The 69326-nt window shown below is 54.1% G+C and overlaps 3 protein-coding genes and 2 long non-coding RNA genes across 8 annotated transcripts; 1 reads left to right on the forward strand and 4 right to left on the reverse strand.

The window, feature by feature from the left end:
• LOC102180424 (keratin, type I cytoskeletal 16) lies at positions 2597–6294 on the reverse strand. Its single transcript, XM_013972083.2, is given in 11 exon segments — positions 2597–2862; positions 2945–2991; positions 3087–3307; positions 3623–3748; positions 3838–3883; positions 3885–3994; positions 4097–4253; positions 4360–4399; positions 4402–4441; positions 4886–5304; positions 5307–6294. Coding segments are annotated over 11 exon segments (1506 nt in total). The 5' UTR covers positions 5503–6294; the 3' UTR covers positions 2597–2758.
• On the reverse strand, positions 6400–7948 carry LOC102177924. Its single transcript, XR_310809.3, has 3 exons — positions 7773–7948; positions 7475–7534; positions 6400–6753 (listed from the first exon to the last, which is right to left on the reverse strand). It is a non-coding gene; the product is annotated as an uncharacterized LOC102177924 (long non-coding RNA).
• On the reverse strand, positions 12099–17860 carry LOC102177275 (keratin, type I cytoskeletal 17). Its single transcript, XM_018065055.1, has 8 exons — positions 17123–17860; positions 15994–16076; positions 15246–15402; positions 14282–14443; positions 13537–13662; positions 13222–13442; positions 13108–13133; positions 12099–12327 (listed from the first exon to the last, which is right to left on the reverse strand). Exons 1-8 carry the CDS (start codon positions 17576–17578, stop codon positions 12233–12235), a joined length of 1326 nt encoding a protein of 441 aa, XP_017920544.1. The 5' UTR covers positions 17579–17860; the 3' UTR covers positions 12099–12232.
• LOC102176997 (keratin, type I cytoskeletal 42) lies at positions 19532–32403 on the reverse strand. 3 transcript variants are annotated; one of them, XM_018065047.1, is made up of 10 exons: positions 32220–32403; positions 27637–27732; positions 26367–26861; positions 23964–24046; positions 23682–23838; positions 22397–22558; positions 21692–21817; positions 21224–21444; positions 19971–20020; positions 19532–19847 (listed from the first exon to the last, which is right to left on the reverse strand). In XM_018065047.1, the coding sequence occupies exons 1-10, from the start codon at positions 32259–32261 to the stop codon at positions 19750–19752; spliced, it is 1530 nt and encodes a 509-aa protein (XP_017920536.1). In that variant the 5' UTR covers positions 32262–32403; the 3' UTR covers positions 19532–19749. The 3 variants fall into 3 exon arrangements, with proteins under 3 accessions (XP_017920536.1, XP_017920537.1, XP_017920538.1); XM_018065048.1 differs by lacking the exon at positions 27637–27732; XM_018065049.1 differs by lacking the exons at positions 27637–27732; positions 32220–32403 and adding an exon at positions 27455–27600.
• LOC108638304 lies at positions 52036–58578 on the forward strand. 2 transcript variants are annotated; one of them, XR_001919750.1, is made up of 4 exons: positions 52036–52141; positions 52716–52847; positions 55147–55255; positions 58185–58578. It is a non-coding gene; the product is annotated as an uncharacterized LOC108638304 (long non-coding RNA). The 2 variants fall into 2 exon arrangements; XR_001919751.1 differs by having other exon boundaries at positions 55150–55255.

Consider the following 69326-nt stretch of genomic DNA (forward strand, 5'->3'; position numbering starts at 1 on the left):
GAGAAACGCAGATCAAAACTACATTGAGGTATCACCTCACACCAGTCAGAATGGCCATCATTTAAAGTCTACAAATAATAAATGCTGCAGAAAGTGTGGGGAAAGAGGAACTCCCCCAACAATGTTGGTGGGAGTGCAAATTGGTGCAGCCACTATGGCAAATAGTATGGATGTTTCTTAAAAAACAAAAAAATAGAATTGTTATATGATCAGCAATCCCATTCCTGGGCATATATCCAGAGAAAACTGGAATTCAAAAAAATACATGCACCTCTATGTTCATAGCAGCACTATTCACAATAGCCAAGACAGGGAAGCAACCTAAATGTTCATCAACAGACTAATGAAAGATGATTTGGTGCATATATATGATGGAATGCTACTCAGCCATAAAAAAGAATGAAATAATGCCATTTGCAGAAAGATGGATGGACATAGAGATTAGCACACTAAGTGAAGTGAGTCAGATAAATAAAGACTAGTACCGCATGATATCACTTATAACGTGGATGCTAAATAGACGACACAAATGAACTTATTTACAAAACAGAAACAGACTCACAGACATAGGGAACAAACTTATGGCTACCACAGGGGAACAGGGCAGAGGAGTATGAAATTAGTAAATACAAACCACTACCTGTAAAATAGATAAACAAGGTCATTCTTACAGCTCAGGGAACTGTATTCAATAGCCTGGACTAAGCCATAATGGAAAAGAGTATGCAAAGAATATATCAATACATATATGGATATATAGATATGAATCTCTTTACTGTACACCAGAAACTAATGCAACATTGTAAATCAACTATACTTCAATTTTTAAAAAAGAAATCTAAAACTGAAAGAGATCAAGGAGATCAAGGATGATCAAAGAGATCAAGGATGTGGTATCACCTGGTATTTAGAAATAAGGAGGCAAATAATTAAGAGCTAAAACTTGAAAGTGGGAGGTGGTAAAAGAGGTGTGTGACACCTGGGGATGTCAGCCTGGGGACCGCTCTTTTCATAAAAATCTAATGATGATATGCAGACATAACTTTGATTTTTTGGTTCATTTTGGGGTTATTTTTGGCCACATCTCATGGCCTGTGGGATCTTAGTTCCCCAGCCAGGGATTGAAGGCCCAGGCCCCAGCAGTGAAAGTACTGAGTGCTAACCACTGGACCGCCAGGGAATTCCCATGTTTGATTTTTTTTTCATTACAATTTTAAAATATGAGAGGCATCATGGCAAGTGAGAGGATGGTACACCTCAACAGCCAGGTAGGGTGAATTCAAGGGGTAAAGTGTAGGGGGTGAGGGAGACACCTTGGTGGGTTGAGACAGGATGGCCAAGTGTCCCAGGGGAGAGGGAACATCAAGAATGGTTGAACAGAGGGGTCCTGATCACATCCTCATGTTTTATCCTGCCCACATTCTCATTAGAATGGTCACTGGGGGGACTTCCCTGGTGGTCCAGTGGTTGGAAATCTGCCTTACAGTGTGGGGTATGCGGCTTTAATCCCTGGACAGGGAACTAAGATCTCACAAGACGAGGAGCAAGTAAGCCCATACATAACTAAGACCCGACAAAGCCAAATAAATGAGAGTGAAAGTGTTCATCGATCAGTCATGTCCCACTCTCTGCGACCCCGCAGACTGTGACCCAGCAGACTCCTCAGTCCATGGAATTCTCCAGGCAGGAATACCGGAGTGGGTAGCCATTCCCTTCTCCAGGGGATCTTCCCAACCCAGGGATTGAACTCAGGGCCCCTGCACTGCAAGCAGATCTTTACCATCTGAACCACCAGGGAAGCCCAAATAAATAAATACTTTAAAAAAAAAAAAAAAGAATGAAAGGTCCTTAGGTAGAAATGAGAGTGGGAGAGATGAACAGCAAGAGGCCTAGCTCCAGGGAGAAAGGAAGGTGGCGGTGGTTGTGGGGATGAATGGGAGGGCATGGGTGACAGATACTTCTAGGGGACTCATCAGCACTCAGTTCACTAGCTGAGGGGAATGAGGGAGAGAAGAGAGTTAATAGGAGTGATGAGGGGAAGCAGATTGGAAGAAGAAAAATTCAGTCTTAACCATGGACACCACCCCCAAGACAGAAGTCTCACCCTCTACCATCCAACACCAAGATCCTGGGACGCAAAGGTGAGGAGCCAAGGGGTAGAGTTAGGAGCTCAAATGTGGGAGTCTTTGGGTTAAAATACCTAAAAAGATAGAGCCATATAAAAGAAAGATGGTCTTTGCAGTCGAACAGACCTGAGCCACAGTCATGCCACTTAGTGTCTGTGTGACTTTACTCTCCAAGATGGGCCTGACTACAGCCAGCTCACCGAGTTGCTGGGAGACAGTGGGAGGAAAGGGCTGCTGTAAAACCCTCACTCAGCACCCAGCAACATGAGCGAGCCAGCCCCCGGCCTGCGTCCCAACTCCCACTCCCACCCCACAACAGCCCAGAGGGCGTCTAGGAACAATGTGCAAGCTCTTTCACTTGGCTCTTTCCTTCCTCCCTCAGGCTGTCAGGCCCCAGAAGATTCCTTGGAGGCACCTCCAACCCCCTCCAGCCCCCCTTCAAGAATGGAGACCACACAGAATTGTTGCATCAACTAGAAATTCAGCTTTATTAGCCCACCACCAGCAGAGAGGAAGGGAAGACAGCTGGGAGCCGCATAGCGGGGGAGCAGGGGCCAGACTCGGGCCTTTGGGCAGTGAAGCTGGTGGGTGGGCAGGTGGGAGGGCAGGCAGGAGGCTCCTGGAGAAGCTGCTCAGGGCTTGGAGCTCTGGCCAGGGCAGAAGCCGGACGAGCCCTCTTCCTTGAGGATGGACTGGGTCAGCCGACCAGAGGAGGACGGGAAGAAGGAGGTGAAGACTGTGGGAGAGAGGAGAGGAGGTGAGAAGGGTGCTGGGAGGGCCAGGGGCTCAAGGGTGGCCGGGACCCTCAGGAGCCTTACCTTCTCAGGAAGCATAGTTTTGGCCGGATGGTTTCTGGGAGGAGAGGCTGTGCGGGAGAAAAGGCAGAGCAGTCAGGTGTGCTGGGAGCAGCAGGGGTGGGGCTGAAGGGTCTGGGGGCAGGACAGGGTTCCAGGCACTCACTGGGTGTCCTCGCCCTCCAGCAGGCGGCGGTAGGTGGCGATCTCCTGCTCCAGCCACGCCTTCACGTCCAGCAGGATCTTGTACTCCTGGTTCTGCGGCTCCATCTCGCAGTGCAGCTGTGCCAGCTGCTCCTCCACGCTGCTGATCCGCTCCTGGATCTGGGCCAGCTGCAGGCAGTAGCGGTGTTGGGTCTCCTCCAGGCTTTTCTCCAGGGATGCTTTCTGTGAACGGGAGGGAGAGAGAGAGTCAACAGAGGTGATCATTGCTGACCCCCTAGGTCTCTGGGCACGTGTCCTGAGAGGTGCATGGATTTTTACTTCAGCTGGGCTGCTGATGAGCCAGACAACGTGGAGAAAATTTATTCCAGGGTTGGTTCTGGGCTTTAATTTCTCTGTCTATATAATGGGTGCAGTGATCCCTCCAACCTACTCCTGGAAAAAGAGGAGGAACCGTGCAGTGGTAAGGTTCCATTACAGGGGGTGGCGCCATTGCTGGCGATTTGGAGGCTGGGGCTGTGCCCTCCTGGTCCTTCTCACCATGCAGAGCTGGGACCGCAGCTCAACTTCCAGGCCCTGGAGCACCCGCCGGAGCTCATTCAGCTCACTGTGGCTCTTCTGCATCAGCTCGCTGTTAAAGGCCGCTTCTTTGTTCAGCTCCTCAGACTGAGACAGGAAAGAACAGAAGGTATAGAGTGCTCCAGAGGCCCCCTGGCTGGGAAGTCCAGCAGAAGGGCCGAGGACCCATGTCCCACCTTGCTCAGGAACCAGGCCTTGGCGTCCCTGCAGTTTCTGTCTGCTATCATACTGGTCACGCATCTCATTCAGGACGCGGCTCAGGTCTACACTGGAGGCGGCGTCCATCTCCACACTGACGTCCCCACCAATCTGATTCTGCAAGGCAAGCATCTCCTAGGAAGGGATGCGAGGAGGTGCTCAGCTTACCCCTTCCCTGGCCCCAGGTGCATTTGCAACCCCACCGGACCTGCCTCACTCCACCAGCAGCAACCTTACCTCCTCGTGGTTCTTCTTCAGGTAGGCCAGCTCCTCCTTCAGGCCTTCGACCTGCATCTCCAGGTCAGTCCTGGCCAGAGTCAGCTCGTCCAGCACCCTGTGCAGGCCATTGATGTCGGCCTCCACTCTCTGGCACAGGGTCAGCTCATGCTCATACCTGGCAAGACAAAGGTCAAGGCCTCAAGGTCCATCATGAGGCTTCTGAGGCTCAAGACCTGCTGATCCTCCTGTCTGGACAACCCCACTGCTCGCCCTCTGCTCACTTGGTCCTGAAGTCATCCGCTGCCAGCCTTGCGTTGTCATCTGCAGAAGGGGCTGTGCATTCTCTATGGTGGCCTCGATAATCTGCAGAGGGGGTGAAGGACAGGGCTAGTTAGCCAAGGCCCCACTGTTCAGAAGTGAACAGCAGCCTCCCCAATCTTGAGAGTTGTCTAGCTGGTAGGTCAGACCCCCAGTCAGCCTCAGGTGCCTTCTCCACTGAGCGCAGTGTGCAGGGGTGATACAACCACATATCCCCCACTGCATCCTGGGCCCAAGCCTGAGAGAAGCTGAATCCAAAGAAATGCTTGCATGGAGTAAGAGACTCAGGGTACCAGCCCAGCTCAGACACCCTGATGCTGAAAAAGGACCCTCTGCCACCAATTCTAAGTGGCCTGTAGTCACTCCTCAAAAGCAGGCTTCAGTCTCCCTCTTTGTACAATGGAGACACTAGCAAGCGTTCTAAGGGCCACTGCAGCCATGATCTCTATCAACTCTCCACCACCAGAGCCACCCACCTGGCCAACCCACCTTGTTCCTCAGATCCTCAATGGTCTTGAAATAGGAGCTATAGTCACGGGCGGGCCTGGGCCCCTGACTCTGGTACCAGTCATGGGTCTTCGTCTCCAGCTCCCTGTTGGCCTCCTCCAGGGCGTGCACTTTGCCCAGGTAGGAGGCCAGACGGCCATTCAGGTTCTGCATGGTGATCTTCTCATTGTCAGGGAGGAGGCTACCATCGCCACCACTGTAGCCTACACCAAGGCCACCCCCATATCCTCCAACCAAGCTGCCACACAGAGCCCCTCCAAGGCTGCTGCTGTTGCTGAAGCCACCGCCATAGCCACCCCCCAGCCCGCAGACACCCCCGGAGGAGCAGCAAGGGGAGCAGGATACGGACAGGCCCCCATAGGCGCTGGAGGCCTGGCAGGAGCTTCCGGACAGGACCTGGAGCCACCATCGATGTGGCTGGAGGCCTTCACGGAGCTGGAGGAGGTGAGCTGGCGGCTGCAGGTGGTCATGGCGAGAAGCAAGGAGAGCGAGGAGCTCAGGGAGGCCGAGAGGACGCTGAGGCCTCGACCAACAGGAACATTTACATGCACGTGAGGAAGGCGGGGCTCCCCTCCAGATCTCATCGCTCCGGGTCCCATCCAACGCCCCTCTCTGGATTATTCAGCCCAGGGTCGATGCACTTCACTCTGTTCTGCGCTGAGTTCCCACCCAGCTTTTTTTTGGGGGGGGGTGGGTGGAGCCAAGAGAACACACACCAACTCGAGTCGGTGGTGACTCAGGCTAGGCGACAAGAATCTGGTTCCCGTTCCTAGAGCCTGAGGGGCCAGCAGTGCCCTGGCACAGGCGACTCTGTGGTGACTGCGTCCCCGGGTAGTGAGTCAGGCCATGGAAGGACTCCCTGCCCCATGGTGACAGCCTTGGATGAACGGCCTCAGTGACACTGTCCAGGGGCTGTCTCAGAAGACAGCTGTGGCATCCTGGCTGTGGACAGGAGAGCTGGGTTCATGGCCCTGCTCTGCTGTGCTCGCTGTGTGACCAAATTCCTTCTATGAGCTGCTGTTTGCCCTCAGTAAAGTGACAAGGTTGGACTGGGCAATCTCAAAGTTCTTTCTAGTTCTAAAAATTCTATGCCTCTTTCCCTTACTGGATTCAATTTCAGTTTCAGGGGTTGCTTATGAGTCCCCAGGACCTCCTAGAAGTGGTGTGTACCATGAAACCAGTACATGGCAGCTTGAATCCCTGCCCTGACAAGCTACATGGCATAGGCAATCCTTTGGTCTATGAGCCTCGGGGCCTCAGTTTTCTCATCTGTGAAAGGGGAAGACATACCACTAGCCACAAAGGAACATGCATGAAAGACCCTGCTGGCCCCTCCCCAGTGGCCACCCCTGCTCCCCTCCCGTCTCCCCTTCCTTCCTTCCAGCCCAGCTACCCCTAACCTGCCCTTTCTCACCTACCTCCATCCTCTGGTACCTCCCTCCCTCCCCCTGGCCCTCCCCTCTGCCCCCTCGCACTCCCACCCTTTGAGCAGCACCCCTCCACCAATGCCTTGCTTCACCTAGTCATGGGTACCCACCAAAAACTCCACTGGGAAGGAGTCCCCACTCTGCTGCTGGTACCACCTATGACCCCGACCCCCACCACAGGCTTCCAAGCCCCGACATTACATCCGCAGCTCAGATTCGAACAGTTTTCTCTGGACTGCCCACAGATTCTAGGTTTAACTTGGCAACTCCATTCGCTCAGTCAAAGGAGACAGGGAAGGTGGATCTCTGGTCACTTGCCACACTGACCAGGGCTCGGGCATCGTATGGAGATATCATATGTATCGTATGCCACATGGTCCTGTGAGGAGCCCTGTTCCTGCCACCAGTTCACAGATGATGGACCTGGAAGGGGAAGTGGACTTTTCAAGACCTAGGGCTCAAAACCCTGTCTGTCTGCTCGCCCAGCCCAAACCCTTTCCACCATCCTAAACCACTCTCTCTATGCCCCTCCAATAAACACCATTGTCTTGAGTCAACTCTGTGAAGTGAGGAAGAGAGAGGGAGAGCCAGAGAAATGGTGATTTGCCCAAAGTCACTGAGCTGCACAGCCAGGATGAGACCCTGGTGCTTGGAATGTCTCCACATTCCCACAAATGCCCTGCGAGTGGGGACCAGGTGTGTCCATTACCATCTGCCTCCCCAAGGTGCCTGGAATGAGCTCTGCCCAGTGGGCATGACCTTGGCCTGGGGGCTAAAGGCAAGACTGGGGGGGTCTGGACTCCAACACAGAGGCCCCCCTGAGGTGCCCTAGGGGGTGGCCACTGTTCTTGCTCTGAAGTGCCTCTGTGGAGGTGAGAAGAGGCAGAGAGGGCTTGTCTCAGCCTGAGCCCTGAGCGATACCACCTTGAACCTTGGGGCAGGAAAGTCTGTCTCAGCGTAACCAGGGCTTTGCTTCTGCCGCATCACTCCCCTCACCTGTAGGCACAAGGCCCAGAGAGATGAGCAGAGCTGGTACCCAACACATGCCTTCAGGGCCAGGCCTGGGAGAGGGAACTTACTGTTCCATTCCCCCAACCCCCAAAATGGGCAAAAGGGACTTTGGAATCTTGGACAGATATCTTACCATTGCCGGCATCAGCACGGGCCTGGAGTTCAGGTCCAATCAGACTCATCACCTTCAGAACTGGAAACAGCATTCGAGGTCACCAAAGACCACCAAGCGCCAACCAGAAAGAGCAGAGAAGCAGAGACTGGACCGAGGTTCGGCACCCTGACCCAGGCCCACACTGGCTCTCCCAGGGGTCTCTTCTTCTCTGCAACCCCTCACCTGCCCCACATGCCCTCCACCTCCCTTCTCACCAGATTACCAGCCCTCCCCTCCACCCCCATCCTGGATGAGTCAGGGGGATGGGATTACACACCAGGTCCTGCCCTGGAGATCGGGGACCTGCGTGGGCTGAGAAGCTTCAGGAAGCTGCCAACCAACCCATCAGACCACTTCAGTCAACACCTCAGACCGAGAACCCACCACGCATTTGGGGTGCGGAGGGGAGGAGAGTGACGTCGTCATGGTCTCTGAACTGGTCAAACTTATCATTTGACCCTGGAAAGAAAAATTAAGGTCGGGAATACAGCCCGGTACAGCAGGAAACATGGGACGCTGGGCCTGTAGCATGCAGCTGGCATTTCCTCGGTGCCAGTGAGGCATACCTGCCCCAAGGTTGGCAAGAGCCAGAATCACCAGGCCTGGTCAGCGCAGAGCGCAGACTGCCATCCCCTCCTCCACCCAGGTCTCTTTCCTCTCTCCTCGGTCCAGCCCCATCCCAGGTAGCAACACACACCTGACTTGGCCAGGGAATATCACTGGCCAATGCCATGCTTCACAGGTGGCGTTAGTGGTAAAGAACCCGCCTGCCAATGCAGGAGACGTAAGAGACACAGGTTCAGTCCCTGGGTTGGGAAGATTCCCCAGGAGGAGGGCATGACAACCCACTCCAATATCCGTGCCTGGAGAATCCCATGGACAGAGGAACCAGGCGAGCTATAGTCCAATGTGTCACAGAGAGTCAGAAAGGGATTGAAGCAATTTAGCACACAATGCCACGACTCAGCTTGCAGTGATTCCCAAACCTGACTGGTCACGAGAGTCTCCATACAGATTCCCGGGCCCTGCTATGACCCAGTTCATCAGCACTGGGCTGGATAAACCTGATGATGAGGACGTTTTTTACAAGATCCCAGGGGATTCCAGTGACCAGCCAGGCTAGGGAGCAAGAGGCAGCTAGGGGAGGGGGGAATGAGATTCCGGGTGGGTGGGAGGGGGGAATGAGATTGGGGGGGGGAGGGGGAATGAGATTCTGGGTGGCGGGGAGAGGGGAATGAGATTCTGGGTGGGGGGGAGTGGGGGAGAGGAAGAGAGCTCCCAGCCCCTGCTGGCAGCCAGAGCCACAGGCTTCAGGTCAGAATGAAGAAAGAGAGGAGCCCAAACAAGCCAGGACAGAGCAGGCTGGAGCTGGGCAAGGAGGGGCCAGATACTGGGCAAGTCACTCCTCCCCTCTGAGCCTCAGTTTCCTTCTCTGGGAAAAGGGAATAGCAGCACTACTTCACAGGCACATAGCGGTGAAATCAATAAAGAAGCTTGCACAGAGTGGTGGCTATCACTGCATTTACCCACAGGTATTTATAAAACACATACTATGTGCCACACACTGTGTGGACACTCAGATGCCAAGAACAAGACAGAGAGGCCCTCAAAGCAGGACGTCTGGAGAAGCTAGAGGTGATGCTAACACTAAGTGTTCAGGCTATGATGGGGTGCAGGGGGCCTGCAGGGAGGGGGTGGCTCTCTGGGAGGGAACAAATAGCCTAGATGCAGGCTCCGGCCCCATGACTGGTCCCAGGATCTGGGTAAGTCTGTGAGCAACTGATTTGCCTTTTGTGGTCTTCCCGCCATGTTTCATGGCCCCCTTCCCCAGGGATTGTTCTCACAGCCCCTCAGGATGGCTGCAAAACCAAGAGGCCCTCAGGGGAGCCTGTGGCTGGATCAGGCTGGGTGACCGCCTGCGCTCTGCCAAGAGGCAGAACTGTCCTGGCTCTGTCCCTCTGTTCCCCTCAGCCCCCGACAGCCTGGCCGGTGCAGAAGACAGCAGTTCCCAAGGGCTGAGGGAAGTGTCAGGCCGGCCACTGTGCCCGGTTCACCACCCATAGACTGGGCTCCCTCCAGGTCGCTCAGGGTCCTCCCAGGCCAGGGCCTGGGTCTCTTCCTTCCCCTGTGCCCAGTGCAGACCCAGGCACAGAGCGACACAGTGCACTGCGGACCGTGTGACTGCCGTGTCATTTCTCAGCAGAAGTGCTGCCAGGGCACCCTTCCAGGTGTGGGTGTGTGAAGGCAGAGTCACAGGGACTGGCCACCACCGGCCCTGCCCCATCCTGGGAATCCCGTGCATGTGGACATCCTAGAGAAGGCGGCACCAAGGGTAGGTACAGCCGGCTCGCTGAAACATTCCGTGCGGCAGTGGGCAGGAGTGTGGGTGTGGACAGACTGTGAGTCCCCCGATCCCACTGCCTGCACACGCCCCAGCAGCCTAGGTCAGCTTGGCGTGCCTGGACAAAGCCAAACAGTGTCCCCAGGACCATGGGCCCTCACCCCCAGTCACTCCTCCCTGCTGCCCCCTCCTGCCCAGGCCTGGGCTGAGCATTCCTGGAAAGGGCCAGCATTTCCTCTCTGGGCCCAGCACTCTGTCCCAAGGACCCCCAACCCCAGCACTGAAGCCACTGCCTTCCTGGGGCAGCCGGGAACATCTGGCCGCTCCCCCACTGTGGCCTCCCGACCACCCACCCACCCACTCACTGTGTGGGCAGGGGCTTCTTCCCCCGCAGAAGGGTGAAGTCGGGGTCTGCCTCTGGCCAGCCCCACACTCTGACCCGCCCCACACTCTGACCCCTCCTCACTCGGCCCATCAGTAAGAGTGGACCTCCAGAGTCTGCGGAGAGACAGGGGCCCCGCCCAAGAGCCTGGGGTTGGGCAGGGGGTGGGGCTCTGGCCGCCCTTCCCAGCACAGCCCCGCCCCTCCTGCGCCCCGCTCCACCCCTGACACACCAGGCTCTGGACAGGGGCTGAGTCACTGCTCCTCAGAACCTCAGTGTCTCCATCCACTCAATGGGGCGCCTCTTCGCGCTTCCTGAGACTGTTGTTCAGGTAAATGAGATCACCTCGCGATGAGCCATCCGGCCCAGGGCTGGTTCTTCTGGTTGCAGCCGGATGTATGGTTGGGGGCCAGGTGGGTTCAGCGCCTCCTCCCTCCCGCCCTCATCCCTACCGGGACTGCTGCCCAGGCAACGGACAGACGCCAGCCCACACTCCAAGCCTGCTGGAGTCCTGCGGTTGCCTCTGCAGACGCATGCCCTGGACACCAGCCCGTGGAAGGGAACTCACTGTCCTCCGTGTCCGTGGGGTCAGGACAGGAAGGGCCGCGGGCCAGGGGCTCATCTAGCCCCTTCTTCACTGCTACTTCTGAGATACAGAGAGTGCCTGGGATCTGCTCCAAGTCCTCACACCCCGCTGCCCACTTCATAGATCGCTCCCGTGCCACTGCCCCGCCTGCTCCTCCCGCCCCCTCTCCCTCTGGTCCCAAACCCCCACCACTGGGGGCTCTGGCTGCTCCTGCCCCCTCCCTGCCTCAGTCTCCAGGCATCCGGGAGAGCAGGTATTTGGAGGGGTCTGTGTGACTCTGCAGCAGCAGAGAGTCCAGGCCTGTCTGTGAACTAGGATGGGGGCATCCCTCCTCTCATTAATCCTTCCACCCACCCCGACTTCTTAAGAATACCGGGAAATCAGACCCACCGGGCCCAGTGGTTTTCAGATTTACTCAAAGGAAGACTTCTGGGGCTCCTCCCCTGCTGGCTGAGCGAGAAGGGCTGGGCTGGAGGGTGTTAGAGCAGATGGGCAGGACGGCCCCTCCCCCTTCCCCAGGAGGCAGCTTCCCCTGACCTCCAAGCTGCTGGAACCAGGAGGGGACAAAGGGCAGGGAGGGCGGTGCTGCTCCTAGGGTACCACCTCCCCTGAACGCCCCATCCTCAGCTGACTGTTTGAGGAGACATTCCTGGAAGAGGCCCCGCCCTCTCTCCCACACCTGCCTTTTCTGGAAGCGCAGGTCTCAGATTCCTGGTGTTGAGGCAACGGAAGCATTTGGTTCCACCCACCCACCTTCAGTCCTGGTGCCTCTCTCAGGAGGATCCTGATTCCTGTCCTGGCCTGCCTCTCTTCCCCAACCTCCCCCGCCACCTCGTCCCCTCTAAGAGGAGGACACAGCCCACTGGCTGGACGTGTCACCCCTCGGGCCTCTGGCTCCTGAGATCTTCTTGTCCATTTAGGGAGGAGAAAATGAGTCTCCATGAGGGGAAGGCACTGCTCAAGGTCATGGACCCAATTATGGGGCAAGAAGAGGACACCTAAGACATCCTCCTGACACGCTGACCTCACTCTGGGTCTGGCGCTGCCTGGACCACCCTCCCTGGGGTCACTGCCTGGACCACCCTCCCTGGGGTCATCAGCACTTGGGAGGCACAAAGCAACCCCCCCTCCAAGCTCTGCCCAGATCTAGTCTTCACCCCTGTTCTAAGATGACCCTTGTCCTCCAAGTCGACAACAGTAGGTATCCACGGACAGCTCTCCCCGCCCCCATTTCCCCCATACCCTTCACCCCTTCCTCACCAGGGTCCTCACTGGCCACAAATAGGAAGCATCCTGTGTTTCAGTCGACAAGCTTTATTGGTCAGGGAGTGAGAACAGGAAAGGGACTGAAGCTGGGGGGCTGAGGCTGGGGAGGCTGGAGGCTGCACAGCCAATGGGGAGCCCCAGGGGGCTGGTGGGGGAGAGTCCTCAGTGGGTGGTCTGGTGGACCTGCTCGCGGCTGGAGATGACCCTGCCATCCTGCACCTCCTCCACAATGGTGCGCACCTGGCGCGTGGTCACGGCTGCAGGAGACAGACACCCGGGGTGAGTGGGGGCCCAGCCCCAGCCCCCTGAGCAGAGCCAGCTCTTCCCACCACGGCTACCTGTGTCCACGCCTCTGCTGGCCCCTCAACATCACACCCCAACACGTGCCCCCTCTGACCCTACCCCTCCCTCCTTCCCACCCTGTTCCTTGCTGGTGCCCCTGGGTGAGTCCCACCTCCCAAATGGTTTGATTCTGACCCTCTGCAAGAGGAAGACTGCGCAGATCAGATGCTAGTCTGAAATGGAGTCTGATTCCATTTCTCTGCAGTCTCCAGGACATGGATTTTGCCCCCTTCAGACAAGGATCTCCAAGACAAGACCCTGGTCCCCATCACCTCCCTTAGACTAGAGACCCCAGGGCTGGGACCTTATCTTCCTTATCAGACTGGGATCTGGAGGACAAGGATCAAGTCCCTTTCTGCCACCAGACAAAAGACTCCAGACATGAGACTGCTTTTACTCATCCATAAGGTCCCAGGAGCAAAGAGAGTGAGACCATGTGCCTATCAATGAGAGTCTCAGAGCTGGGACCACATCTCTTTCCTCAGCCTAGGATCTCCAAGGTAAGGGCCTTTTCCTGCCCCGCCCCCATGGAACCAGACAGTGTCTCCCTCATCTAATTAGGACCCAGGTCTCTTCCCCCACCCCTGCTGAGGATCAGCCATCATTTCCTGGAGCTCCTAGGGACACTCCCCCAGTAAGGTGCAGGTGGGTTGCCTGCCCCATGAAGCCCCGCCCTCGGTTACCAAAATGCTTACGTTCTTTGGTCTTGTACTGGGTCAGGCTGCAAAAAAAAAAAAAACAAAGATTAGATGTGGGTCTGAGACAGCTCTGCCCCAGGCCCCCAGCCCTGGCCCGGCTCCCCCACTCACTGGGCGTCCTCGCCCTCCAGCAGGCGGCGGTAGGTGGCGATCTCCTGCTCCAGCCGCGTCTTCACGTCCAGCAGGATCTTGTACTCCTGGTTCTGCTGCTCCATCTCGCAGCGTAGCTGGGCCAGCTGCTCCTCCACGCTGCTGACCAGCCCCTGGATCTGCGACAGCTGCACGCAGTAGCGGTTCTCTGTCTCGGCCAGGCTACCCTCCAGGGACGCTTTCTGCGGGGAGCAGGAGAGACCAGATCAGCGAGGGTGTGCAGGGCCCCCTCCAGAGCCCTGGGCACCTCCCCACCAGGCCCGGCAGCGCCCCTACCATGCTGAGCTGCGACTGCAGCTCGATCTCCAGGGCCTGCAAGGTGCGCCGGAGCTCCGAGATCTCGCTCTTGCCGCTCTGCACCAGCTCGCTGTTGGTGGCCACCTCGCGGTTCAGTTCCTCTGTCTGCAGACAGGACACAGGACAGGGCAGCATGAGCCTGGCTTCCCTTTTCCAAGGCGACCCCCATGGTCTCCATATGCTCAGCCCAGGGTCCACTCTGGACCCAGACAGACACCTGGAGCACCCACTCCCCCCAACTCCCCTCACCATGGCTGCCTTCCTGACCTGCCTAGGCCTCTCAGGCCTCCTTCCAAACCTGACTGCGGAAGCAACGCCTTCTCATTAGCCTCCCACCTCCCCAAACCCAGAAGACTTTGAGAGGCTGTTAAATTTTACCTCTAATGCCTTCAAGAAGAAGGTACAAGAGTAGGAAATTCGAGAACCAGCCAGGACAGTAGCCAGACCCGTGGTACTGGTTCCTAACTTCTTGAGGGACAGATGGAAGCTCCTGGGGTCTTGATTCTCTGGCTTTATTCCCAAGGGGGACTTCCCCTGACCCCCTTAGATCGCAGTTTCAGGCAAGCTGAAGGCCTGTGAGTGCAACAGGCAACCCTGACACCTGGGGTCCGTGCAGCTCACCGGGGTTAAGGCACCCAGGGTGCCAGGGTCTGGGCTTACTGTGGGGACTCAGGCCCTGCACCCCACGCCCTGGGAGAGACCTCTGGTCTGCAGCAGCCCTCACCTTGCTGAAGAACCAGTCCTCGGCATCCTTACGGTTCTTCTCGGCCATCTTCTCATACTGGTCACGCATCTCGTTCAGGATGCGGCTCAGGTCCACGCCGGGGGCAGCATCCATCTCCACGTTGATCTCGCCACCCACCTGTCCTCGAAGGGCTTTCATCTCCTGTGGAGGAGGGGGTGGTGGGTGTGGGTATCCCCCGCTCGGACCTCTCACTCCCAACCTTCCCAGGCAAGCTCTCCAGACCCCTCCCCGTCCCCTTTGTTCTGCTCACCTTCTACCCTCTGACCCTCCAAATGACTTTTGTTCACCTGGTCTGTGTGGGCTTTGCCTCCAATATCAGACTAGGGGTTCCCCAGGATAGATTCTGTGCTCCCTCACTAGACTGAAGACTCTCTGAAAATAAAATCTTAATTCTTAGGCCTGAGCCCCCAAAACCTCCCATCTAACTTCCAAACTTCTACCTAGGGTCCATATTGGAGGGTTTGAGCTGGGAATCCTCCTCAATTATCTCCTGTCTGGTGAGGGAGGCCAGGATGGGCATAAGAGGCTTCTGTGGGCCCCTGGGAGACTCCCCAGATGCAGGGAAGTAAGGTGGTACATGGAGAAGGCTGCCCTGCATGGAGAACTGGGCTCTGCAGACAGGGCAACACTCTAAGCTAACCAGCCTGGACACCTGGGCAGCACCCTGCCTTCAAATGATGAGCAGGGTGGAGTGAAAGCCAATCCCAGTCCTGGGGCCCGGAGACCACGAAGGGCAAGGCCCCACCCCTGCCCATCTTTCTGACTCCTCTCCTCTCTGCCTCCTGCCTCCCCTAACTAAGCCCAGGGACCTTCAGAATCTGCTGCACAGTAGGAGTGCTTGTCCCAGTCACAGCAATGGCACAGCCTTGGCACAGCCTTGGCACAGCAATGGAGCCCTGCCACCCCCTCACATCTCTTTGACCTACTGCCCCAGCTGCCTCACCTCCTCGTGGTTCTTGCGGAGGTAGGCCAGCTCCTCCTTGAGGTTCTCGATCTGCATCTCCAGGTCAGCTCTGGCCAGGGTCAGCTCGTCCAGCACCCTGCGCAGGCCGTTGGTGTCGGCCTCCACGCTCACACGCAGGGCCTGCTCTGTCTCAAACCTGCAAAGGGAACCAGAGAGTTCTGTCAAGATGCTTGGACTGGCCAGTGCAGGTTCTGGCCAGCACCCTTCCCTTGAATGATTGAGGAGGTGTTTGTTCAGTTGCTAAGTCATGTCCAACTCTTTGCCACCCCATGGACTGCAGCATGCCAGGCTTCCACGTCCTTCACCATCTCCCAGAGTTTCCTCAAACTCATGTCCGTTGAGTCAGTGACACCTTCCAACTATCTCATCCTCAGTCGCCCCCTTCTTCTCCAGCCCTCAAATCTTTCCCAGCATCAGAGTCTCTTCCAATGACAGGGTGGAGTGGAAGCCATTCCCAGCCCTGGGACCCTAGGAACGCAGGGCAAGGCCCCACCCCACCTGGCTTCCTGACTCCTCTCCTCTCTGCCTCCTGCCTCCCCTCTCTCTCTTCCATCACCTGACTAAGCCCAGTGATCTTCAGAATTTGCTGCTTTTGCAGCATCCTGGGCTAAGAGTGAACTCCTTAACCCTCAGATTCTGGACCTTTCCATCAGCAACCGAGGCGGCCTGGGCTCCTCAGTAGGGAGGGCTGCCCCCAGTTTCTCCCCAGACCCTGGCCAGGGCTCACTTGGTGCGGAAGTCATCAGCAGCCAGGCGGGCATTGTCGATCTGAAGCAGGATGTTGGCATTGTCCACGGTGGCCGTGAGGATCTGGGAAGATGGGAGAGTGATCAGGTCCCTGGGTTGGAGTAACTCAACCCAGACCAGGATTCTGAGATGAGACTGTCCATCTGGGGGCCAGGATGTGGCTACCTTCTCCAGGAAGGCTCCCTTCCCACCCTGTCTCCCTGCTTTACTGCTCTACAGTTGGTGACAGAGGCAGGGCCAGCAGGAGTCTGATGGCTGATACTCCCCTCCTCCCCCCACAGAACCCCCTTGCCAGACTCTGCCTTAAACCAAAGCAGACAGCCAGCTGGGAGTGCCAGGCTCGAAATGCAGGAGAGCCAGAAAAGAATAGGAGGATGCCCCAGGCAGAAGCTCTTCCCTAATCCTGGAAAGAGGATGGATGTGAGAAACTCCCTCCTATTACAATTTGGGATACAGTGCCCCTGAGAGGCTTCCCGCAAGAGGAAAACTAAAGGAGCCCTCACCAAAATGTACTTCTCAATCAGAAGTCATGACCCGGCTAAGCCCTGACCCCAGGCTCCAGGAGGCAGCCCTGCTCCAAGTTTACTGAGCCCGTCTTGAGGGCGCAGCAGGAGAGATGGAGAAGCCAGAAAAATCCCCAAATAAGGCATAGAAGTGGCCTCCTGAGGTCCCACCCACTCTATCCTGCCTCCTCCTCCCAGCAGGTGCCAGCAGGAGATCACCAGACCCCTGACACCATAGCCCTAAATCCCCCTCTTGTTCCAAGGAAAGCCATGTCTGAGTATCCGGCAGCCCCAGGAGCCCAGCCCTCCTCCTGCCTCCATCCTTCTTATCCTACAACCACACAAGGTGGTAAAAAGCTCCATGATGGGAAACAGGCTCCAGGGAGCCCCACAAGACCTACTTGTCCCTAGCCCAGGCTACTGTCCTGAAAAAGAACATAGTGGCCCCAAGGTGGGCTCCCAGAGGCCAAGCTGGAGCCAAGCTGTCCTCGGCTCCCCGAGACCCTGTGGCAGCCCCCAGGCTGGGCTCCAGGCCTTGATCAAGGGCAGATGGTAGGGGAGGAGAAGCTGTGCCCCACCGAGAACCCCTCCCATCACGGCTCCTACCTTGTTCCGCAGGTCCTCGATGGTCTTGAAGTAGGAGCTGTAGTCAGGAGCCGGCCCCGGGGCCTGCTTCTGGTACCAATCACGAATCTTCAGCTCCAGCTCCGTGTTGGCCTCCTCCAGGGCACGCACCTTGTCCAGGTAGGAGGCCAGGCGGTCATTGAGGTTCTGCATGGTGGCTTTCTCGCCTCCCACCAGCAGCCCGTCGACACCTCCAAAGCCACCTCCAAAGCCACCGCCGACAAAGCCACCACTGCCATAGCCGCCACCAGAGCCAAAGCTGTAGCAGCTAGAGTAGCTGCTGCCTCCAAGGCCACTGCCCAGGCCACCGGCAGACCCCAGCCTGCAGGAGCCACCACCCAGGCTGCCAGACACGCGGCAGGAGCGGGATGAGATGCCCCCCAGGCCGGAGGAGCCCTTGATGGAGCCGGAGGAGAAGTGGCGGATGGTGGTGGTCATGGTGGTGGCAGCAGGTGGCGGGCAGACACGGAGAGAGAAGGCTGGAGAGGAGAGAAGCCCAAGATGCTGTTACTGCCAGGGCTCACCAGCCTCCTTTATAGGCCCTGACAAGTGGGCGTAGCGATTACAACAGGCTCACTCCTCTGTTTCCATTCCCCTGGGCTTTCATCACTGCTGGCTGCCCGCCAGCTCCCAGGTGGCTGTGGGCCCCCTCCCCTCCCACCGTCAGGTCTTTGCATCATTTCTCTGAACCCTCACGCTGGGCGTCTGCGTGTGTGTCTCTGGTCTCAGGCCCGTCACCTGTGATTCAGGCGGGCCCTCCAGCTACGCTTTCCCATGACCTAATACGGAGAAGAGGAATGAGAAGGACGTCACCGTCACGGGCCCTCCCAGGCAGCTGCCACCCCAGCCACACCTGCTTGGACCCTGTGTCTGGTGGGCAAGTGGGCTTGGAACCCAGGCTGCTCCCAGCCATTCACCATGCCACAGCTGGTGCTCCCCCTGGGCAGCAGGGCGGGCAGCAAGCGCCGAGACCCCATCTTGCCTTGGACCCAAACCCACCGGGCTCAGCAGGCAGCAGCTGGGTCAAGGTTGATTACCACCCCATTTACAGAAAAGGAAACTGGGGCTTATACGGGAAGGGTGTCCCTCTGCCCGACCTGACTCAGAACCCGGCTGGCAGGCTTTCATCCTTCATCCTTCACTGCACTCAGCCACAGCACCCTTCCGCCTCCCCGGGGGCCCCTGACACACTGGCCCCCCCTTCTGCAGAGCCCTGATGCCAGGGGAGCATGTAGGGGCTATGATTCCATCTGGCTAGTTTTCTGCTCCTGTCTCTCACCCTGGAACCCCCATCTGGCTAGTTTTCTGCACCTATCTCTCACCCTGGAACCCCCTGGGACCCTAGCATTCTTTCTTGACCTTTCCCCATTTTCTCTTTCTCAGGTGGGGAGTTCTGGGCTGGAGCGGGCAAAGAGGAGCTTAGCTGCAGGCTGGGGAAGTGGCAGGTTGGGAGGGGGCATCAAGATAAGGGGAACAGGAAGAACTGCCCCTTCCAGCCTCCCTACCCTTCCTGTGCCCCAAGAACCCTTGGATGGGGGGTATGTGGCTTCAGATCCCAGCTGGCTGGAAATCTAAAGGACACTGCCCAAGAAGACGGTCTTCCTGGGAACCCTCAACCCCCGCCAGTTGGGAGAGATCCCCTGCAGCCACCCCCAGAGGCCCCACCCCATCCTCTGAGCTAGCCCCTCAGAATGGGCCGAGTGCCCGCCCCACAGCCCCACCCTGCCCTGCCCACCACCCTCAGTCCCAGGGTCCCGGCAGGCCTGCTGGGCGGAATGTGGTCGTGTCTCAGACTGCTGATGGCTTCCACTTCCCAGACAGGCCCAGACAGCCCCCACCAGCAGCTGAGAGAGATTCCCCAATAGCCCAGCAGCTGCCAAGCCACCAAAGCAAACAGGACGCCCCCCCACGCTCACACGCAGAGCGGCCACCCCGCCCCATACACCCCCAAGCCCAACAGAGCCCGTCTGGTTCCCTGGGCTGTTCATACCCCTGCCACACTCACACCCTTCAGTGCCCTGGACCACTTCTCCAGGAAACCCCCTGCCCGGCCCCTCTCCCTCTGATCTTGACCTTGTACCTGCCCCAGGCTGAGGCAGGGCACTCTCTATAACAGGTGTGGCTCCTGGAAAGTCTATGGGGCCCTCCCAGGGGCCAGCCACCGATAATGGGGGACCCAGGGACTGATTCTCAAAAACTTCCCCAACCTGGTGGACTGTCCCATCCCTCCATCCTCAAGCATCCTGCCTCCCTCCTTTGAGCCCCAGGCCCAGATGGGTTGGGAGAATAGATTGGCAGGTGACAAGCAGCCCCAAACATTTAACAAACTCTCATCACCCCTCCGTCGCTAGCCCACACTGCCCAAACCAATGACCAGACTGAATCACAGGAGACATTGAACTTCAAGCAAAGCTTTAATTGCAGTCACTGGGGCAAAGTCAGGAGGCCCCCCCTCAGCGAGGGGAGGCAGGAAGCAGACAGAGAAACACAACAGCTCTTGGGTGGTGGCCCAGACGGGCTCTCGGGGCGCGGCAGTAGCGTGCTGGGAGCTGGAGGCGATGGCTGCCCCTGGGCCCTGGAGGCTGGGCTGTTGCAGGTGGAAAGGGGCCTCAGTGGGTGGAGCGATGGACCTGCTCGCGGGAGGAGACCACCTTGCCGTCCTGGACTTCCTCCATGATGGTCCGTACCTGGCGGGTGGTCACCGTGCCTGTGGGCGGAGGGGGAGGGATATACACAGAACCTCAGGCTGGAGGCTCTCCCTGAGCCCCCCGCACAGAAGGGGCCTCAGCCTCTCCCCACCCGCCCCGGGCAGGATGGGGCAGGCTCTTACCTTCCCGGGTGGGCTGTGAGACCAGGGACGAGGAGTACTGGGTGGACAGGCTGCAGGAAGAAGGGGAGCTGTCAGCCCAGGGGTCCCAGTGGGGAGTCCAGCCCCGTGGGAGGAGGAGCAGCTGGCTAGGCCGAGGGGAGAGAAGTCCCAGGAAATCGGAGAGAAATCACAGCGGGGGGTCCACGGCAGAGAATGGCAACCACAGGGTCAGAGGGACAGGCCCAGGGGGCAGGAATAAGGAAAGCAGATACCCCAACAGGAGGCCCAGAGGCATTTTGCTGCCAACCAGGGATTTATAAGGAGAAGCTGAGTGAGTGGTTTTTTTTTTTCCGTATCCTGAAGGGCCCAACAAATAAACTTCATTAAAACAGGAGAGACTGTGGTTAGACTGCAGATGGACTTGGCCATCATCACAGAGCAAAACTCTGGAATGAGTGACTAAGCATGGAGACTCCAGGATATCCATGGCCCCTTTACACCAGGGCCTGAGCACCCTCCCAGCTCCAAACCAGAGCGCCACCCATCCTGGACAATGGGATCACCAACCAGTCACTGGAACCAGAAACCCAGTGCCATTGTTATCCATTCCTTCACGCACTTACTCAAACGTTTATTGAGTTCCGCCTACAAGGCACGCTCAGCCCCGCTTTCAGGCATCCAGCCCTGCTGTTTTTAGCTAACACATCCTATGGGTACACCATCTCCCCTCCCCCGTCCTCCACCTGCCTTTCAGCAGGTCTTCCTCCCCGGTGACTCAGACGGTAAAGAATCTGCCTGCAATGCAGGAAACCCGGGTTCAATCCCTGGGTCAGGAAGATCCCCTAGAGGAGGGCATGGCCACCCACTCCAGGATTTTCGCCTGGAGAAGTCCATGGCCAGAGGAGCCTGGAGGGCTATAGTCCATGGCGTCACAAAGAGTCTAGACATGACTGAGCGACTAACACCTTCCCTGGCCTTACTCCCTGCTCCAGCCTCCTGACAGGTCTCCCTGACCTCACCCTGTCCCCTCAGACACATTTCTCTCTCTGTAGCCCAAGTGACTGTTCTAAGATGTCTTGACAACCATACTTCTCTCTACACAAAAGCGCCCTGTTGGCTCCCCAGAACCTATACCATCTAGTGGGACCCCAGCCAGTGTTCTCTGCTTCATCTCCTGCAAGCCTCCACACCTCCTCCTGCCTCAGCTGGTGCTATCCCTCCACGGGTGAAGCCACCCCGGCCCACCAAGCACATGCGGGCTGCCCTCCACTCACTGGGCGTCCTCGCCCTCCAGCAGGCGGCGGTAGGTGGCGATCTCCTGCTCCAGCCGCGTCTTCACGTCCAGCAGCACTTGGTATTCCTGGTTCTGCCGCTCCATGTCACAGCGGAGCTCGCTCAGCTGAGCCTCAATGCTGCTGATGAGCCCCTGAAGCTGGGCCAGCTGGGCTCCATAGCGTGCCTCGGTCTCCGCCAGGCTGCCCTCCAGCGACGCTTTCTGGGGGTCAAGGTGTAGGTAACTAGGGAAACCGAGCTGGGGCCCTTCCCCACGATCGAGCCCCCAGAAGTGGGTCCCCAGGTGGTGCCCGCCTGTGGGTGCTGCCAGCATGGCAGGGTGGGAGGTGGGGCAGAGTGTGAAGAGGCAGGGCAGGGCAGGGAGCCTCTGGTTCTCCCAGCGGGGGTCCAGGAGGCGGGGCCCAACCTGGAGCGGTGGGCACAGGGCAGGGAGGGGACAGCGGCCCTACCATGCTGAGCTGGGACTGCAGCTCAATCTCCAGGTTCTGGACCGTGCGGCGCAGCTCTGTGATCTCCGTCCGGCTGCTCTGCAGGGCCTCAGTGTTGGTGGCCACCTCGCGGTTCAGCTCCTCGGTCTGGAAGGCAGGATGGGGCCCCTGGGGCTTGAGGAGGCTGGCAGAGGTGAGGCAGAGGGCAGGGGCCACACCCGAGCCCTGACCTCCCAGACCTGCCCTTCCCCCGCCCTACAGGGCCTCAGGCCCACTGGTACGCACTGGCGCTTGCAGGATTCATCTTGTCCTGCGGTCCTTTGCTTCTTCCTTACTGGGTTGCAGGCACACGTAAGGGCAGGCCCTGGCCTTTGCTCTCTGTGTGCCCATCACAGTCTGGGTGCTGCCACTGGTTGGTGTGTTGTTCTTACTGGGGGCATAGGAGTCTGCATCCAAATACACACCTGCCTACGAATTCCCGGGATTGGGGGAGTGTCTGGTGGGGTCAGGAGATCTGGCTCTGCTCCCCCTGCCCCCGTGAAGGGCCATGTGAGCTTGAGGCCTCTCTGAGCCTCATAGTCTCCCCCTGAACATGATCGTTTGGTCCCAACTGGTTTCCAAAGATCCTTCCAGCTGGGAATCCACATCTGCAAATTTTCCAGTCAGTGCTGAGCACAAAGCACAGGCATTCACACGTGTGCACACCTGCTCACGCGGGCCACCCACCTTGCTGAAGAACCAGTCCTCGGCATCCTTGCGGTTCTTCTCGGCCATCTTCTCGTACTGGTCGCGCATCTCGTTCAGGATGCGGCTCAGGTCCACGCCGGGGGCGGCGTCCATCTCCACGTTGACGTCCCCTCCCACCTGGCCTCGCAGGGCATTCATCTCCTGGGCAGAGAGGGGTACAGGAGCTCACTCAGGGCCATCCTGGGGAGAGTCCCTGGGGCTGCCTTCTCATTCTGGGAGAGATGATTGCAGAGGACAGACACAGACAAGCCAACAGCGCCTCACCCTGAAGGTGGAGATAGATGTTGTCGTGTCTCAAACGCACGTGGCTTTGGATGTCAACAATCTCCCCCAACACACACTTGGACAGTGGACTTCACCCAGCCCCAGTGCATGCTGGGGCAGGAGAGAAGGCAACTCCTGGTTATGCTGGGGGATGAGCAAGGACAGCCTCACTCCCTGCCCTGACCCCTTGCTTCGGGCCCCTACAAGCACAGGTAAAGCAGCCCCTTGCTGGTCCTGGGGGCATCAGACCTCACTAGGGAATGTGGATCTGCTCAGGGAGGCATCCCCAAAGCCGGCCTCAAAGTCAAGCAGAGCCACTTGAACTCCTGCTGTTCGGGCATTCGGCTCTCTCAGCTCAGGCCACCCCAGAGCTCTGGTGAGAAGGAAGCCACAGGGCTCATCAGCCCTCCTGCGGGGTCTTGGATCCCTACCCTTGGGATAAGCCTTGGGGTCCCTAGGAGGTGGGAGAAGTGGCAGGGTGGTGGCGGCAGAGCTGGTGCAGAAATGGCTCAGGCAGACCTGAGGGAAGACCCGCCCCTGTGCAGCCTTGGATAAATTCCTTAACCTCTCCGAGCCTCAGTCTCCTCACTGGTAAAGGGAGGAACGCGCTCCTTTCTCGCAGCGACGCTGTCAGTATCAGCTGAGATAATTGCTGTGAATCACTTGGAATGTGCTGGGCAGATGTTCCTTGCTGTTATGACTATCACTATTACAATTAACCATAATAATTAGCCGGCGTGTTCTTAGACCCATTGGCCTATTAGATGGTTAACTGCCACCACATAGCAGGCTGTGCCTCGAGGGATAGAGAAGTATCTTTCTGGAGAGAGGGCCCTCCAGGCCTCAACCAGGGCCCTCTGGGGGTCTCCCAGGGTCAGAGCCAGGAACACATCAGACACATAATTGGACGGAGAATGTGGCCTTGGCCCAGGAAGATGTGGGGAGCCCAGCCTTGCCTGTTCCCAGGCAAGTCTTTCCTGCATCCCCGAGCCAGCCTCACCTCCTCGTGGTTCTTCCGGAGGTAGGCCAGCTCCTCCTTGAGGCTCTCGATCTGCATCTCCAGGTCAGCTCTGGCCAGAGTCAGCTCGTCCAGCACCCTGCGCAGGCCGTTGATGTCGGCCTCCACGCTCATGCGCAGGTTCAGCTCCGTCTCGTACCTGGAGCGAGGGGAAGCATGAGCCGTGGAGTGCTGCGAGGACACCCTCATATGCACAGAGAGCTCTGTGGGGTGCAGAGCCGGACCGCACCAGCCCCCTGAGCCGCCTGGGAGGCCCCGACTCACTTGGTGCGGAAGTCATCGGCTGCCAGGCGGGCATTATCGATCTGCAGCACCAAGTTGGCATTGTCAATGGTGGCCGCCAGGATCTGGGGGACATGGTGGGGCTGGTGAGCAAGCATGCTTGGCAGCCCTGGGAAGGCCTTGCAACACCCCTCTGACAGCCCTTTGGATAGTGGGCTGGAGTGAGCGAGGTGAGGGCCCCTGTGGTCTCCTCACAAGGAGAGAAGGCATGATACCCAGACATGGATACCATGATGCCAGTAGAAAGACCCATATGCAATCCTCTCCCACCATGGGAGTCACTGCCCAAGCTGCCTGGACCTCACTCCATCTTCCCCAACTAAACTCACCTCTGGGCTTAGTTGCCACCTCCTCCAGGAAGCCCTCTTCCATTCCCTGAGTCTTTCCTCCCCATCATTCCTCCCCTCGGCCCATCTCTCTTACATAGTACTTCTCACAAGTGCAATTTTTTTCCATGACTTTATGTGTATTTTTCTTCTCTCCCACTGGTCTCTGTGCTCCAGAGGAACGTCGCCTTGTCTCATGCCTGTCTCATTCTGTTTGGAATCCCCAGCCCTGGGCACAGTGCCCGGCCCAAAGTCAGCCCCCAGGAAACATTAATTTAATTAAACAATTAATGAAATAGTTAATAAAGCTATGATGGGTCCCACATCAAACCTTAGGACAAGGTTTTCTTTTCCCACAGGGTTATCTGGGAGGTTCAAACGACCACAGGGGAAGGGGGAGGCTCTGGAAGGAGCAGAGCTGTCATTATTGTTGTGAGAAACACAGGAGAGAGGCTCCCGTCAAGGGCCATGGGGGAGGGGGAGGGCGAGGCCCCTGCACGCTGCCCAGAGGAAGCAGAGAGGAAGTCTTGGCAGATGAGCTGGGTAGACTTTGAAGTTTTTTAAGACTGAGGGTTGACGTGTACAAGCTGTAAGAGGGGGCAGCCCCAGGAAACTCAGGCTGGACCTCAGAGCCCACTTGAGGCCCTAAGTTCTGAAAAGGCTCCCTGGGTCAGGCTCGGTTTCCAGACTGAACCCAAAAGCCAGTTTGAACTCACCCCAAGGCCTCAGTGGGCCGGTCTACAGCCTGCAGACCTGCCCCACCTCCCACCTCCCGCTCAGGAGGCTGATGGGGCCCAGGAGGGGGTGGTGGTGCAAACGCGGAGGGGCAGTGACTCAGCGGCCTGGTGCGCATCGCGCTGGGGTCTGGGGTGAGGAGCTGGCTGACCCCAGAGCTCGGGAACACTGACTCACCAGGGCTCCCCTGGGTTCCCTGCTGCCCAGACCAAGGCCGGTATCTGATCTGGCACTCCTGTCGGTGCGGCTTCCAGGGGGCAACTGCAGGAGTTCCCTTTCTGGCCTGGGTCCCTGGCAGGAGCAGGCAAAGCCCCTCACAGGGCCACAGGCCTGGTTCTCCACCAGGAAATTGAGCGGACTGAGCCCAGGCCAGCCAGCCCCTAGCCTAGCTCTCCCCAAGCCTGGCTCTTAAACCTCTTTGACCTCTCTGCCACCTCTGGAAACTGCAGCCCTTTAGGTCCTTCCAGCCAGAAGGTTTGTGCAAAAGACCCAGGTGCGACGTCCACAGAATGCCAAGGTCATGAGTTCATAGAGATCATAGTGTGTGTGTGTGTGTGTGTGTGTGTGTGTGTTGCCTCTTCCATCAGACTAAGTTAGAGAAATTTCTCCCCTTGGGAGCTTCCAGTCTGAGTGGGAAGACACAGCTCCTTTTTTCAGGGACCACCCCACCCTCCTCCTCAAACTCTGCAAGGAGAGACAGCATCTGCCCTTAGGAAACCCCAGAGTGACCATCGTGGAAGGAGTGAGGAAGACCCAGAGCAAAAACAGCTGTGAGAATATGTCAAACTCAGTGAAATCAGCACAATGAACACAGTATAGACTGAACCTCAACGTATAGAAAGGACCCCAAGGTCTGAAGACAAAAGTCAAGTGCCATCCATCCAGGAGGACTGCCTGGAGGAGATGAGGCAGGTAGCAGGGGAGCAAACTCAGAGGAGAATGGACTAGTGAGAAGGAGACTTCCAGCCTCATCTTCCAGCAGCCACACCAAACTCGTTCCCACTTCTGTGCCTTTGTCCACACTGATCTCTATACCTGGAACATCTGCTGCTGCCCTCAAGGTTCTGAAGACTTCCTTGACCATGCCTACATCACCCACACCAAATACCCTCCCCCAGGAAGAAGGAACTCCACACAGCCTCCCTTCACGGAATGCCCTCCAGGCCTGGGGACCAGAGCTGGGTTCCAGGGCAAGTGAGAGAGTGAGTGAGTGAGTGAGTGAATGATGGAAACCTAGGCTGGAGGAGAGATGTTGGCAAAGGTCCAGAGTTGGGATGCATGAGTCGGAAGTAGATACTGAGGACAGAGGGCAGGGAGTGCCCACCTTGCTCCGAAGCTCCTCGATGGTCTTGAAGTAGTGGCTGTAGTCGCGGGCGGGCCCGGGCCCCTGCTTCTTGTACCAGTCATGGATCTTCACCTCCAGGTCTGCGTTGGCCTCCTCCAGGGCGCGCACCTTCTCCAGGTAGGAGGCCAGGCGGTCATTGAGGTTCTGCATGGTCTCCTTCTCACTGCCCCCCAGCAAGTTGTCGGCCATGCCAAAGCTGGAGCCGAAGCCCCCGCCCAGGTTGCAGGTGTAGCCCCCGCCATAGCTGCCCCCCAAGCCCATGGAGAAGCGGGATGAGGACATGGACATATTGCCAGAGCTGCCGACTCCCAGGAGGCTGGGGGCCCGGCAAGCACCCCCAACACGGATGGAGGACATCCGAGAGAAGCCCCCACTGGGCATACACAGGCCCTTGACAGAGCCAGAGGTGGAAATCTGGCGGATGCTGGTGGCGGTGGCAGTCATGACGTCCACAAGTCGAGCGCAGGGTCTGGTCTGGACAGAGACCCCGGGCAGCCCTTTATAGCCGGACTAAAGCGGGGCTGGGCCCCTGGCCCTTGAAGTCGGAGCCAAAACCCCAGCCGTGTAATTTGCTTCTGTAAAAGCCGCCCAGGGCCTGGGGCTCAGGCTGGACACCCGAGTGCCTCCCCCGGCCCCCTCCCCTGCCCAAGCCTGGCCTGGGCACGATGGCCTCTTAGTCGCCATTGTCTGTTAGAAACAAAGGTAGTGTTGGAGCCGCAGCCCCGGGGGGAGGGTGATCTTCCATCCTCAACCGCAATTAGGCAGCTGAGCTCATTCTTGGGGGAGTCCAGAGAACCCAACCCTGGGAGCCAGAAAGGGCCTGGGACAAGGCTCCACAGGCCCGGAGCCTGGGGCTGCTCTGGCCCCCCACCCAGCATTCTTGGATCCCAGGGAGAGGGTGGAGAGATCCAGGGGGACACCCTCCCCCACCCCTTACAGTGGGAGCAAGTCAGCCTCTGACCTAGGGGAGGCCCCAGCTCTCCTGGGATTACTTCCAGCCTGTGCAGGAGACTCAGTCCCTCACCAGGGGGCTGCCCTATCTGACAGGAACACTCACAGCTGCTGACCTGAGGGAACCCTGGATTCAAGCCTGTCAGGAAGTCAGTTCACTGCCCCGGTTGCCTCATTTGCAAAATGGGGTAACTCCTGCTTCCCAGGGTCTTTGTGGGAATGAGTCAAGCGGAGGCCGAGGGAGAGAGGGAATCAGAGAATTGGTTAAAGTGACCGCCCCTGCTCACCCTACCAGTACCTGTGGAAAGATGCCCCCAAAGGGCCCCCAGAGGAGGCGCTGAGCGCAGGAGAGGCAGGACCTGCCGGGCAGCCGCACCCTGGGGAAGGGCGGCCCCTGCAAGGAAAAAGCACAAGCCCACATCCTGGCGGCTGGCACCCGCCCGCTCCCAGCCAGGAGATTAGCAGCCTAATCTCCGCGGTGCTAATGATTTAGGTTCTGCCAGGACCCTGGCGTCTGTGTCTGCACGGGGCCTGTCTGAATGAGAAGCTTCCAGGGGTGGAGGGAGGCACGTGGGTGGCCTGGGCTCTGGGCCCACACACACGGGGACAGGGAGGGAGTCCGGGTTCCATTTAGATCAGAGCTGGTGTGCTGAGGCCAGACTGCTGGAAGGACTTCCTGCCCAGAAAGTGGGTGGCCTCGCACGCAAGGGTGTCTCCTTGGTGGAGAGTGGGGACTGCACAGGCTGCTGAGAGGAGACAACCAGAGTTGATTCTGCTCTCACCATGACTGTAAAGTCTGGGGGTTCCCAGCGTTCCTGGGAGTAGGGAGCAGGGTCTCAAGGTCAAGAATAGGGGGCAAGGTCAGAACACCAGGTCTTTTCCACGATATCTGGGAGGACTGCCTGCTACTCCAAGACAGGCTGGGGAAGGGAACAAACAGAACCTGGGGTCACCTAAGTGGCTCAGAGGCCAGCCTTGCACCAGCCACTCACCCCCAGAGAAAGAGCTTCCCCTCCCCGCTGGAGCCACCCTCCCAGGAACCCCTCTCCCCCAGCAGCTGACTGCCCTTCTCTGTCCAGACAGGCCTCCCTAAGTTCAGAGAAGTGAATATGAAGCAGAGCTAGCAGCCTGGAGAGGGGGCCAGGCCACAGGGCACCCACCACCCACCCTCTGCCTCTCCAGAGCCTGCATCCCACCTCCAAAGTACCCAGACGTTAGCCTTAAAGCCCAGTTTGAAGGGACAGAGAGTTTCCTAAACTTCTTTTCTCGAAAATCACCAAGGCCCCACAATCACCCCGTCACTCTACCCGTTCCCCTGCTGACATCAGGCTGTGCGCCAAGGGCAGGACCTAGGTTTCCCCACACCAGTGACTCCCAGGCCCTGTGCCTCTGGCCTTTGCAGACTCTGCCACTGTTGGAGCCCCCCTCCACTTCTGTGCCCACCTCAGCCCAGAAAGGCCTCACTTGCAGAAGGACAGGCCCAGCTCAGCCCTTCTCCCCAGGTGGAGGGGCAGAGACAGACCCCAGGAAGGTCTCCCTGGCTCTCTGGAGAGTGTGGCCATCCTTGAGAGACCTAAGAAGACCCAGACATGCTTCCTTCATGGCTCCGGACAGCCCTTGCCGGATCTCCCCAATGACGCCATGAGGAAGCCGAGGCCCAGGGTTTCTCAGCAGCCGGCAGGCAGTAGGCAGGGCCTGAAGCCAAGGCCCAAGCAGTGCCCACTCTCCGTGCCAGGCAAGGAAGGAAGGCCTGGCAGGAGCCGAGGTCCTCTCAGCCGTGACTCCGCCTGCCCGGGCCTGTCCTCCACCCCCAGCAGGGAGAGGCCCCTGGCAGCCGGAGGGGCAGCGCCAGGCCCACACCCCCTGCAGGTGTCAGCAGCTTGGCCCAGAGGCGGAAGAAGAGAGGAAAGGGAGGAGGCAGTCCAGCCCCAGAGGCCGCTGGGAATCCAGAACAGCAGAAAGGGGACAGCAGGAAGAGACCCCGGGGAGACGGTTAATCCCCCCAGGGTCCCCACGCCAGCCCCGGGCTTGACCAAACCTACAGGCCCTGGGTCTCCTCTCCAGAGGTTGCTGAAGAGCCCATGCGTTCTCGACATGAGTAGCACAGGCCTGTCTCAGACTCGAGCAGGACTAGGGTATGCGGGGAGGGTCCCTGGGACTACACCCACCCTATGGTGTTGGTGGAAGGCGCAAGGTGATCTGGGGGCCCCGTATGCAGTTGATGTTCAACAGATGCATATCAGGACTTCACTGGTGGGCCAGTGGTCCGCCTGCCAATGCAGGGGACACAGGTTCGATCCCTGGTCTGGGAACTAAGACCCCACACTGATGTTGTTGTTCAGTTGCTGAGTTGTGTCCGACTCCATGCCACGGGGCAACTAAGCCAGCACGACACAGCTACTGAGCTCGAGCTCTAGAGCCTGTGCTCTGCAACAAGAGAAGCCACCGCAATGAGAAACCCACACACCGCAACTAGAGAATAGCCCCCACTCGCCACAACTAGAGAAAACCTGAGCACAGCAATGAAGACCCAGCACAGCCAAGAATAAATGTTAAAAATACACATATTTTTATCAAAAAATCGATGCATATTGATGGTGACAAACATCTTGCCACATCAGCCCACCTGACCTTGGCTCCTACCGACCCCCCAAGCATTAACTGTCGCCCTCCTAGGACAGTGCCCACCCCACCCAGAACCCAGAACACAGCATGTATGCAGCAGGTGCTCTGTAAGTGTTCACTGAGTTGTTAGGAACGAGGACTCTGGACCATGACGAGGGTGGAAGACAGGGACCCAGGAAGGGACTACATGGCCACCTACATTCCCTCCAAGGAAAGAGTCCATATCGGGTGAGGTTGGGGAAGTGAGAGGCCCAGGATGTGGGGGTGGGCTCCCAGCTGGCACCTTGGCTTGACTGATGAAGAGAACACCCCAAATCCTTGAGGGTTCTCGAAGACCCTACACCCAGAGCCCGGCCACCAGGGCCTGTCAGCTTGCTTCCTCACAGACCCTGAGCCCCTCTCACTTGCGGGGACCTCGCCCAGGATGGACTACACAGGGTCACCAAGGATGCCCTACCCCTTACCTCACCCCGAGCAACCCCACCCCTGGCCAGGAAGTGCACCCTCGCCCCGCCATGCTTGCCCTCAGGTGGAATCCTCTTCTTTTCTGTTTCCTCAGCCTCTCTCCTGAGGCCCCAGGGCCGCCCTGCCCAGATCCACCCGCTAATGATTTGTGTCTGGCTCCAAAGAAGGCCCCACCCTCCGACTCCCCGGCAGCCAGGGGAGATGCGAACAATCTGGGCCCTCAGGAGGCATCCAATTAGGAGAGTCAGAGGCAGGGGGTTCCTCCAGTGCCCCCACACATACCAGAAGTCCCCAGGTGCTCCCTTCCCCCATAACTGGTTTCCAGGGAACATGCTCCCAGGGTACACCCAGGTTGGGAATCAGCCACCTGGGATACCGCGTCTTTTCAGGCAAAGCTACATCAGCTGTCCAGAGCCCTGTCCCAGCAAGAGCCAGAGGCCTCAGTGCCCAGAACAGGAGGAGAGGGCAAGGGAGGCTCCAAACCGATAGGAACGGATGGGGAGGAGGTCCAGTAAGGGGAGCCAGAGTGGGGCACAGGTGGGAACCCTTGCTGCTTCTGAGGCTGGAAGAGTCCAGCTTGAGAGGACCAGCTTCTCCCCTCTGCCCCCCCTTTCTTTCCCCTATCCACCCTTCTCCTTCCTTGGCCTGAGGTAGCTAGAGGAGAGGATGAGAAGGCAACAGGTCAGGGGGGTCCCCTTTAAGGCCCAGGGCTCATCCCCTCTCCCCTTTGCCCTGAAGGCTGAAGGGGACCTGAGGACCTGCGGGAACCAACTCAGAAATCCCAAAGGAACTCCAGACTGCCCACCCTCAAGACCCCAGCCTCCCAGGCCCCCAGGCCCTGCCCCACCTGCCCACTCAACTCTCCATGCCCTGCGAGACTGGTTCCTCCTGGATTAATCCACCCTTACTGGTCCCTGCTCTTCAACACTCTCAAGTGATTTCCTCCAGGGGATGTGTGGCCCAGGCTCCCTGAGAAAGAGGCTTCATCTCCCCCGTCAGAGTGGATGCTTCCTAGGGTAAATGTTCTGTCTCCCCACTCAGACTGGGAGCTCACTCCGGTGGGGCACTGAGTCTCACCCATGTGATGCTCTGAGCTTGGTGTCTCCTTCCTCCCAGCTAACACCACTGGTGGGAAGAGGGTCTCTTGGTTCTTCAATCACCTATACCGCACGCATCCTCAGTCGCTCAGTCATATCCGACTCTTTGCAACCCCATGAACTATAGCCCACCAGGCTCCTCTCTTCATGGGATTCTCCATGCAAGAATACTGACTTGAGTTGCCATTTCCACCTCCCCACCTCCAGGGGATCTTCCCAACCCAGGGATCGAACTCGGGTCTCCTGCCTCTAGTTCCTTGGCAGGCAGATTCTTTACCACTGGGCCTCCTCTGATCACCCAGCCCACCACAAGACGATGCACACGACTTACCAACAAGAAAGGGGAGAAGCACAGCTGTGCAGAGGCCTGGGCCCCATGGACTACTCTGTTCCACACGAGGCCCCCAACTGCTCTTCCCCATTAAAACCTGCCCCAAGCTGGCAGCTTCACAGCCCTCTGGTCCTGCCTCTGCCTCAAAACCCAGGCCCTGGGCTTGTTGTTCAACATTTCAGGTGTGATTCATTTTCTCCAGTAAGGTTTTGTTGGAGAGGAATCACAGCCCCTAATCTTCTCAACCCCCATGATCACTATTCCACCCCTTATGGAAAGAGCTCACTTGGGAGGCCAACTCCAGGAGCCTGGATCGATGCAGACTCTGCTGTGGACAAGTCACAACCCTTCTCTCAGCCTCACCTGCAAAATGAGGCTACTTGGTTTCCATGACAAACTCTTCATGAGGCTGACATGAGGCAGCGGCTGGCCTCAGGCCTTGTGCACACTAGGGATTTGGAAGGATCAGCGACTCCCAAGCTGGCTGGGTGAAGGCTCCCAGGGTAAGAGGTAACCCTTCCCTCTGCTAGGCAGATGTGCCCGTCCTAACTTCCAGAACTGTGTACATTATATGGCAAAAGAGACTTTGCAGGTGTGATTAAGTTAAGGAATTTGCATTCCTTAACTGGAATTTTCTGGATTTCCTGGTTGGGCCCAATATAATCACGTGCATGAGTGCTAAGTCACTTCACTCATGTCCAACTCTTTGTGATCCCATGGACCATAGCCCGCCAGGCCCCTCTGTCCATGGGATTTCCCAGGCAAGAATACCAGAGTGGGTTACCATTTCCTACCTCAGGGTGTCTTCCCTGACCCAGGGATCAAACCCGCGTGTCTTACATCTCTGGCATTGGCAGGTGGGTTCTTTACCACTAGCGCCACCTGAGAAGAGTCCTTAAATAGGGGTGGGGGCAGGGAGAAAGCTCTGTGACAACAGAAGCGGAGGTCAGAGTGAAGAAGCCATGAGCAAAGGAAGGTAAGCAGACTCTAGGAGCAGAAGAGGCAAGAACAATTCTCCCCGAGTGCCTCCAGAAGGGGCTCAGCCCTGCTGACAGCTTGATTTAACCTTGCAAGACGCCCTTCAGACCTCAGACTTCCAGAATTGTCAGATAATGTGAGTGTTGCTTTAAGCCCCTAATGTTGTCATTTGGGATCTCCCTGGTGGTCCAACAGTTGAGAATCTGCCTGCCAATGCAGGGGACACAGGTTCGATCCCTGATCCAGGAGGATTCTACATGTCGCAGGGCAACTAAGTGCATGCGCCATAACCACTGAAGCCCAAGCACCCTAGAGCCCGTGTTTCACAACAAGAGATGGTACCACAATGAGAAGCCCAGGCACCTCAACGAAGAGTAGCCCCTCCTCGCCACAGCTAGAGAAAACCCGGGCATGGCAGCCAAGACCAGTGCAGCTGAAAATAAAATAAATAATCATTTAAAAAATGAAGCTGTCATTTTTTCCAATAGCAATAGGAAACTAATACACTCTCCCTCACCTATTCTAGTGCCAGAGTGCTAGTCGCTGTCACTTATGTTAGAATTATTATTTGGAGGTGCATCTGCTCCCCTTCTAGAATTACAATCCTTTACAGCCAAATGAGGGCTTCCCTGGTAGCTCAGCAGTAAAAGAATTTGCCTGCAATGCAGAAGATGCAGAAGACTCGGGTTCGATCCCTGAGTGGAGAAGATCCCGTGAGAAGAACATGGCAACCCACTCCAGTATTCCCGCTTGGAGAGTCCTATGGACAGAGGAACCTGGAAGGCTACTGTCCATAGGGTCGCAAAGAGTCAGACACAGCTGAAGTGACTGAGCGTGCACACACAGCCAAAAGACAGCTTTCTGTTAATCTCTGAACCCACTCTAAGGTCTAACTTGGCACTTTATGCACAGGAAGTGCCCAATCGATGCTTGCTGGATGCAGACAGTAAGTGCCCAATGCTGGGCTTTTCCTTAGCAACCATTCATCGCATCCATGGTGGGGCCATCACTAGGCAGGGTGCCAAGAACTCAGCACTGAGTCAGCTGAGCCCTGCCCTTAATGAGCACGGGCAGGTGAGCAAGAAATGGACACGCGGTCCATCCTGGGGCCAAGTTATTGTGCGGTGATGAAGGTGTGTATGTTCAGGCACCTGGGAGGAGCAGGAGGGAGCGACTCATTCAGACCAGGCTGCTGCTGATGGTTTCACGGGGAGGGACCACAAAGCCGGGTTTCGAAGCCAGGGCAGGGCTTTGCCAAGCAGAGGAGATGAGGTGAGAACACATCCCAGCAGAGGTGGGTGGGGACCAGGAGACTCGCAGCTGGATCACTGTTCACTGGGAGCAAAAGGAATGCCAAGGAGAGCAAACCTCAAAGGAAACACATTTGATTGGCTACTGTTAGTTGAGCGTCTACTGTGTGCTGAGCTATCCCTAGGCTCTGGGGATAGGGTGATGAACACAAAAGACGTCTTTGCTTTCATGGAGCAGACACTCTAGTGGGAAAGACGGAAAACAATCAAACCAGAAAATGAGATGTTCTCCGTGGAAGCATGAAAAGGGAAACAGTGCTCCGGGGGCCAGGGCAGGAAGGCCTCTCCCAGGTGACATTTAAGGGGAAACCGAATTAAGGAAGGAGCCAGCTCATGCAAGGAAAGGTGTTCCAGGCCAAGGTAATAGTTAGTGGAAAGGCCCTGGGGCCGAACTAAGATGCTCCTTTCTTAGGGAACTAGAAGAGCTAGCATGGCTGGGGGGTGGGGGTGGTTACCAGAGGAGAGGTGGGACTGTGTAAGCTCAGAAAAGGGCAGGGGCCCCCACAGGGTAGTGGCTCTCCTCCTTTACTCACAGAGCTGGCGAAGTAAAGTGAAGTGAAATTGCTCAGTCATGTCTGACTCTTTGCAACCCCAAGGACTGTAGCCCTCCAGGCTCCTCTGTCCATGGAAATCTCCAGGCCAGAATACTGGACTGGGTAGCTGTTCCCTTCTCCAGGGGATCTTCCCAACCCAGGGATCAAACCCAGGTCTCCCGCATTGCAGGCAGATTCTTTTACCAGCTGAGCCACCAGGAAGCCCTGATGAAAGCCAGGGCTGAGAACTGTGCTCCAGAGTCTGGGGGAACCAGGGCAAGGCATGTACATCCTGGTCAAGCAGTTTTTGTTTGTTTGACTGTGAACTTCCCAGAGCCTTCAACAAGCTAATGTGCGCTGTGACTCTCCAAGGAGAAGATAGCATTTCCCAAACTTAATCACCCATGAAGCCCCTTCTAGGAGGAGCAGGTGAAGGTAGGGCTCCTTGGAACCCATTATGGGAATCTGTGGACCAACTCATAGGGCTTATTAGAGGGAGAAATGGCTAGAACGAAGGTTGGAAAGAGAGACCACCATGAAGGGTGTGCTGAAGAGTTTGGACTTGATTCTGTAGCAACGGAGTCATCCAAGCATAGCTATGATGTTTCGTTTCGTTTTTGTCTATTTATTGAGATTTTAATCATACAAAGGGATATGATCAATCTCTTCAATGCCTCCATTTCCCAGTTAATAATACCACAGTCTTTCAGTTAATAATACCTCCTGGAGAGCCACCTCACTCTCTTTAATCCATCGTGACCGTGAGCTATAATTCATTCACTCCTGTCCCTCCCAACCTCCGCTCAGGCATCCAGGAATTTTTTTTCCTTCTCACGAACAATGATATAATAAACCTGCCTGAACATCTAGCCTGGTGAACTTTTACCAATATATCCTTAAGGGAATTTTGACAGTGGGATTACTGGATGAAAGGATAAATCCATGTTTTTCTTTTGATGGCTATTGCAAAATTTTTATTCAAGGTGAATGAAATTATATCTTTGCTTTCAAATACCCCAATCTCCCCCAATAAAAGGTGGTGGAGGAGAGAGAAGGAACAAGAACGGCAGCATGTTCGTGGACACAGAAAATAGACTGGTGGTTGCCAAGCAGGAGTGGGTTAGGGGAGGGATGAAGAAGGAGGCTGGGGTTCACAGATGTAAGCTTTTATATACGGATCGGATAAACAAAGTCCTACTGTATAACAGAGAGAACTATATTCAATATCCTATGATAGGGACTTCTCTGGCAGGCCAGTGGTTAAGAATCTTCCTTCCAACGTAGGGATCATGGGTTCAATCCCTGATCGGGAAACCAACATTCCACATGTCACAGGGCGACTAAGCCTGGGTGCTGCAGTTACAGAAGCCCATGAACCGCAAGGAAGACCCAGCTCAGCCAAAAAAAAAAAAATCCTATGATAAACCATAATGGAAAAGAGTATTTTAAAAAGAATGTATATACACGTATAACTGAATCCTTTGCTATACAGCAAAAATGAACACAACATTATAAATCAATTATATTTCAATTTTTAAATATTGAAAAAAGAAAAAAGGAATGGCAGCAAGTTGACAATTACTGAAGCTGAGTGATGGGCATATTATGAATATGAATATTCACTCCTTAAAATTCACTGGAAGGACTGATGCTTAAGCTGAAAGCTCCAATACTTTGGTCACCTGATGGGAAGAACTGACTCATTGGAAAAGACCCTGATGCTGGGAAAGATTGAAGGTGGGAGGAAAAGGGGACGACAGAGGATGAGATGGTTGGATGGCATCACCGACTCGATGTTTAGACAAGCTCAGGGAGTTGGTGATGGACAGGGAAGCCTCATGTGCTGTAGTCCATGGGATTGCAAAGAGTCAGACACGACTGAGCAACTGAACTGAACTGATGGGCATATGGGAGTTTGTTCTGCCATCTTCTCTACTTTCATGTATATTTGAAATTGAAATTTGAATTTGCAATTTTTTTTTTAAAAAGGCCCCAGGCAGGCCCAGTGCTCTGTACATCATGAATCTTCACCTCCAAGTCTTCCTAAAAAGTCCTACACATTTTCACTTCCACCAACCATGAATCCGAATATTTCCCTCAACATGCCCATCGGCACTAGGTCTCATCGAACTTTGAAGTTTGTCTGTTGCTATTTTTCAAGTTTTGTCCTTTCAATGGTTGAAAAAGTCCTCTCTGTTGCTTCAATTTCCATTTCTTTAATCTTGAGTGAGACTGACCATCCTTCCCTAAATTTTTTCATTCTTTCTTGTTTTTTTGTTTAATTTTTATTTTATATTGGACTACAGTTGATTTACAATGTTGTGGTAGTTTCAGGCGTATGGCAGAGTGATCCATTTATCCATATACACATATCCATTCTTTTTCAGATTCTTTTCCCATATAGGTTGTTACAGAATACTGAGTAGAGTTTCCAGTCCTATACAGTAGGTCCTTGTTGATGATCTATCATATACATAGTAGTGTGTATACGTTCATTCCACATTCCTATTTTATTTCCCCTATCACCATATTTTCCCTTTGGCAACTGTAAGTTTGTTTTCAAAGTTTGTGAGTCTGTTTTCTAAATAAGTTCATTTGTATAATTTTTTTTAAAAATATGTCACACTTCACGGATTTGCATGCATCCTTGCACAGGAGCCATGCTGGTCTTCTCCATACTATCCCAGTTTTAGTACATGCACTGCCAAAGAGAGCTCCCTTCCTGTTTTTTATGAGCTACGTGTTCCTGCTCTTTACCTTTTTCCTCGCTGTGGGATCTTGTCCTTGCTGACTGGTGTGAGCTTTGGTCAAAGTGGGAAGAAGGCCTTTCCTACATGAGTTACAAACGTCTTTTCTCAGTTGACCATTGTTCTTCCAACCTTGTTTACAGTGTTTTTTCCCCCAACAAATGATTTCCCTTAGGTCACATTTGCTAAAATTTTTCTCGTATGAGTCTGAGCATCAGGGATTTTGAAGAAGGGCTCAATTTGGTGGCGATGTGAAAGCTGGAAGGGGGCCAAAGGCCGGCCCCCAGGCTGAAAGGATGGCCTGGGAGAGAGATGATGAGGGCAGGATGGGACACAGTGGCTGAAAGGGAGATAGGGCTGAGTCAGGGAGGCATGGAGATGACTCTGCATTTTCGGGTTGAGCAGATGGGTGGTAATGATGCCACTGACTCTACCAGAGAAGCCAGACAGAAAAGTAGAGTTCAGAGGAAGAAAACAATTCTCCTCGAAGTACATACCACTCTGGATGGCCACACCTATTTCCTGTCTCCTCCTCTAGACTCAGGCAGGGACCCTCTCCTCCTCTCTGTCCCCAGAAACGGTCGTAGCAAATGGTGCTTGATAACTGCAGAAATGACTGAATATGTGAATGACCTGAGCTCGAGGTGCCTCTGCCTGACTGGACATGCCAGGGGGTGAAAGGAGGCGCCACCACCACCAAGGGACTGATGGGTTGCCCCCTCGTCTGAGCCAGCCGGACCTGGCTGTGTCCACTCATCAGCCACACAGAAGCCTGCCACGCTTTGTGGCAGATAAGAGCTGCATTTGGTTCTGAGAATTTTAGCATCCACAGGTTTGCTGGATGTGGCCGCTGGGGGAGCCTGTTGGGCACCAGGCGCGGAAGTCTTCCATCTAGAGGCAAGCCAGGGAAGCCCGGAGACTCCAGAGGTGGAGCCCTGGGACTAGCTCCCTAGAAAACCTTCTGGAAAAGCTGGCTGGCCTGAAGGAAGACTTCCTGGGCAGGTTGGGAGACCAAGTTGCCTTTCTGGATTGATTCCAAGGTCGCCACCTGGAGACAAGAGATGTAAACACTGACGAGACAGCACCTGGCCAGGGAGCGGGGGACTTGTGGGGCTCCCACCTCACGTGGTTGTCTCTTCTCACCCCTCTGCTCCGTACCCCTAAGGGGGAAGCCAGAATGCTTCCGTTAGGACTGCAGACCCCGGCGCCTTCCAAGAATGATCTGATCCTGGTTAAACCCGAGGCTCAATAGCCCGGCCCCTGGTGCCTCAAATCTGTAGCAGGAGCGCCCTCTGCTGGCTACCCTGGGTCAGGCGTCTCTGCCGTCCAGTCCCGAAAGGTGCTTGCTGCCCGAGATTGCAGAAAAGACCATGAAACTCAAGACATCCTCTACCTGCACTTCACACCTGGCGCCTTCTCCAGGGACCTGGCCCCTCCTCACCATCTTCAGCTCCTCCTCCTCTAGTCCCACGAACCCCATAGCACCAGGGGCCCAGGCTGGGCCATTGTGTCCCTTCCAGGCCGGTGGACACGAAATTCCTTGCTGAAGCTGAACTGTCCGTGAGTTCTCCGTCTCCAAAAATCCTTCTCTGCTTCAGGCCCAAAGCTCTCCTCTCTTCCCTCCACCCTAGGTCGTTCTATTAAATGGCTCACCCCAAAGTTACTTCCTGCCCAGACTCCCCCAGCCGAGACTGAGAGGGTCCCTGAGGTAGGGCACTGTCCCCTCAGTGGGGACTACCGCTTTCGTGCCTCCAGCTCCCTGGGGACAGCAGCTGCTGTGGGCTGGCTCCTGCTGAAGCGCCCACACAGCGTATGGCACCTGCTTCGTTCACAATAGGTTGAACGCGTGCAAAGCTTTGAGTGCCTGGTGTGTGCATCTGTGCCCGGACAGGTCCTGCGCATGCGTACACAGCGAGTGTGCACCTCCGTGGGGTCTGCAGGGTGGCCTGGGCTGGGACTCCAAACTGGGCGCCGAGCTGGAGGAGGCCGATGTCCCCCGCCACCAGGGGGCAGCACTGAGCCGCTCTGGCCGCGCCAGAGGCCTGTCTCCAGCGAAGGACTAACAACCCAAAAGCCACGGTGCGGGTCGGGGTGGGCGGACGAGATTACTGTCACTGTTTCGAAACTCAGGTGGTGGGTTCACAGGTGTTTATTGCCTTAATTCTTTTTTTTCTCTTTTGCCTTGATTTTTAAGTCCTACCTATGTCTTGTAGATTATATTTTGAATCTGCTGTTGCTGCTAAGTCACTTCAGTCGTGTCCGACTTCGCGCGACCCCATAGACGGCAGCCCACCAGGCTCCCCCTTCCCTGGGATTCTCCAGGCAAGAACACTGGAGTGGGTTGCCATTTCCTTCTCCAGTGCATGAAAATGAAAAGTCAGTGAAGTCACTCAGTCATGTCTGACTCTTAGCGACCCCATGGACTGCAGCCCACCAGGCTCCTCCGTCCATGGGATTTTCCAAGCAAGAGTATTTTGAATCTGTTTGGTAGTATGTTTTTTTCTTTTTAGTAAAGATTGGTCTCTGAGCTCTTTCTAGAAGAGGGGAAGACGCCCTGCCCCTCTGAGTCAACTTCTGGGGCAAACTTGAGCCAGGCAGCTCTCGGGGTCTCCCCAGACTCTTGGGAGGGTTCCCTGGGATTGACCTCCACCCTGGGGAAGAGGAGCCAAGCGTCTCCTACCAACCACTCTAGGTCCCCTGACGCCATCCTCCGAGATAAACCGCACGCTCACACACGGTTCACACACACATTCACACACCCATATCGCATGATCAGACTGGCACAGACAGACCGACACAGTCACAAGCTCATGCACTCACACAGTTACACTCTCCCACATATTCACCCTCCCACTCACACAACTTCACACCACAGAGTCACACACTCACACACGTTTGTAAACTCTTACACACTCAGGCACATCCACAGACACACACTCAGGCTCCCACCTTCACACATCACCCACAGCTTTCACATCGTCACACTCACACTTCTAGACTCACACATTTGTAATCCACAGATGCACACGAACTCACACACTCATAGATCCATACACACTCACACACAATATATACACAGTCACAGACCCCACACTCATAATCAGCTCACATGCATTCACAGGCTAACGCATTCACACTCACAGACTTACACACCCTCATGCCAACACACCCATGCACACTCACTCACATCCACACTCTCACACATACACTCTCCCAGCCTCACACACTGATTCACATTCACTACTCATGCTCACATTTTTACCCACTTGTGGACACACTCATGCATGCTTTCACACTTGTGCACACTCACATAGCCTCTCTCTGCTTGTACTGTATTCACCCACTCACAGAAAGCAGTCATTGCCGGGCACACTGGCCCATTAACGTTGAGTCTCCGCCCTGGGTGGGGTCAGGAGCTTGCGCCTTGATCTCAAGAGACATTTTCCCCTCAGACTGGAGGGAGCAGAAGCAGGGCTTGGTGACAGCCCTTTGCAAGTCCACGGGCCTCAGGGGACTTCCCCAAGCTGCCTGCACCCTTCACTATTCACTCTCTCACCCCCTCACCTCCATGAGAGAGGGCCTGGGGACATGCCAGGGGACACACGTGACAGTGGGCCCTGGTCTCGGGGAACTCTGTCTCCGAGGGAGACACTGGACATCACAAGCTGGCTGAGCAGCTGGGGCTGTGGAAGCACCTTAGAGGCGCCTCCCATCAGCCCAAGAGGCAAAAGAGCTGGGGGAGAGGTCTGAGTAGGGACTTGTCTACATGAGGGTCATAGGTAGACACTGGCCTTCCCAGGAGGTGACTGCCACATGCAAAGGCCAGGACACACCGGGGCCTCATACCCTCAGGGAAGTGAGATGTCCTAGATGGAGGGAGTCAGCTGGGGAGGCAGAGATGGGAGCTGAGCTTGGAGACACTGGCAGGGGCCCATGGGGGACGGGCCGATGTGCCCTGCTGGGGAGCATGGCCACAGGGTATCCTGATCAACCGTGCAGGGCAGGCAAGGACAAAGCCGCTCTACAGTGGCTGACAGTGTGTCCAGAAGCTCCAGGAGGGGCTGGTGCCCTCAGCCCCCGTCCCAGGAGCAGAGCTGACGTGAAAACCCCATCCAGAGACTTCCCTGGTGGCCCAGTGGCTAAGACTCCGAGCTTCCAGTGCAGGGGGCGAGGGTGTAATCCCTGGTCAGGGAACCAAGATCCCACACACCTTATGGCCCAGCCAAAACAGTTTTTGAAAAAGTAACTCGATCCACTGGCCCAGGGAAGCCTCCAGGGAAGTCAACAGAACACGTCCCCGGTGAGTGACAGAGTCTGTCCGTGGAGAGGGTCAGAAACAAACCCGCCAACCAAAAACCCAGGAACCTTCGGGAGCAGTTGCCAGCTTCTCCTAAGCAGCCTGGCACAGCAGGGCCACAGGCTGTAGACCAGCAAGGAGTGGGGGGGTGTGGGGGCACCCCGTGGGGGGAACAGAGGCTGGGGGCCAGCAGAGCAGAGCTGGGGACAGCACGGGGAGGGCATGGGTCCTGGCTCCCCAGCTCATGCCCATTCCTGCGTGAGGGAGGGTGGAGCTACTCCAGGCCGCACATTCCAGCTGCTGCCGCGCCCTCCCAGCCTGTTCTCACCTGTTCCCATGATTTCCCAAGCTGCACTGGGGCCCACTTCTCAGTGCCAACTCCCAGAATCCTTCAGGGATCAGAATCCAACTAGAGGGACCCTGGTCTGAATATGCACAAGTCCACCTCCACTGGGACAGCTGCCTCCCCCTGATATAAACATATGCACACACATGCATGCACACACACATGTACACACACTCACACTGAACCATCCTTAGCTCAAAGACACCAGGACTCAGAGTGGCTTCCAGGAGCTGAGGTACTTCCTTCCACTGCAAACAGCACCCCACTCTTACCATGGGGCAAAGTGCTGCCCTCCCGCCCCAAGGCCCTGGGCAGGGGAGGAAGAAAAGCAGCTGAAGTCCCTAGAGGGTCCACAGGAACGAGGGCACCCAGAAAGCCAGCCCTAGGGCTCAGCTAAAGGCGGCTGGAAAGGGAAGGCCTGATTGGTGCTCGGCAATGGGCTAGCTAGGGAGGGGGCTGCATGCGCCCACCTGCTCCCCCTCCCATGGCCCAGCCCCCTGGTTGCCTGGCACTCAGCCTGCTGCCTCTCTGGGGGCACGGTTGACATCTCAGCTTGTCCCCTGCCTCTCCTCCCGCAGCCCTGGTGTCACCCTCCCCAACCTTTCATGCAGGACAGAATTCCCACGCCCACCTTGGGCCCAGGGCCAGGGCCATTGGTTCCCACCAAGGCCTGGGAAGTGGTTTCTGCAGCCCAAGCTACGCCAGGCCTGCCCGGGAAACAGCCCAGCCCTGCTTGCTGCAGAGACATGACGGAGGGCGCCAGCCCAGGCCCCACGGGCTGGGCTCAGAACTGCTGAGGCCGCAGAACTGGGTGACAGGCAGGCAAGGGGTGCCCGGCCGCCATTCGCCGGAGTGAAATGAAACTCTAGCTCTACCAGCCGCCCTCAGAGGAGACAGGACAACTACGGTCAGGGTCCCCAGATCCCAGACTTAAGGCTATCTCTGCCAGCCCCAGCCAGGAGCCAGGCCTGACCCACAGAGGCTGATGGGTGAAGCTGCAGAGCTGGGGGGAGGGTCCCCCACGTGGAAGGGATAGGGTCCCGGGACGGCCCATCTCGGGTCTCAGTCTCAAGGTCACAGTTCGCCCAAGAGCCCAGGGGCCTCGATAGAATAGGGGGCTCTGTCTTCCTGTGGCAGGAGAAGACCAGAGAGAGGAGATGGATTGTGGGAGCGTCTCACAGGGGAGTGGTGGGGACTGACCTTGACCGACCCCGCATGTATCCCTCTCAGCCCCCTGCCATGCAGAGAGCCCGGCTGGGCTGTGGAGGAAACAGGGAAGGTGGCAAGCTATTGGCAGGCCCCAGAGCTGCAGCCCCCATGGGCACAGGGCCCCACTATGAGCCTCTGCCCCAGGCCCCACCTGACACCTAGGTCTCCAAGCTGATGAGGACAAAGGCCTCCTCCAGAGATTGGGGGGCTACAAACAGGAAGTGCCCCCCACCCGCTGCCTCCTGGCCTTGCAGGCCCTCACCACCTCCCCAGCTGTCAGAACACCCTTTGCTCTTCCCTCCAGTGCTTGCTGAGCCACGAGAGAGGCCAAGGCCCAAACCACACACTGGTGTAAGCCTCAGCCTCCAGCTCTCCAAGCACAGAGGGCAAGGGGGGCGTGAGGAGGGGCAAGCAGTGGGCCCCCCAGCTGCCCAGGCCATGGTGGGGGCTGGGGCTCCAGCAGGCTTCCCCCGAGCCAGCCTGCACCCCTCCCAGCAGGGATGTGCAAGGCAAGCAGTTCCCACGCCCCGTTCTAGGCGGCTGCCAGGCAGGGTCCATACAAGGCCAAGGCCGCAGCGCTGAGCTGGCGGGCGGGGGCCGGGGCGGGGCCCAGAACACCTGGCTTGGCCAAACCCCGACGCACCCTGCTTGTGAGGAATGTGGACACCGCCTGGGCTGGCCCTGGGAAACCTGCCACCCCCCTGGCTCCCGCCCGGCCCTGACTCAGCTTGGGTGGGCCGTGGGCCCGGAAGATACAGTCTCAGCAGGAACCAGGCTCTCCAGCCCCACCCTTCCCTCCCACGGCCCACCAGGGACTGAAGCAAGGGACAGGGCCTGAGAGAAGGGCAGAGAGCCGGGACAGCACCCACCGGGCCTCGGGACGAGGGGGACAGCAGGGACACCGTGGGACTTCCCCCTCCCGGCTCTCCCCGTGGTCTACCCACACCAGATTCCCCCCCAAGATGTCGGAGAGCTGGGAGCTCTAAAAACAACAGTCTGGCCCGTAGGACCCAAGCCCCAAGCATGGCACCCTCGTGTCACTGAGCCTCAGTCTCCTCATCCATAGAAGGGGGGCAGGGCTGATTCCTCTCCCACAGCGCCGGGCAGAGGTGGGGGAGAAGCTTCTGCTCAACCTGCAGGCATTGGACAAGCAGTTTCAATTAAGCACAACTTTGACCAGGCCTGGTAACCAGGGGAAGGGCTCACCAGCTCTGGGAAGGTGCCCCAACCCAGGGAGGAGAAGCAGGAAGACCCCCAGATTCCATCGCTCCCTGAGTGTCAGAGGCATTCACTAAGGAGGTCTTGTGAGGTCCATGCTTCAAGCTGAGAGACTCCATCCATTCTCTGTCACCCCATATGGGTGTTCCCAAACTCCCCAGAACAGAAGCTGGGCCCCCCGTCTCAGACCAGGCGCCCTCCAGGGCTGGGGCCTTATTTCTCCCCTGACTGGGGGCCGCTCCCCAGGGACGGAGACCCTGTCTGCCTCTATCACCCCACAGTCCCAAGCCCTGGGCCATGGAAACTAAAAGCCAGTGAAGTCCAGAAAAGCTGTCCTTCCCTCTTCAGTACCACCCAACTTCCTAGGTCCTGATCCCCGCTGCTCACCCAGCCGCCCCCAAACACAATGCTAGAACAGCCTCCCAGTGCCCCCTGCCCCAGCCTTGGGGGCTGGTGAACTTCCCATCCATCCCCTGCCAAGAAAGATGCCCTGCCGCCCTCCTCCCTACCAGGACAGAAGGGTCTTCTCATAACCACCCCCCTGAAACCTTCCCACAGCCCAGCTGGCCCAGGAGGGCTTTCTTGCTCAGACCCACACTCTTAAGAGTCCCTTGGACAGCAAGGAGATCAAACCAGTCAATCCAAAAGAACTCAGTCCTGAATATTCATTGGAAGGACTGATGTTGAAGCTGAAAGCTCCAATACTTTGGCCACCTGATGGGAAGAACTGATTCATTGGAAAAGACCCTGATGCTGGGAAAGATTGAACGCGGGAGGAGAAGGGGACGACAGAGGATGAGAAAGTTGGATAGCATCACTGACTCGATGGACATGAGTTTGAGCAAACTCTGGGAGACGGTGAAGGACATGGGAAGCCTGGAGTGCTGCAGTCCATGGGGTCACAAAGAGTCAGACACGACTTAGCGACTGAACAATAACACTCTTCCCTGTGACCCACCTGACCCGTCTCTACCTTCTGCTTGCTACCAAGTCTAAGGGGCTGGGGACACACTATCCAAGGCTGCTGGGCGACAGCCCTGGCTCCCCTGAGCTTGAGAAGGGAGGGAAGGGTCTCTAAGCTCAGGGGCCCTGCTGCCCCCTCCCCCTGCCTGTCTTCCCACCTTCCCCTCCACAGGCTTCTCCCCAGCCAGGCATGCAGGCCCAGGGTGGGGTGCGGCCTTGGCAGGACAGAGTCTCTATTGTCAGGTGTTGTGCCTCGGTTACCAAGGAGGGAGGCTGGGGCTGGCTCCGCGCCTTGTTTGGGCCCCAGGCTGAACGCGAGGGTGGGGAGGGAAGGCAGAGGATTTGGGGTGTGGAGCTCAGGCCCTGCTCCCAGCGCCTGCGGGCAGGGAGGGCCCGCTGGGACTTGCAGCCACCTGGGCCAATTCAGACTTGCCTCCGCCCTAGCTTTCTGCTGGCTCTGGGACACGCCAGCCAGGTGGAGCCAGCTGGAGGCAGGGGGCCCCAGCACCGCAGGCGCTGGCATGTCCTGATGCCCAGGACTGACTCTGTACCATCCAGCACTCGGGCCAGCCCTGGGAGAGGGTCCCAGGACTCTGGGTCAAGTCATCACCTCTCTTGGACCTCAGTTTCCTCACCTGTCAGAAACTGGCCTAGGTGGTCCCTGAGAAGGCTCCCTCGTTCTGTTTGCCCACCAGGAGCTGAGCCGGCTTGAACCAGGGGTGCAGGAGCAGGGCTGTGGGCAAGGGACTCACAGCTGGCAGGGAGGCCCTGTTTCTGAGGGCTCCCTGTACAACTGCTTAGGCCACTGCCTGGCCCAGGACTGGCACCCCCAAGTGCCAGTGGGTGGCTGAGGACAGAAGCCCAGGGCTGTGCTCAGGAGTGGTGTCAGAGGGGAGGGGGCCCCCTGGCCTCTAGTCCGAGGGCCGGGGCTACCCTTTCTCCCTCTCCCAGCAATGGCCAAGCAACCGCCCAAAGAATCCTGCCCTGACCTTCAGGGACTCCTCCCCAGCCCCTGCCCCGCAGACAAAGGGCAGCTTCGACCATTAGAACGGGAGCACTGACCATGTGCTCGTGAGGATTTCCAGGGCAGCGGAACGACACACGGTTTTGGAAATCCTGAAACACATGCTCAGATGCGCATGACTGTGTGCCTGGCTCTGTGCTGGAGGTTGGGAGGCTGGACCGAGGCCCCACAGCCTGGCACAGGAGGCTGTGGGCATCGTGGACGGCCCATGGGGCCAGGGCAGAGCAGGTTTCAGGGGAAGCGGGAAGAGAAGCTGAGGACGGAGAGGGAGGGGAAGGGGCTTAAGGACGTGGATAGACAGCCATGCCAAAAAGAACACGATAAGTGTGGCATTTGGAGGTGAGGGTGTGAAAGTGAGGCCAAGAGACCAGCAGGCAGGTGAGGAGCTGGTCTCCAAGGGCTTGTGACCAGGCTGAGATACTGAGAGTGGGGGGCATCGCAGGGGGAGGGGAAGGACCTGACCTCAGGAGGGAGGGACCCATGTTCCCTCAAGCAGACACCTTCTGGGGGCCCTGACCCAGGCTCTGGACACTTCCCTGCCCCGGAAATCCCAAAACCTAGGCCTTTGCTTTGGATAAACACATGAGCTAATGCCCTTCTAATCCAGACCTGCCCTCCAAAGCCTGAAGTTTGCAAAACAGAGAAAAGAGTCTTGTTCATGCAAGTGTGCCAGCTGCTGGGCACTGGGCTGCTGGGAGGGGGGGACGTACACGCAGGGCTGACCTAGCTGGAGGCAGAGGGTCCTAGGCAGGGATACCCCCTAGGCTGGAGGGGGAGCCTCATTCAGATGCCCCAGGGCTAGGGTCTGGGGTGTGGTCGGTGCAGGGGGCTGGGTCCCCAGGGAGTGGAGGCCCCCCAGCAGCAGCTGCTCTGCTTTGCTGCTGGCACAAAGAATCCCGAAGAAGCCAGACGTCTGCCCACTTAGGAAGCTGGAACTCAGGATTTGACTGAAAGGCCTCCCGATCTTTTAAATGTAGAAACTATTATAGCAAAATAACATTATGGGCAGTTCAAACACAGCATGGATGTGAGAGAGTTCCAGGGGCCTGAAGGACAATGGAACCCAATGGCCTCCTTGACCAAGGAGTCCACTGAGGCCCAGAGAGGGAACGGGCCTGCAGACAAGGATCAAGTTGGGCCAAACCCAGGCCCCTGACTCTCCCAAGCTCACCCTGGCACCCCCAGCCACCTCCCAGGGAACCCCAGGAACAGCAGCACAGACCTTCCCACCACTCACCTGACCCTACCACACAGACCCCACCCCCTTGAGGGGGAGGAGCTGTGCCCCTCACTAACCACCCCCCAGCCGGCCTTGGCACCCTGCCCTGCTGGGTCCCAAGAGGTCCCATACTCTTCAGACCTCAGAGCTGCAGAATTGTTCTCCCACCTATAGATAAGGGAAACTGAAGCTAGAGAGGCCAGACCACTGCCCAGTTTTCCTCAGTGACAAGTTCCAGGCAGTAAGGAGGGGGCTCTATGCCAGCCTGCAGGAATCTGCAACTTGGGCCCCACTGGGAGGGCTGACTTGCAGGGTGGGGAGAGCAGGGGTGAGTCAGAGGCAGAGCTGGGCAGGTTCAGAGCGGCCCGAGCACAGGGCCAAGTCCAGAGAAATCAGAGTCTCCCTGTGCCTGAAACGGGGGCTCTGCAGGGGCCCGGACACCCTGAAGGTGAGGGGTGAACATACCAGACAGGAGGAGATGCCAACCCCGGCTAGTGGGAGCAGCAGCAAGAAGCTGGGGTGCTGAGGACCAGAATGGCAGTGGCCCCCCACGCCAGGGACCCCTCTCTCCCTTCTGGCACTTTCTGCCCTCCCCACCCTTAGCCCACTTCTAACCCTGGGCCACAGCCAGGTGTGTTAATGCTGGCCTTCTTGGGGGGCAGCAGTAAGAAGAAACACCCCCACACACATTGTCTGGTGCCCTAAGGCCTCGGAGGTCACCCCAAGGATGTTGAGGAGTCACGTTCGTGCTGAGATGTTCCGCACCTGCTCTGTGCAGGTCCCAGGCCGGGAGACACGGATGAATGGCCGTGGGCCTGATGTCAGGGAGCCCCAGCCCACAGGGAGAGTGGGAACCAAAACCCCATGGAGCAGCCAGGGCCTTACCAGCTGCCAATGGGAAGAGGAGCGTTCCTAGCAGCTAATATGCACAGGATTCTTCTAGACATTCAATCTGGTCTTCTTTCAACTTAATGTACAGAAAAAAAATGCACTTACAGAGCAGGTCATAAAATAACCCCTCCATGTGCTATTATCACACATTAAAATTACCTTGTTAATAGATAAAATGCAAATAGAACTCAATGAAAACTTTCCTTCCTTAAAGACATGTGAAAAGCAAAGTTCGAGGATTTAGAATGCTGGACATCCCAAAATACAGACTTTCTTTAAAAGCTTTTTTTTACATTATTATTTTTTTTTTAACTTTACAATATTGTATTAGTTTTGCCATACATCAACATAAATCCACCACGGGTGTACACGTGTTCCCAATCCTGAACCCCCTCCCACCTCCCTCCCCATACCATTCCTCTGGGTCATCTAAGAAACAAAGCGCCAGTCTAGGTTCGATGCAGGATACAAAAGCTTTTTTTTTTTTTAATGTGGACCATTTTTTAAGTCCTTGTGGAATTTGTTACAATATCACTTCTGTTTTACCTTTTGGTTTTTTGGCCATGGAGTATGCGGGATCTTAGTTCCCCGACCAGGGATCGAACCCACAACACCTGCATTGGAGTCTTAACCACTGAACCTCCAGGGAAGACCTTAGACATATTTTTAATATAAATAATCAGAGGGACACACATAGTGTAGATTCTTGGTCCAAAAAGTGAACTTTTCTAAATTATATTATTGCCATACTTCTTACATGGTAAATGTAAAATAAATATTGAGTAAATCAGTTTTAAAAAAATGTAGAGAAATGAAAGAAAGAAAAATGCACGTATAATCTCTGTGCAGCTCAGTGAATTTTCACAAAGTGAAACCAGCACATGTATAACCAGCACCCAGATAACAACACAATTTGAACATCTCCCAGAGCCCCCCACCCTCCATCCCATGCTCTCTTCCAAGTACTAACCCCCTACCCCACGTAGGCATTACTAACAGCAGAGACTCCTAGGACTGCTTTTGTGCTTCATATGATTGGGCTCATAAGACAGCTCCTTTTATGTTTTCTTGCTCAGCATTATGTCTGCAAGGTCCTCTCAGTGCTGGAGAGAATCCTGCTGTCTGAACACACATGTGTGGGACTGCGACAGAGCATGGGAAAGGGCATTCAAAGCGGGGGAACCTGGTGGGGAGGCAGAGCGAAGGTAAGGAGGTGAGAAACAGCCCTGGGGGAATTTGAGAGGGAGGAAGCCAGGGAGGTGAGAAACATCCCTGCCCCCAGCCTTGCTCCCATAGCAAGTGTCCAGAGCTTGGAGAAACTCTCAGGCACCCATTCTGATCCAAAGAGGGTCAGTGCTTAATGCCAGACCTGCTCCCAGGATGTGCCTCAGCCAGGAGCTAGGCGTGGGTCTGCAGCCCAAGGCCTCCCCAGCATCCTGGCCCTGTTTCCCGTCCACTGCTCCAGATTCCAGCCTGCTCCAACCCCACCTACCACTGCCCCCCACTCCTCCACCTGCAAGAAGACGAAAGGCACCAGAGACAAAGTAACCACGTGCAAGTAATATGCAAATGAATGAGACTCCCTGTATCTCCCCAGACAGTGGCCAGCAGGAGTGAGAGCCAGACCTCCAAGCTCCAAGTGGACAGACCAACCCCTCCCACTGACTCCGTCTTCCCACTAGCGCCTGGGATACACAAGCCCCACCCCCAAACCTTTACCCCAAAGCTCTAGTCTCCTGCGCTTCCTTCGCCTACTAACTCGACTCTGAGTCATGGGGGCCTGCAGTATGGTGGCCCTGAGGTGGGCTCAGCCCCTGCCTTCCAGGACACAAACACAACCAAGAGCTGGCCTCAGGATGGCGATTCTCAGCCTTGAAATCACCTGGAGACTGGGGAACTCAGCAGTTCTGGGTGTGGTCCGAGACTCTGCATTTCTGGCCAGCTCCCAGGGGATGCTGAAGCTCCTCATCCCAAGATACACTGCAAATAGCCAGTAGTATAGAAGTGTGTACCATGATGCCCCCAGGAACACAAAGGGGGCTCGGAGAAACGCAGGCAGGAGAGCAGTTAGGAAGCAGCAGGCCAGGATCAAATCTCAGTCCTGACCTGACTCTCGGTGAGCATGTGTCTCCCCATCCCAGAGCTCACAGTCCTGAGCCGAAAGGTGCCCACGCATAACAATTGACGGGACTTGCCTGGTGGTCCAGTGGTTAAGACTCCACACTTCCAATGCAGGGGACCGGGTTCGATTCCTCGTCAGGGAACTAAAAGCCCATATACAGCAACTAGAGAAGCCGTGTGCCCCCAGGAAAAGCCCACTCAGCACAACGAGGTCTAATAAATAGAACAACTGCCACCACCCCATCAGGTTCCCGAGGCTTCAGTGAGACAGGACTTGTCCCTGAAGCCTGGCACGTTGCAAGCCCTTCACAACTGGAGACATTAAAAACACATCCAAGGTTGACTAGGAAAGTGTCCAGGAAAGCTTTTGGGGGTGCAGGAAATATTCTCTATCTTGATTGGGTGGTGGCCCCTTGGGTAAATGCATTTATCAAAACTCATCAACTCTGCACTTACGATGGGTGAATACTTCATTCCCTCAATTAAAGTTGAATTTTTACAGAGAGCAATGAGATTGGGCCTTGTAAGGTGATAAAGACAAAGATTTCATTAGGAGGAGGCAACTGCCCAGGTAGAGGCATGGAGGTGGGAAAAATGCAGCCACAGCCACAGGGAGGAGGGGAGGAGAGGGATCCCCTTAACTGACCACTTCTGCGAGGGGTTTAGGAGACCCAGGGCCAAAACTGGGAGGAGAATGTCCTGCCAAGTCCTCCAAGAGCTGCTGAGCACCTACTGTATGCCAGGCACTGGTTTGGGACTTTACCTAGATCAGGGGTCACCCTCCCCAAGAGCTAAGAATGGCTTTTTACATTTTTTAGTCTTTTTTTTTCCAATAAAAGAACAACATATGAAAATTGGATGAAATTCAAATTTTAATGTCCACAAGTATTTATTGGAACACAGCCACACCCATGTGTTCAAGGGTTATTTCACACCTGGAGACCAGAATTGACTGATTATGGAAGAGATCATCAGATGGCCAGTAAAACCTAGAAAAGGTTTGCTTCTTAAGCCTGTGAGATAGAGGTTAAGACTGCACTATACGAAAGAGAAAAAATGAAGGTGCCACACAGCCCTCCTCCTTTGCTAAGGTTCTGACCTGCGCCATCTCCAGGCAGGGCTGACCCCGCCTCCCTAGCCCTGCTTAGTAAACCCGACCCTCCGCATCCGAGCACCGAGTAGAGCGTCAGCGCCCCTGCCGGCGGTCGGGGATTGGACCGAGCAAGTTGAGCCCCGACCCTTGTCGTCTATCGCCACCTGCTGGCCGTCTTTGGACGTGCATACAAGGGGTGGGGTCCGAGGGAGGGCGGGGCCGTGCGGACCTGTGTGGCAATGAGCGAGGCCAACCCGCAAACTCTTCCAGGCCGACTGAAGTCTTCAAACTTGTGTCCACTGACAACGTTTCAGGTCGTCCCTGATTATTTGATGGGTGAGAATACAATCGGCAGTGCCCAGCAGGGTGTCCAGATGCTTAAAAACGTTAGGTGTTAATTGTGTCTTTGAGACTCGGGGAGGGGAGAGGCGGGCGTTGGTGAAGGGGGTGCCCTGAGCAAGGAACAAGAGCTGCAGCCAGAGGGTGGCTGGAAGATACTTGAAATATCATCAACTGACCCAAATCTCCTGACCATGCATTGGGCTTTGCGTGCTTCTTTCATTCTTTCTTACCTTTATTCATTCCTCATTAATTCTTTCAAGAAACCTTTCTTGAGCACCGAAGGAGGCACCCCACTGCACTGAGAACAAGACAGTGTTCTGTCAGGTATATCTGACAGTCCAACAGGGACGAGTATTATCCGTTAATTTCTGTAAGGCATGTGCGCTAAGTGCTAAGCCACTTCAGTCATGTCTGACTCTTTGCAACCCTATGGCTGTAGCCCACCAGGCTCCTCTGTCCATGAGATTATCCAGGCAAGAATACTGGGGTGGGTTGCCATTTTCCCCTCCAGGAGATCATCCCAACCCAGGGATTGAACCTGCGTCTCTTGTGTCTCCTCCATTGGCAGGCATATTCTTTACTACTGAGCTACCTGGGAAAGATCAGTAAGGCATGAAGAGGCATATTTAGGGGGAATGGAGAAGCTTAAACCAGCAGAGCAGCACTCAAGGCATTGGGGAGTGCTTGGAACGGCCTGAAGGTGGGTGAGTTAGCCAGACAAGAGGGAGTGTGCGTGTGCAAAGGCCCAGAGGTGTGTGTGCCCAACAAGTTGCTGAAGGAAGGCCAGAAAGGCAGGAACACAGAGAACAGCCGGGAGAGGAGGCAAGATGAGGCTGGAGGGTGAAGGGAACTGTGCCAGGCTGTGTCTGCCAGGGTCTACCGACAGCCCGTGCAAGGCCCACAAAGAGGCAAATCACTTCTGCTCTTCAGGTTCACCCTTCCGTGACTGGGCAGTTCTGATTGCTGCAAAGCCCTTCATTCTGGGATGAATCAGCCAGCTCTATGCTCCCCTGCCCACAGGCTCCTGTCCTGCTCAGGCCATGCATAGGCAGAGCCCCCAGAACAGCCTCTCACCCCTTCACATCCTCACTGGCTCTTCCCTGAGGGAGGCAGCCTCGCAAGGTGGGGTGGGGGGAAGGCTCCAGGTGCAAATCCCAGCTCATCCCCTTAAAGGCTGTGTGACTTTGGGCACCTTACGTAACCTCTCTGAACCTCAATTCTCTCCTCTGTGTAAGAGGCATAACCCTGCTCACCTCGGAGTGGGCGCACTTACAGGAATGGAGGCAGGACGTGCTCCCCCTCCCGGGTGCTCCCCCAGCGCCCCAGGCTGACCTGTGACACGGGTGGTAGGTGTTGGTCATCAGGGCACACTCCTTGTTTGCCACTTCACTCCCACTACAGTGCCTGCCACTCAGTGGGTGTGCAATAGTGTGAACTGAATAAATGAGTGAGTGAATGATTACTGATTACAGGCAAACCCACAATTGCCACTTGGGACATAAGCCAGCACAATTACAAATGGTAACAATGCCCACAGCTCCCCAGCTTAGCCAGCAGCACCCTCACTCCCATCACATCCCAGGTGAGGCTTGTGGTGGTTGTTCAGTCACTTAGTCGTGTCCGACTTCGTGACCCTGTGGACTGCAGCATGCCAGGCTTCAAGAGCAGCGGCCCAGAAGACAAGTCCATTAGGAAATCAGTCCTGAATATTCATTGGAAGGACTGATGCTGAAGCTGAAACTCCAATACTTTGGCCACCTGATGTGAAGAACTGACTGATTGGAAAAGACCCAGATGCTGGGAAAGATTGAAGACAGGAGGAGAAGGGGACGACAGAGGATGAGATGGTTGGATGGCATCCCCGACTCGATGGACATAAGTTTGAGCAAGCTCCGGGAGTGGTGATGGACAGGGAAGCCTGGCATGCTGCAGTCCATGGGGTCGCAAACAGTCTGACACAACTGAGCGGCTGAACTGAACCGAACTTCGAAGCTGGAGGAAGTTCAAGGCTGGGCTCCGCGTGCTCGAGGCGCCCTCTGCTGGGCAGTCCCGTCGTTGCGTGCCCCGGGAAGAGGGGGAACGACACGCAGTCTCTACCCGACCCAGCTCTCCCTGAGAATTGCTGGGGGTAATCCCTCCCCTTCACCACCCAACTCCTCTCCCCAGGGAAGCCCCAGGCTGTCCCTGACCCTCTCCAGACATCTTTGCCCTTCGCCTCAGGCAGACCCATTTCAGACATCCCTAAATCTACCCCGTCCTGCCCCTGCTTTCTCAGTTGGTCTCAATGGTCAAATGTTGGAGCGAAAAGGACTCCGATAATAAACAGCAATAGCAAATGGGGTCTTCCCTGGCTGTCCAGCAGTTAAGACTCTTCCAATGCGGGGGGAGGGGGGGGATCCCTGGTGGGAACTAAGGTCCCACATGCCTTGAGTGCAGCCAAAAGTTAAAAATAAAGCCCCCTCTCTGTTCCAACATCGCCCCTCTTCTGGCACCTTGCCCCTCTTCTGGGCCACACAGAATCCCGGAAATGCAGAGTGTGATGACCGTCAGATGATTAGTGCAATCATCATTTTGCCTTCCGAAAAATTGGGGCAAGGGGATTGGAAGAGAGCCGAGAGTGGAGTCCTCGTGGGCATTTGCCGCGAGCTGGACTTTGTGATCAGTTCGTTTCTAGCACACAGACACTTGCCCGAGGCCGCAGTGCAGAACTAGGACCAAACCTGCCACTCCCTCCCCGGTGCTCCTTCCGTCCGACCAGGGTCTCCCTTGGGAGGGGGCGGTACAGGAAACCCACGCACACCCTCACTATAGGCCTCCCATTGGTGCTCCCACCCCAGAACGGACGCCCCCAGTCCTAGAGAGACGGCTCTCCTCCACACACTTCGGGGGAACCGGTTACTTTTTAGGGCCTTGAGTGCAGGGAAGACTCGGAAACATGGGAGGGGCGGGAGCCTCACCTGTTCTGAAGCCTGGTCTATGCTGCCATCTTGTGTCCACAGCAGGAAGTGCGCCCGTTTCGCCGCTCGGAGCAAGTTCCCGAGTTCACACTCGGGTTGAGCGGGAACTGAGCCCTGCGCTCCATCTCCTCCAGACACAGGAAGCAACAAGGTACAGCCCATTCCTTTACAGTTCACTTACAGCTTACAGTCTGGCCTCGTGGCCTCCAAGTGACGTGACCCAAAACTCAACTCAGCACCGAATATTCACCAAGATAGAAGGTCAGCAAAAGTTTCCAAAAGATAGAGAAGCATCAGGAAAGTGATGTTGAAGCTGGGCAGGTAGGGGCTTCCCTGATGACTCAGCTGGTAAAGAATCCGCCTGCAATGCGGGAGACCCAGGTTCGATCCCTGGGTTAGGAAGATCCCCTGGAGGAGGGCATGGCAAATCACTCCAGTATTCTTGCCTGGAGAATCCCCATGGACAGAGGAGCCTGGTGGGCTACGGTCCATGGGGTCACAGAGTCAGACAGGACTGAGCGACTAAGCACAGCACAGCACAGGGACTTCCTAGCAGCTCAGTGGTAAAGATCCGCCTGCCAGTGCAGGAGCCATGGGTTCCATCCCTGGTGGAGGCAGATCCCACGGGCCACAAGGACTGAGCCTGTGCTCTCGAACCTGGGAGCCTCAACTACTGAGCCCATGTGCCAAGTCACTGAAATCTGCGCACCTTAGAGCCGCTGCAATGGGGAACCTACAATCCACAATTGGAGAGTGGACCCCGCCCACCGCAACCAGAGAAAGCCCACGAAGCAATGAAGACCCAGTATAGCCAACAAAAAATTATAAGCAAGAAACCTCCCTGAATTTAGAAAAAAAAAGAGAGAGGTGGGGTGGGCAGGTAGAACTGGAGGCAAGTGAGGATGAAAGAAGGCCCTCCACACCCTTTTCCTGTGCCCTTTTAAGGTTGACGCAGTGCCTTAGGAGGCTAACACAGAAGGGTAAAGACAGTCTCCGTAAAATCCAGAGAATAGACCGTGGAACTCCTCTTTGGATCCCGGCTGGAGTCACAGCTGAAGGGGGGGAAAAAAAAAGGAAGAAGAAGAAGTAGGCACTCCAGATAGAGGGACTAGCCTGAGCAAAGGCAGGAGTCAGGAAAGCATCGTTTCTAAGGAATCCGGTTTGTCCCAAGACTAGATCAGGTTAAGGCATTAACGGCAAGATCATTTGGGAGCCTAATGGGCAAGGCTGAGTTTGTACTTAAAACTTTACGCAGTGGTCTTCAAGCAAGGGCAAGCTCCAGCAGGTATGTCTGCAGGAAAAAGCAGTATAATTGCAGAGGAGGGGAGTGAACAGGACGACTGAAAACGGCTGAAGGACACGCAGTGCTGAGGGTGAGGGTGGTACCCCTGGGAGCGCTGGTGAGCCAGGGCCACCAGGAGAGACGAGGCCTTCAGCTTGAGTTGCTCTCCGTGAACATGTCCTTCACGCAACTAGGAATAATACATTAGTAAAAATGGAAGCAGTAGCAGTCACGCAGGAGGCTACATGGTAAAGGAAGCACTTTAACTCACACGTGGCTTCGACCAGTGTTTACTGAGCCTGCTATGCGTTGGGCCCTGCACTAAAGGGCTTGCAATCTATCAGTAACTGATGGCTGATTCCAGTGGAGGAGGTGGACATTAACAGCCCTGATAAACAGATAAAATACGTGGTGTCCTAGAAGGTGCTAAGGGAAAAAAAAAAAAGAGCAGTGACACAGGAAAAGGAGTATGAGAGGACAGGGTGGAGGGCTGCAGCTTAATACAGGGTGATCATGTGACTTCCCTAGTGGTCCACTGGCTGAAACGCAGGGGGCAGGGGTTCGATCCCTGGTCAGGGACTAGATCCCACGTGCCACAACTAAAGGATGTCATGGGCCACAGCTAAAAAGATACCGCATGCCGCAAGGAAGATGGAAGGTCCTGCGTGCCACAACTGAGGCCTGGCATAGCAAAATAAACAAATAATAATAAATAAAACAGCATGGCCGGGAAAGGCCTCTGTATAAAGGAGACATTTAAGCTAAATCTTGAGAGGAAGGAGAGCCAGAAATCTTTTTAAGAAATGTGATACAAATGAACTTATTTTCAGACTTACAGACATAAAACAAATCTATGATTTCCCAAAGGGGAAAAGGGGTTGGGGGAGGGATGAATCAGGAGGTTGGAATTAACATACACACACTACTGTATTTACCATAGATAAGCAAGAAGGGCATACTGTATCCCACAGAGAACTCTACTCAATATTTTGTAATAATCTATAAGGAAAGAGAATCTGAAGAATTTATTTATATAACTGAATCACTGTGCTATACACCTGAAACTAACATATTTTAAACCAACTATACTTCAATTTTTGAGAAGTTGTTTTTTTTAATTTACTTCGCCTTAAAAGGCCTAATCCCTCTTCCCTTCCCTTTTTCCTATTAAAATGATATTTAAATCTGACTTCTAAGCCACCTCGGGCTTCCCTGATAGCTCAATTGGTAAAGAATTTGCCTGCAATGCAGGAGACCCTGGTTCAATTCCTGGGCCGGGAAGATCCCCTGGAGAAGGGATAGGCTGCCCACTCCAGTATTCTTGGGCTTCCCTTGTGGCTCAGCTGGTAAAGAACCCGCCAGTGCGGTAGATCTGGGTTCAATCCCAGGGTTGGGAAGATCCCCTGGAGAAGGGAAAGGCTACCCACTCCAGTATTCTGGCCTGAGAATTGCATGGACTACAGTCCATGGTACTTCCCTGGTGGCTCAGACAGTAAAGTATTTGCCTACAATGCAGGAGACCTGGGTTCAATCCTTGGGTTGGGAAGATCCCCTGGAGAAGGAAATGGCAACCCACTCCAGTACTCTTGCCTGGAAAATCCCACGGACAGAGGATCCTGGTAGGCTACAGTTCATGGGGTCACAAAGATTGGACATGACTCAGTGACTTTCACTTCACTTCACTTCTAAGCCACCATGAAGTCACTCATTTTTTTTCCTGGTTATCTCCCCTATATGCTGGAATTATACGTGTTAATAAATATATTGTTTTTCTCTTTTAATCTGTCTTTTATTACAGGAATGACAACCAGAAACTTAGAAGGAGAGAGGGAAAATTATATTTTCCTCCCCTACAAGACTTTGGGGAAGAAAGCTGTGTGACTGTCTGGGGAGAAGCTTCCAGATCCCAAAGTGGGAGCATTTCTGGCATGTTCTAGCCCAGCAAGGGAGCTGGGGTGGCTGGAGTGGAGGGCCGAGGGTTGCAGAGTTGATATGAGCTGGGAGAGGTGACGGAGGTTGATACAGGCAACCTCATAGAACATGTGAAGACCAGCTTTTACTTTTGAGCAGAAGAGCATCACAACGGGACTTCCATTTTAAGGTGCTTTCTCAGGCTGCTGTGTGGGGACCAGACACCAGGGATATGTGCACAGAGCCCAGAGTTTCCTAAAGACTGGATATGGGGTGGGAGAGAAGAGACTAGTCAGGATGCTGTCTCCATGGGGATGGAGTTGCCATCAGCCAAGACAGGGTGGCTATGGCAGGGGTAATCTTGGTGGGGAGGGGAGATCTCAATCTAGGGCAGGCTGAGTTTGGGATGTTTAATAAACATCATAGAGAGGATAACAAGTGAATTAATTTCAGTCCACTGGGTAACCATGTGTGTGTGCGTTTGTATGTATGTGGGTTTTACTTTGGGAAGATACACAAGCCATAAAATTTACCATTTTAATCATTTTAAAATATATTCTTTGATGGCATTAAATAGATTCACATTGTTGTTTTACAACCATCATCCATCAGCATTATCCTCATAACAATCCATCTCCAGTAACTTTCATCTTCCCAAACTGAAACTCTGTACCCATTAAAAAATAACTCCACGTTCTCCCTTCCCCCAGCCCCTGGCAACTGCCATTCTACTTCTACAAAATTGCCTATTCTGTGTATTCATATACATGGAAGCATCCGATATTTGTTCTTTTGTGTCTGGTTTATTTCATTTAGCATAATGTCTTCAAGGCTCATTCATGCTGTAACGTGAGTCAGAATTTCATTCCTTTTTTTAAGGCAGGGTAATATTCTATTATATAGATATTCCACATTTTGTTTATCCGTTCATCCACCAGTGAACATGTGGGGTTTTTTCAGCTTTTGGCTAATTGTGAATAATGCTGCTATGAACATTGGTATACGTCTGTTCTCGACTCTCCTTTTAATGCTTTTGGATTGGTACCCAGAAGTGGAATTATGAGTCATATGGTGAGTCTATGTTTAGCTTTTGCTATGAGGAACTGCTGCACTGTTTCCCATTCTTGTGTGATTTTTCCCACTTATCCACAGGAGGGACTGAGAATCAGAGAGGGGAAGGGACTTACAGGAGGTAGGGATCCCTGAGCCCAAGTTCTCTTGATTACTGTGACTCTGACACCCCTACTAGAGAGAGACTTGGAAACAGAAACTCATGGAAGCTGAACTGAACCAAGGTGCAAACTTGGAAGCCATCTTCATAGAGCGGGTGGGGAAGCAGAAGAGAGGAATGTGAGACCCATGAGAGCAGGAAGCAGGAGTTTGGGATGGGGCATGAGTCCAAAGAAGGAAGGGAGCTAGTAGAGAAAGCAAAGGGACAGCTGCCCTTCAAGACAGTCCCAAGCCAGGCCCTCCAATCAGAGCTTGCTAGCAGCTGTGTGACCTTGGGCAGGTTACTCACCCTTGCTGAGCCTTGGTCTCCCTGCCTATAAAATGGTGGCGCTAAAAGTCCTTGCCTCATCGGGTTGATATGACAACTAAATGTGATGAACCAGGATTTGTAAAGCCTGTGGCCAAGATATGAAAGAGTGTCACAGAGCCCAGGGAGAGAACAGTTAGAGCAGTCACTGGGAGAAAGGGGACAGCCCTCAGAGGGGCTGCTAGAGGAAACGAACCAATTTGTCTCTGGAGGGCAGTTTGGCAAAAACCTTAAAGATATGCTGATCTGTCCACCCAGAAAATCCACTCAGAGGAACTTATTCTCAGAAACCCTGAAAGACGTGCAAGTTGAATTATCCGCAAGGATGTTGATCCAGTGCTGTTGATGAGAACCGAGGATTGGAGATGATGTCAATGTCCAAGTAAAGGAAACTGGTAACATTATTTCTGCTTCATGCAGACAAAAATTACATAGCCATTACAAATGCAGTTGATGTAGCTGTAGAATTAGAATGCTGTTTATCAGTCCAGAAAGAGGCTCGTGTGCATACATATACATGTGTGGGCTTCCCTCGTAGCTCAGTGCTTAAAGAGTCTGACTACGATGCAGGAGACTTGGGTTCAACCCCTGGGTTGGGAAGATCCCCTGGAGAAGGAAATAGCAACCCACTCCAGTATTCTTGCCTAGAGAATCCCATGGACAGAGGAGCCTGGCAGGCTACAGTCTATGGGGTCACAAGAGTCAAGACACGAATGAGCAACTAAGTATGCGCCTATATATATGTTATGTTTTATATATATACATATATATATATATATATAAAGTTATTGTGAACTTCTAGATGTTCAAGCTGGTTTTAGAAAAGGCAGAGGAACCAGAGATCAAATTGCCAACATCCGCTGGATCATGGAAAAAAGCAAGAGAGTTCCAGAAAAAACATCTATTTCTGCTTTATTGACTATGCCAAAGCCTTTGACTGTGTGGATCACAATCAACTGTGGAAAATTCTGAAAGAGATGGGAATACCAGACCACCTGACCTGCCTCTTGAGAAACTTATATGCAGGTCAGGAAGCAACAGTTAGAACTGGACATGGAACAACAGACTGGTTCCAAATAGGAAAAAAGAGTACGTCAAGGCTGTATATTGTCACCCTGCTTATTTAACTTATATGCAAGTACATTATGAGAAACACTGGGCTGGAAGAAGCGCAAGCTGGAATCAAGATTGCCAGGAGAAATATCAATAACCTCAGATATGCAGATGACACCACCCTTATGGCAGAAAGTGAAGAGGAACTAAAAAGCCTCTTGATGGAAGTGAAAGAGGAGAGTGAAAAAGCTGGCTTAAAGCTCAACATTCAGAAAACGAAGATCATGGCATCTGGTCCCATCACTTCATGGGAAATAGATGGGGAAACAGTGGAAGCACTGTCAGACATTCTCTTTTTGGGCTCCAGAATCACTGCAGATGGTGACTGCAGCCATGAAATTAAAAGACGCTTACTCCTTGGAAGAAAAGTTATGACCAACCTAGATAGCATATTGAAAAGCAGAGACATTACTTTGCCAACAAAGGTCTGTTTAGTCAAGGCTATGATTTTTCCAGTGGTCATGTATGGAAAGTTGGACTGTGAAGAAAGCTGAGCACTGAAGAACTGATGCTTTTGAACTGTGGTGTTGGAGAAGACTCTTGAGAGTCCCTTGGACTGCAAGGAGATCCAACCAGTCCATTCTAAAGAAGATCAGCCCTGGGTGTTCTTTGGAAGGAATGATGCTAAAGCTGAAACTCCAGTACTTTGGCCACTTCATGAGAAGAGTTGCCTCATTGGAAAAGACTCTGATGCTGGGAGGGATTGGGGGTAGGAGGAAAAGGGGACCACAGAGGATGAGATGGCTGGATGGCATCATCGACTCGATGGACATGAGTTTGAGTGAACCCAGGAGATGGTGATGGACAGGGAGGCCTGGCGTGCTGCGATTCATGGGGTCGCAAAGAGTCAGACACGACTGAGCGACTGAACTGAACTGAACTGAACTGAACTGAAGGTTATTGTTTTATTTAACTTGTATGCCGAGTACATCATGTGAAATGCCAGGCTGGATGAATCACAAGCTGGAATCAAGATTGCAAGATTGCCAGGAGAAATAGTAACCTCAGATGGGCAGATGACACCATTCTAATGGCAGAAAGTAAAGAAGAACTAAGGAACCTCTTGATGAAGGTGAAAGAGGAGAGTGATAAAGCCGGCTTGAAACTCAACATTCAAAAAAAACTAAGATCATGGCATCCAGTCCCATCACTTCATGGCAAACGGAAGGGGGAAAAGTGAAAGCGACAGATTTTCTTTCTTTTCTTGGGCTTCGTAATCACTGCAAACAGTGATTGCAACCATGAAATTAAAAGATGCTAGCTCCTTGGAAGGAAAGCTATGACAAACCTAGACAGCATACTAAAAAGCAGAAATCACTTTGCCGCCAAATGTCCATATAGTCAAAGCTATGGTTTTTCCCGTAGTCATGTATGGCTGTGAGAGTTGGTCCATAAAGAAGGCTAATCACTGAATAATTGATGCTTTCAAATCATGGTGCTGGAGAAGACTCTTGAGAGTCCCTTGGACAGCAAGGAGATCAAACCAGTCCGACCTAAAGGAAATCAACCCTGAATATTCATTGGAAGGACTGATGCGGAAGCTGAAGCTCCAATACTTTGGCCACCTGATACAAAGGGTCGACTCATTGGGAAACAACACCCTGATGCTGGGAAAGTTTGAAGCAAAAGGAGAAGGGGGCAGCAGAGGATGAAATGGTTAGATAGATGGATGGTGATGGTAAGGATGACTGACTCAGACATGAATTTGAGCAAACTCCAGGAGATGGTGGAGGGCAGAGGAGACTGGTATGCTACAGCCCATGGCATCACAAAGAGTCAGACAACTGAGCAACTGAACAACAACAACTGTTTTATTACAGGAATTTTTTAACATGCACCAAAGTAGAAAAAAGTCATATAAAAGATCCCCATGCACCCACCACTCAAAGTTAACAACTGTCAATTCACAAGCCACCTTCATTTATATCCCCACCCACCTCCTCCCTCCTCACTACATATTATTTTCAAATAAATTCCAGGAATCACAGCATTTCACCCTTAAATATTTCAGTATGTAGCTAGCAGCTAAGAACCCTTTTTCTTTAACATAACCTCATACAATTATCACACCTAAAATAATTAATCAGTTCAGTTCAGTCACTCAGTTGTGTCCAACTCTTTTCAACCCCATGGACTGCAGCACAGCAGGCCTCCTTATCCATCATCAACTCCTGAAGCATGCTCAAACTCATGTCCATTGAGTCAGTGATGCCAACCACCTATCTCATCCTCTGTCGTCCCCTTCTCCTCCTGCCTTCAATCTTTCCCAGCATCAGGGTCTTTTCCAGTGAGTCAGTCCTTCAAAGTAGGTGGCCAAAGTATTGGAGTTTCAGCTTCAGCATCAGTCCTTCCAATGAATATTCAGGGTTGATTTCCTTTAGGACTGACTGGTTTGATTTTCTTGCAACCCAAGGGACTCTCAAGAGTCTTCTCCAATACCACAGTTCAAAAATATCAATTCTTCAGCACTCAGCTTTCTTTAAGGTCCAACTCTCACATCCATACATGACTACTGGAAAAGCCAGTAGTCATGATTAGATGGACCTTTATTGGCAAAGTAATGTCTCTGCTTTTTAAAATGGTGTCTAGATTGGTCATAGCTTTTCTTTCAAGGGGCAAGTGTCTTTTCAGTTCATGGCTGCAGTCACCATCTGCAGTGATTTTGGAGCCCAAGAAAATAAAATCTGTCACTGTTTCCATTGTTTCCCCATCTATTTGCCATGAAGTGATGAGACCAGATGCCATGATCTTCGTTTTTTGAATGTTGAGTTTCAAGCCAGCTTTTTCACTCTCTTCTTTCACTTTCATCATGAGGCTCTTTAGTTCCTCTTCACTTTCTTCCATAAGGGTGGTATCATCTGTGTATCTGAGGTCATTGATATTTCTCCCAGCAATCTTGATTCCAGCTTGTGCTTCATCCAGCCTGGCATTTCACGTGTTATACTTTGCAATAAGTTAAATAAGCAGGGTGACAATATACAGCCCTGACGTACTCCTTTCCCAGTTTGGAACCAGTCTGTTTTTACATGTCCGGTTCTAACTGTTGCTTCTTGACCTTAATTTTAATAATTAAAATAATTAATAATAATTCCTTTATAAAGAAACATGGTTTCTCTACTCACAAGACTTCTGACACTAAATGTGAGGATTTTCCATACCAAGCAATTCTGATACTAACTACCCATAGTTAGTAAGGACCTCACAGATTAAAGGTTCAGTCCCCCTCTTCAGACATCAATCACAAGTGGTGGATCCTAAGGTACCCACAGTTCTGTCCAACTCTGGTTACAAATTGGGGGTTCCCTCATCTTCCTCTTTGGATTCGATAATTTTTTATAATGGCCCACAGAACTCAGGAGAACAGTTTACTGCTCACTCACTCATGTGTGTGTGTGTGTGTGTGTGTGTGTGTGTGTGTGTGTGTGTGTGTGAGTCACTTAGTTTGCAACACCATGGACTGTAGCCCACCAGGCTCCTCTGTCTGTGGAATCCTCCAGAAAAGAATACTGGATTGGGTAGCCATTCCCTTGTCCACGGGATCTTCCCAACCCAGGGGTCAAACCCAGGTCTCCCACATTGCAGGCAGATTCTTTACCATCTGAGCCACCAGGGAAGCCCTTACTATTACCGGTTAATTATATAGGAGAGTAGAAATGACAGAGATGAACAGACAGATGAAGAGGAATACAGAGCAAGGTGCAGAAGAGTCCCAAGCTCAGGGGCTTCTACTCCCAGGAATGAGTGCACCACCCTCCCAGCACATGGGGGTGTTCACCAACCTGCACCCTGCTTTTTAAAGTTTTTATGAAACTTCCATTACATAGGCTTGATTGATTCAATCCTTGGCCCCTGGTGACTAATTCCATTTCCAGCCCCTCCCCCTCCCCAGAGGAGGCTAGAGAATGAGACTGAATGTTCTAACTCTCTAATCACGTGATTGGTTCCTCTGGCAACCAGCCCTCATCCGGAAGTTATCTAGGGGCCACAGCCACATTAACAGACAAAAAGACACTTATCGCTCCAAAGACTTGAGTCTTAGAAGCTCCTGTGTCAGGAACCAGGGACTAAGACCAAACATTCTAATAAAAAAATTATTCTAGCACCCCTATCATTCAGGAAATTACAAGGGTTTTAGGAGCTCTGTGTCAGGAACTGGGAGCAGAAACCAAATATATATTTATTTTGTCACAATACCACACAACATAATAGAATAACTGGTCAGGGACCCCCTCGCACTCCAGTAGTTAAGACTCCACACTTCCAATCGTAGGTCCAATCCCGAGTCAGGGAACTAAGATCCCACAAGCCACCTGGTGCAGTCAAAAAAAAAAAAATGAAATCTGGTCAGTGTTTAAATTTCTCTCTAAAGAATCCACCTGCCGATGCAGGAGGTGTAAGAGACAAGGGTTCAATCCCTGGGTTGGGAAGATCCCCTGGAGGAGGACATGGCAACCCACTCCAGTATTCTCGCCTGGAGAATCCCATGGACAGAGGAGCCTGGCGGGCTACAGCCCATGAGGTCTCAAAGAGTTGGACACAACTGAAGTGACTTAACACACACGCTTATAAATGACACTTTTTGTTTTAATTTGGGATCCATATAAGGTACACACAAAACAAAGGGCTGTATAGATCGTAAGTCTTTCAAATGATAGGAACCTCCTCCCTGTATTCTCTTTCCCCTCCCAATGAAATTATTGTAGAAAAGATGATTTGCCCTGTAGATCCAGACTGTTGGTCAACCTGATAGCCAGTGTCTGGACTTTGCTGATTGCATTCTCATGGTGTAATTTAACATGTTTTGCTGTTCTCTGTGTTGCTTGAAACTTGCTACTGCTGCTACTGCTAAGTCACTTCAGCCATGTCCGACTCTGTGCGACCCCATGGATGGCAGCCCACCAGGCTCCCCTGTCCCTGGGATTCTCCAGGCAAGAACACTGGAGTGGGTTGCCATTTCCTTCTCCAATGCGTGAAAGTGAAAAGTGAAAGGGAAGTCACTCAGTCGTGTCCGACTCTTAGCAACCCCATGGACTGCAGCCCACCAGGCTCCTCCACCCATGGGATTTTCCAGGCAAGAGTACTGGAGTGGGGTGCCATTGCCTTCTCCATGAAACTTGCTAGTTTGACCTAAAGTCTTGATCAGATTTAAGGGTGTCTCCTTCTCAGCAGAGGCAATTTATAGGTGGTGCAGGAGAAATATGTTTCTCTATCAGCAACTTTAGCAGCTGTAGATGATCAGTGCCCAGATCCATTCATTCATTCATTAAGAGCTGCAAAATGGCAACAGTCTAATTGTATCATCCCTTTTTTTCTTGAGTAATTTTACTTATTTAGCTTGGCTGTGCTAGGTCTTCGTTGCTGCACAAGTTTTTCTGATTTCGGTGAGTGGGGGCTACTCTCTAGTTGTGGTGTGCAAGCTTCTCATTGCAGTGGCTTCTCTTGCTGGGGAGCACAGGCTCTGGGGTGTGAGGGCTTCAGTAGTTGCAGCTCCCGGGCTCCAGAGCGCAGGCTCAACAGCTGTTGAACATGGGCGTAGTTGCTCCACAGGATGTGGGATCTTCCCAGACCAGGGATTGCACCCATGTCTCTTGCATTGGCAGGCAGATTCTTTACCACTGAGCCACCAGGGAAGCCTGCCTTCTTCATTTATTACCTAGAATACTTCTATAAAGAGAATTACATCCCTCCCCTACATCTACAATTAGTTTCCACACTGAAGGCACAGTTCTTCCAGGAAAGGCAAGCTCACAAAGTAATGATTTTCTAGTATCTTCCAGAGGTGACTGCTAAGGATTTTCTTTAATCATTACAAACTTGTGAATTTGAAAATATCTAAAATGAACATATTCGATATGCTTCCATCGATTGCATTTATTGGGCTTCTCTGGTGGCTCAGTGGTAAAGAATCTGCCTGCAATGCAGGAGACCTGGATTCAATCCTTGGTTTGGGAAGATCTCCTGAAGGAGGGCATGGCAACCCACTCCAGTATTCTGGAGAATTCCATGGACAGAGGAGCTTGGTGAGCTACAGTCCATGGGGTCACAAAGAGTCGGACACAACTGAAGCAACTAAGTCGAAACAACAGCATTGCATTTATTATTCTTCTAATTATGTAAAATATAAACATGGTTCCCAAATCAAAAGTCCAAAACAAGATAAAGTCAAGGAAATCCAGTTTCTATTAATATTCCCATCCTCTCTACTCTATATCCTATTTTCCTTTATGTCATCTTTTTTTTTTTAGGATCAACGCACACACACATCTTTTTTCTTACTAAGACTAGGGTACCTCCTTCTCTATTATATGACAAAAACAAGTTATAAAAGAGTTTGTACAATTTGATCTCAAACAAAAATATTGTGTTTAAATGTATAATAATAGAAAAAAAAAATCTTTGATGTTTCTAACTATATCTGCTCTCTAGGAGCCCTGCAATCCCACATGCCCTTTGCTTTGCCAAGTGGAGCTAGGTCTTAACTGCACTCATGTCAAGCATGGGGCAGAGCTGAATTGCAAGATCAAGGGGCCAGGAGTTTAGCGCCTGGAACTGGGAATGGCTCAAAGTGGGAGAAGAAGGAGCCAGAAAGAGCTACATAAGACAGGCCAAGAGGGGCCTGCACAAGCTGACTTTTGGGATAGACTGTCCTCACTCACTTTCGTCAAGGGTCATGGGGTAAAACTTACATCGTTCGCTAGTGTTTTAAGCACGAATGGATCCTTTGGAGTGGATCTGAAGCTATGTCGAAGGCTGTGAAGAAAATAACAGGGCCCAAGGCAGAGGGACACTCAGAGCAGTGGAAAGATTCATAAAAATCCATGCAAACGGATGGAAATGTGCCAAGATGGATCCTGGTCATCCCCAGGTAGTAACTGATTTAACAAGTGTTATAAGAGTGGGGGTCATTTTTCTACTTTTTAAATTTGTACGCAATAAGAATATGTTATTTTATAATTCAGGGGAAAATCATCTTTATTTTAAAACAAAACAAAATATAGAGATGCTCAAAGAAATGAAGGAAGTGAGTTCATTCAAGGGCCACCACCTTGCCCTGGGCAAGGGTTCTATGCCTCCCCCAGCCCTGGGAAGAGAAGCCAGCAGTGACTTCAGGGAGTCTGTGGGGGGCATAGCCAGGGCAGTTGTACCCTCAAGGTTAAGGGAACAGGTTCAGAGCTTGAATGCAGCCCTGCAACTTACCAGCTGTGGGCTTGCAGAAATACCTCCAGCCTTCTAAGTTAGGCATCAGTTCAGTTCAGTTGCTCAGTCGTGTCCAACTCTTTGCAACCGCATGGACTGTGGCACACTAGGCTTCCCTGTCCACCACCAACTCCCGGAACTTACTCAAACTCACGTCCATTGAGTCAATGATGCCATCCAACCATCTCATCCTCTGTCGTCCCCTTCTCCTCCTGCCTTCAGTCATTCCCAGCATCAGGGTCTTTTCAAATGAGTCAGTTCTTCACATCAGATGGCCAAAGTGTTGGAGTTTTAGCTACAGCATCAGTCCTTCCAATGAATGTTCAGGACTGATTTCCTTTAGGATGGACTGGTTTGATCTCCTTGCTGTCCAAGGGACTCTCAAGAGTTGTCTTCAACACCACAGTTCCAAAGCATCAATTCTTCAGTGCTCAACTTTCTTTACAGTCCAACTTTCACATCCATACATTCAGCATACTCATCTATAAAAAAGAAGAGCTAGTCCCACTGGGTGAGATGTTGGGAGGATTGAATGAGACAGCAAACCTAAAATGCTTAACACCATGCCCATCCCTTAGAAGCAGATAGTAAATATTTCTGCAATGAGCCATGACCTCCCTGTAAAGTAACCAAAGTGCCGCAGTTTCCCCCATGCAGATGCTCAGGCCAGTTTTGAAGCAAACCCAAAACATCACTCTCCCTTAAAGAAAGTCCTCTCCTCAAAAGCACCAATGAGCAATCAGTATTTTACCAAGGATTTGCTCCTGCAGTGAGGAGGGGCAGGTGGGACACACACCATGCACCAAGTTTTCCTCCCAAAGGCCACCTGAGATCCATCGGTTCTCCCAGCCCCTCCCTCTCCACCTGTCCTCACCGAATGCATGGCCCCCAGCCTGGATGGTGCACTTACTCCTTCCCTGGGGCTTCAACCTCAGCCCAGCATCTCAACTCAATGAGGTTCCTCCACCTGTCCCCTAAGGTCCGTCAGGGCTCTGAAATTGCTCTCCTTAGAGGGTTAACTGGGGATTATAGATTTAAGCCAGTGGGTTTTTCCTGATACATATGGGCAAGAACACTGAGGTTCAGAGAGATTGTGCAAATCGTCTTGTATTAGGGAAGAACAAATCTGGTTCCATGCTGGATCTATGTCTTTCAGCTTAACATCTCCTTCTGCTTCATTGA

Source organism: Capra hircus, chromosome 19 (genome assembly GCF_001704415.2).
Source record: "Capra hircus breed San Clemente chromosome 19, ASM170441v1, whole genome shotgun sequence".
NCBI lineage: Eukaryota > Metazoa > Chordata > Mammalia > Artiodactyla > Bovidae > Capra > Capra hircus.

What these genes read in the sequence shown, in the direction of transcription:
- LOC102177275 (XM_018065055.1), bottom strand. Translation starts at nt 17,578, where the DNA reads ATGACCACCACCATCCGCCACTTCTCCTCCGGCTCCATCAAGGGCTCC. An exon ending in GCTGATGACTTCCGCACCAA is followed by an intron (nt 15,403 to 15,993) that starts GTGAGCCCTGGC and finishes TTCCCTTTGCAG; the next exon opens with GTTTGAGACAGAGCAGGCCC. An exon ending in CTGGAGGGCGAGGACGCCCA is followed by an intron (nt 13,134 to 13,221) that starts GTGAGTGGGGGA and finishes TTTTTTTTGCAG; the next exon opens with CCTGACCCAGTACAAGACCA.
- LOC102176997 (XM_018065047.1), bottom strand. Translation starts at nt 32,261, where the DNA reads ATGAAGAGTTTGTCATGGAAACCAAGTAGCCTCATTTTGCAG. An exon ending in TCCGGAAGAACCACGAGGAG is followed by an intron (nt 22,559 to 23,681) that starts GTGAGGCTGGCT and finishes CTCTCTGCCCAG; the next exon opens with GAGATGAATGCCCTGCGAGG. An exon ending in CTCACAGCCCACCCGGGAAG is followed by an intron (nt 19,848 to 19,970) that starts GTAAGAGCCTGC and finishes CTCCGCCCACAG; the next exon opens with GCACGGTGACCACCCGCCAG.